Source organism: Nycticebus coucang, chromosome 14, assembly GCF_027406575.1.
Source record: "Nycticebus coucang isolate mNycCou1 chromosome 14, mNycCou1.pri, whole genome shotgun sequence".
Taxonomy (NCBI): Eukaryota; Metazoa; Chordata; class Mammalia; order Primates; family Lorisidae; genus Nycticebus; species Nycticebus coucang.
Genome location: NC_069793.1, coordinates 46,885,974 through 46,948,414, shown reverse-complemented (window position 1 = coordinate 46,948,414; position 62,441 = coordinate 46,885,974). Strand labels below are relative to the sequence as shown.

At 49.7% G+C, this 62,441-nt stretch overlaps 1 protein-coding gene across 2 annotated transcripts; it reads right to left on the bottom strand.

Moving 5' to 3' along the window:
- Positions 1-14,838: 14,838 nt before the first annotated feature.
- On the bottom strand, positions 14,839-62,125 carry USH1C (USH1 protein network component harmonin). 2 transcript variants are annotated; one of them, XM_053561646.1, is made up of 27 exons: positions 61,975-62,110; positions 52,160-52,227; positions 50,410-50,553; positions 50,162-50,300; positions 46,193-46,301; positions 46,041-46,065; positions 45,824-45,881; positions 45,440-45,534; positions 44,106-44,190; positions 42,256-42,315; positions 42,047-42,103; positions 41,625-41,767; positions 40,485-40,550; positions 40,033-40,157; positions 35,798-35,847; positions 31,702-31,854; positions 30,250-30,366; positions 29,202-29,669; positions 26,311-26,430; positions 25,241-25,291; positions 22,745-22,786; positions 22,319-22,372; positions 21,887-21,986; positions 18,868-18,974; positions 18,401-18,403; positions 17,475-17,530; positions 15,169-16,372 (listed from the first exon to the last, which is right to left on the bottom strand). In XM_053561646.1, exons 1-27 carry the CDS (start codon positions 62,008-62,010, stop codon positions 16,132-16,134), a joined length of 2,772 nt encoding a protein of 923 aa, XP_053417621.1. In that variant the 5' UTR covers positions 62,011-62,110; the 3' UTR covers positions 15,169-16,131. The 2 variants fall into 2 exon arrangements, with proteins under 2 accessions (XP_053417620.1, XP_053417621.1); XM_053561645.1 differs by lacking the exons at positions 15,169-16,372; positions 18,401-18,403; positions 25,241-25,291; ... (3 more) ...; positions 31,702-31,854; positions 35,798-35,847 and adding exons at positions 14,839-15,111; positions 36,957-37,030 and having other exon boundaries at positions 61,975-62,125.
- Positions 62,126-62,441: the final 316 nt, after the last annotated feature.

Genomic DNA, 62,441 nt, shown 5'->3' with positions numbered 1-62,441 from the left:
GGAGGTAATTAACCTGGGAAAACGCAGCAGCTGGAGTGACTACAATGAGTCCATGTAGCCAAACAGAAAACGTTTCTGAGACAGTGTCAGGTGAAAAAGAAGAAAGGAAATTGTTTTTTAATGATTATACTCAAATTAAATAGGTCTTCGTGGAAAATTCATATTATGAAAAAAACTGCATGAATTTCAATTTTTTTGCACCAAAATAAAATCCCTTCATACATGTATGCATGTTTGAATGCAAGTCTGCTCAGCCTTGGAAATAGTTTAGGGTGGTGCTTAGTTTGTATTAGCTACCATTGCTGTACAGGCAGTCCCCGAGTTACTGACACCCAACAGACGTACAACTCACACTTATGAACAGAGGCTATTACAGGTGATAGGTAAATGTACCTGGTCCAACTCACATACAAATTCAATTTAAGAACAAACCTAAAGAAGAATAAATCCCTCGTTTTAACCTGGGGATTGCCTGTAGTTGTTATTAGCATTCCCCTCTTTAAAAATGAGACAGCTGAGGTTCAGAGAGATGAGATGATGTGCCTGTGGTCACCCAAGATTTTTTTCCTTTCAGTTTTTTGTTGTTTTCTACTTTCTGCAATGTTATTGTTTTGTTTTTGTAGTTACAATTTCAATTTCTAATACTTTTAGCAACGCTATCTTTCTTTTTAGCAGTAGTAATATATAGTACGTATTTTTAAGTATAGACTTCGCCATTACTAGTTGTGTGAATTGGGGCAAGTCACTATTCTGCACTTTGGTTTCCACATTTCTAAAAGGAAAAGAATAATCAAGACCTCAGACCTCAGGATTAAAATGAGATTGTGGGCGTGAACATGCTTTGTAAACTGGGAAACAATCCAGGCTACTTCATCCTCTGAGCGACCACACATGGCAGCCCCTCCATCGGGGAGGGGTATTTAGTTGTCTGTCCCTTGACAAAGTACCTGGTACAACCCACACACTTGCCTGTTTTGGGCCATTTAAAATAAACAAAAAGTCCAGTCCAGCCCAAGCCAGACCCCAGCTGAAAGAACTATTAAAGAACAAAAGTGAACGTCATCTGGGACTAAGAGTGTTAGATCTGGAGTCCAGGAGACCTGCGTTTGCCATTTCTAGCACAAACTTCCTGTGTGACTATGGACAATGCCACCCTTCCCTGCAACTAGCTCTATAGTGAGGGTACCCACCATACTGCTGTCCCTGTGGGGTGAACTTTACAAAGTAAGGAGTCAGGTGCAAGACTTCCTCTGGGGTGGGTTGTGTCTTATACATTGCTCCTCAACAGGGGGTTGGTTGAAAGAAAGAAGAAATTAACAAAGCCCAAACAAACAAAAACCACGGTGTTGTCCACTGTGGAGCAAGCACAGGGACTACAGTAGGGTTATGCGTACTGACACAGAGAGGTGTCAGAGACACAACCCGGGGCTTATGTGCCACATGAAATCATTTACTTCTGCAACAGAGCCATGTGTGTCTGTCAGGTGGCGCAGGGTCTATGTGCTTCCCCACCACTGGTAATGCCCTCCTGCTTTTCTAGAGGGCGGCTGGAAGCTCGCTTTGAGCAAGGGTACCCCCTTCTGAGAATTCCCAGCCATCCTTCCAGCAAAAGAGAAAACCTGCGCTGGATTTTCAGGACTGGATCCTTACTCTCATTGGCTTGCTGGGTGGGTGCAGGTAAAGGGTTGGAGCAGAGCTTCAAAAAAGGCCCTTCCAGCTCTGATATTGTTCAGACTTTAGTGCCCTGACTCTGGCTGGCTTACTGGATGTGCCAGTGACCATGGCAGAGGGGGTCATCATGATGATAAGGGTGACATAGTGATGTGGAGTGGTATCTTAAGAAATGAGCCCTTTCAGTAATCCCAATCAATAGAAGGCTGATTAAAAACAAACAAAAACAAAAATCATGGATTACCTACACTATGGAATGCCATGCACCAAGTGCGGAGAATGAAGTAGGGCTACCTGTGCTGGCTGAGGAAAATGTCTCCCATTGCCTTCCCTTCAAGCAGATGACTTACGCAGCTGGACACAGGTGTTTCAAAGCCTGTGTCCACAGGGGAACTTAGAAGACTATAGAACCAGTAAAAGAGAGGATGGAGGGACTGACAAAGTGTCTTGGTTGGAACCTGGAAAGGAAAATTGATCTCTTTCTCATCTCTATCCTGCCTCATGTTAGAGAGAGCTCTGGAGAGAGGGAGCCTGTGCCGGGCCTCCCTGCTTGTCTATCATAGGGGTGGCTGAGAGACAGTCACTTAGAGGGACAGCCTGTACACCTATACAAGGGCTATTTTGAAGAAAGTCCCTTTGCCTCAGGGCAGATCACCAGACTGACAGAGGCAGGGGACCCGCAGCTATACTTGGATGTGTGGGCATGAGGCAGGAATGATATGGACCCTCCCCAGTCTCTTAGCACCACATAACCCAGGATGTGGGGACAGAACTCCAAGAAAGCCCGAGGTTAATGTTTTCTGATAGCCTGGTGGGTTGGAGGATTGATAGAGAAATTAAGTTCTTGTTCTTGCCCACTTAAGTTTTGGTCCAACATCATCTTCACTACAGAAGGCAACTCCTATATGTGGCCTGGTTGCTCTACACAGGCATCCTCAAACTTCTTAAACAGGGGGCCAGTTCACTGTCCCTCAGACCATTGGAGGGCTGGACTATAGTTTTAAAAAAACCAACTATGAACAAATTCTTATGCACACTGCACATATCTTATTTTGAAGTAAAAAAACAAAACGGGAACAAATACAATCGCACTGCCTCATGTGGCCCGTGGGCTGCAGTTTGAGGACCCCTGCACACCCTTGAAGCCATGTAAGGTCAAACTTAAGCTTCTCTTTGCATCCTGTAAAGATCAAAATCCCACTCCATGATTAAAAAGAAAATGAAGGCTTTACTGAAGTTTACAGAGAGGCGGAAAAGGCATAATTCACTGTCTCACAGCAGAAACCTAGTAAAATTCCCATTTCTCTTGTACCCCCGATGGTCTTCTCCCTATGTGTTCCCTCATATCTCCTCTTCCTGTCTTCCACTTAGCCTCTTTTTAAAATTGTGCCCCTTGTTCCCCAGAGCAAGACAGCATTTGCCTGCAGGTTGCATTACCACTGAGGGCTTCCCAAACATCTCTTCCCAAACTACCGAACATCCCCAAGCTGTTCTCTTCTTAGATTATTGAGGGCGTAGGAGGATAAGATTTTCTCCTTTTTGTTTCACCACCTTTTGTTCAGTGCTTAGCATATTCCAACTACTTTATGTGTTTTAAATGTCACAGTAACCCTGCCTAGTCATTACAACTGTTGGAGAGAACTGGGCTTAGGGAAGTTTAAGCCCCTTTCCCCAGATCACACAGCTGGGAATTGGTAGAGAAGGAATCCAAACCCAGCTAGGTCTGCCTTCAAAGCCTGTGCTGTTAACCACTTCCCCAAAGGATCGTGGAACTACTGAGGACTTTTCTGCCTCTGCGATGTTGGCTCCTGAGGAGGGAGTAAAAGTCCCAAAGAACGGACCTTTAGAGAAACCTTTATATCTGTACATTTTTACCTTTTCTCTGCATTGGAAACCAAAGATGAACCCTAGTCCCATTGCTGGCATCAGTCAGGGGCCAGATGGGAGAATTCGAGTATGAGGGAGCCCTGCTGACTGGGGCCTCGCTGCGTGGGTGAAGCAGGAGCACAAATGACCCTGCAGTCATTTGCTTTGGAGACAGCTGCCAGTAGTGACAGAGGGGACTGAAGCATGTGAGCTGCACAGGGACAGCTCATGGTCTGGCCCAGTGCTGTGGAATCCCACAAGGTGCACTGGCTGACCCCTCTCCCTGCACAAGGCTGCACTGTAGCAGAATCTCCATCAGGGCCAGGCCAAAGAGAACACCTCTCTCTGGCACAGCCTAGACCCTGTCAGATGCCTCTGGCAGACATAGCCTGGCCTCAGCTGTCTGGGCCTGGAGAGCCTGGCCAGACCTGGGGCTGAGGCCAGGTGAAGTGGGGCACTGCTCAATAACCTCCCTTCCTTGTCACCTTCCTCCCCGCTCCCCAAGGGCATCACAGCTCCTATCATCTGAGCAGAGCCTGCCTGCATCCAAACTCTGTGCTAAGGGAAGTTCAGGTCCCAGCTCCACCCCTGACCAACTGCATAACCTTGAGTGAGACAACCTTCCTGACCCCAGCTGTAAAATAGGAAAATAACCTGTTCCTCATGAACCATGTGTGGGAGAAATCTTGACACACAGAAGACACTCAAGTCAAACTTCCACTGTCAGATCAGTTGAGGGCTTTCTTGCCTGAAATACCAAGATGCTGATTTTTTTTTTTTTTAATAGTTGAGTTCCTACCTAGTGCCAAATCATTTATTGCATTGTCTGGTTTGATCACCATCTCCCTTTAAGGTAAGTGGTATGATCACCATTACACAGGTGAGGATGAGGCATAGACGAAAATGCAGTTGTCCAAGGCCATCCAGCAAAGTAGGTGACAGGGTCCAGGTTCTTTCTAGGGGCATCCTTCTAAGATACAGGGGTGGGCTTGGGTATAGGTAGAGTAAATACAAAAGGCAAAAAGGGGAGTGGGAGCCATCTGGTAGGAAGCGGGTGGCGGAAGGACTTAGCCAGAGGCTGTTATCTGTAGAACAAGCCCCCATTCTTATTTAGACTTGGCCAGTGGAGTAGTATATAGTATTAGCTATCTACTAAATTTATATAGCTGACTTCCTTATTGCAATGGGCTGAAAGTTTATGTCCCCCCCCAAGACTAACCCCCAAGATGATAGTATTAGGACGTAGAGCCTTTGGGAGATAATTAGATCATGACGGCATAGCCCTCATTAATGGGGTTAGTACCCTAATAAAGGAGGCCCCAGAGAGCTCATTTGCCCCTACCACTGTGAGGTTAAAGTGAGAACACAGTTGTCTACGAGGAAGGAGGCCCTCACCAGACTCTGAATCTGCTGGTGCCTTGATCTTGGACTTCTTAGCCTCCAGAACTGTGACAAATCAATTTCCATTGTTTATAAGTCATCTGGCTTATGGTATTTTTTTTTATAGCAGCCCAAATGGGCTAAGACACCTGTGCACTGGTGAAAACTTGGTGTGGAAGTGTAAGTAGGTGTGGGCAGACCTGCACCTGTTATTCTGTTAGGGAGAAGGAAGGGAAACCCTTCTTTGTTGCTTGATTAGGGAGGACCTCTTCATTCAGGTGAACAGAAATCTGAAAGGGACAGAGGGAATGTGGGAGAGAGTTGTGGGTGAGAGAGACAGAGGCAGAGGCAGAGGCAGACTCACAGCAGTAACTTCTGTTCACCTGTTTTTAAGAAATATCATTGAAGTGCCCCTTCCTGTCCCATGTAAAGTTAAAATCCATTTTTAGCTAAAATACATACATTAAAATTTTGAATTGGTTAATATGTTAAAATTTAAGCATTTTTTTCAATAGCCAGTGTGTCTTTGAGAACAAAATTATTTAATGATGTGAATGCTCTGGGACTCAGGCAGAGGACGGAGCCTGGTGAAGTTTTATTTTGAAGAGCAAGTCCAGTGCTTTGGGGAGAGGCAACACATTTTCCACTGCAACCAGAGAAACAGAAAATTCCTCTGCTGTCCCAGCAGCCTCCTCATGGCGAGGGATGGGGAAGAGGTTGCTGAGGTGGAGCTTGATCCCCTAACTGGGACAATAACTTGGCTCAGCCAGTGGCTTGTCTGATGTGTAACTGAAGCAGTCAGAAGCAGTCAGTAATGGGCATTTATGAAGCACCTAGTGTGTTCCAGCTGGGTTTCTCGGTAACCCTGCAGAACGTTATCGTGTCCTTAGGAAACCAAGCCCAGAGAGGCTGACAGTCTTGCTCTAGCTCACATAGCCCAGTAAGATTCAGAGCCTACACTGGAACCCAGATTTAGCCAGCTCTGGAACCAATGTGCTTTTTGTGCCAGTGATTCCTAAAATATGGTCCCTGGGCTAGCGGCATCACTTGGGAATTTTTAGAAGTGCAAATTCTCAGGTCAGCTCCACATCTGCTAAATTTGAAACTCAGGGGGTGGAGTCCAAAAGTTTGCTTTATCAAGTCCTCCGGGTGACTATGATGCTTCCTAAAGTTTGGGAACTATTGCTCTCGACCACACTGTCTCCTGATGAGGAATAATAACGGACAGTGCCTGCCCTCAGGGCCTTACAGTGTGGCTGGGGAAACAAGGTAAATATATATTTCCAGAAAGAGAAAGGAAAGAAGGAAAGGAAGGAGGGGAGGGAAGGAGGGAGGGAGAAGAAAGGAGAGAAAGAAAGAAAGAAAAGGAAGGAAGGAGAGAGAGAAAGAGAAAGAAAGAAAAAGAAAGAGAGAGAAAAAGAAAGAAAGGTAGGTTAACTCTGTATTGAAAGGTAACCTGATGGAAGCTTTAGAAAGGTGGCCTTGAGAGTTGGCCCAGTTGGTACAGGTGATGAAGTGGGAAGACGATCTGGCTGGGAAATAGAATACCAGAGTAAAAGGTGGGGAAGGTGGGGTAAGAGTTTTCAGATGCAGTGAGTGAACTAACGTGTCTTGCAGGATGAGATGCACCGAGGGAAGTCATAGAAAACAAGGAGGTAGAAGAGGGCTGGATTCCTAGTGCTCTGGAGTTTTCAGCTAAAGAGGTCCCACACAGATATTGCCCCTACAAGTGGCTGCCACTGTTCATTTGACAAAGCACATTTAGGAAGTATCTGTTGTGTGTGCCCAGCACCCAGCCGTGGAAGCTAAAAAACAGGGCTTCCCAGAGGCTGCACTATGCCCTCTGGTTCCTTCTGCAGGGACAGCTCCCCAAGTCCCCTAGCCATCTGCTAACCTCCTTCTCAGCTTTCAACAGTGAGCTTAAATGTCACTTTCTAGGTAATTCTTCTCTGAACCTCCCCCCACCAGGGCAGGCCGCCTCCTCTGCGTGCCCACCCAGTACCACCCAGCAGTTATGATGCTTCATGTATAGGTCTGTCAGCCATCCTGGGCTGGGAGCTGCTGGAGAGCTGAGACTGAGACTACAGAGCTTTGGTTCTGGCACAGAGTTAAATAAGTTAAATAAGTTTAAAAAAAAGTGTTAAATGGCTGAATGAATGAATGGACTCAATCAGCAATAATTGTTTACCCAGGGACATAACAGCTGTGTGATTAGGTAAGTGAAAAATTTATGTCTACAAATTGCATTCTGGTTTTTCACTGACATATTATTAGATATGCATTTTGTTTGTTTGTTTGGAGGTTTTTTTGCAGTTTTTGGCCGGGGCTGGGTTTGAACCCGCCACCCCTCCAGCATGTGGGGCCGGTGGCCTACTCCTTTGAGCCACAGGCGCCGCTCATTGTGTTTGTTTTTGAGAGACTATTTTTCATTCATTTATTTTTTATTTTATTTTGTTTTATTTTATTTTATTGAGACAGCTTCTTACCATGTCACCCAGGCTGGAGTGCAGTGGCGTGATCACAGCTCACTGCAGCCTCCAACTCCTGAGCTCAGGTGATCCTCCTGGCTCAGTCTCCTGAGTAGCTAGGACGACAGGTACATGCCAACATTCCTGGCTAAGTTTTCCTCCCCTCCTCCCCCTTCTTCCCCCCTTGAATTGAATTGAGTTTTTCTCTTGTGTGGGCGTGTATTCGTTCGTCTACTGGCCTCATGTTAGTATTGACTACATTGGATATTTGCTCTTCCATTTTTGTGACACTTTACTAAGAAGAATGTGTTTCAACTCCATCCAGGTTAATACAAAAGACATAAAGTCTCCATCTTTTTTTATGGCTGAATAGTACATACAGGTTTTCAGGTACTGTCCTTGGTTCATAACTCCCATAACTTGTATTACAGTCTCTTGTTATGATGCCGGGACGCTTTAGGCCTTAGAAGCAGGCCTTAAGAAACAGAATCAATCTGACCTTCCCCTGCCCGCCTTTAAACCTGCCCAAGGTAGGACTCTAGTTTGACTGTGGGTCATAAGACCCTCATATGGGTCCTGCCCTATACTCTGTAGGAAGGCATGCTACTTGGAGAGGAAGAATCTGAATGGACAGGCCTTGCTGAGTTTGGATCATACCCCTTTAGTCTAATCACATTTCTGCAGGGTTGCTCAGGCTTTAGTAATGGAAAACCAAAGAGGTCTCCATAAAAGGTCCAAAGGTTAGGGTTTGGGGAGTTTCCAGAGTGCTGCTGGGAAGATGAACAAGAGCTAATCCACGTGCTAATCCCCCCAACTTCCCACTTGGGACCTTTCCAGACCTCACCCTACATATCTCCTTATCTGCCCTTTATTTATATCCTTTAAAATACCTTTTACAATAAACTGATAAACATAAGTAAATGTTTCTTTGAGTTCTGTGAGCCACTCTTGCAAATTAAGGGAACCTCAACTTGAAGCCTATCAATCAGACATTGCAGAAGCCCAGATTTACGCTGGTGGGAAGAAGGGATCAGTCTTGGGAACTGAGCCCTCACACTGTGGGACCCAATGCTGTCTCAGTGTAGGAAATGTTGGAATTAAATTAGAGGATGCCCAGCTGGTTTCTGCTGCTTGGTGTGAGGGGGAAACCCCTACATGTGGTTGCAGAAATATTCTGCATTGATTGTTGTGTGTGAAAATGGGAAAAACAAGGTTTGAGGAGTTTTTCCCAAAGAACTCCCTAAATCTATTCACAGACTCTGAGTTAGGAGCTGCCAACCTGAGTTGGGGGCAGCTGTTGGACTGTGTTGAGGGTTGGAGCTTCATCAGACAGGATTTTGCTCCATGATACCCGTCAGGTGCGTGATGAGGCCTGACATTGGTGAGAATCACCCTTAACCAATGAGGAGTCTGTGGCCAGTGTGGCCAGCTGTGCATGTCACATCCAGGCAGAGGGAGAAACTCTGCTTGCTCTGAAGTGGCTGCCTTCTCTGCTTGGTGAGAACCCCCGGCTGTCTGCCAACCTGCAACCAATATACTTCATGTGTACCTGAGGACTGTGGGGAAATGAAACTTCCTTGGATTTCTCAGTACTCCTGTAAAAAGCCCCAGCATCCTGAGAATTGGACCTGGTTATGATACAAAGAATTTTGCTTTCACTTTCCCTAGAAGCATTTTGCCCTTCACAGAGCATGAGAATTAGATTCATGGCTATTTGTCTAATTCGTGGTTCTATTCCAAAAGGACAGTAAAATGTATCTAGCAATTCCACTTCTGGGTCTATACCCAAAATAATTGATAGCAGGGTCTTCAGGAGGTATTTGTATACCCATATTCACAGCACCATTATTCACAATAGCCGAAAGGTAGAAGCAACCCAAGCATCCCTGGAAAGTTGGACTGGTTAAACACAATGTGGTATTATATACACACAATGGAATATTATTCAGTTTTGATAAGGGAGGACATCCTGACACAAGTTAACCTTGTGGATATTACGCTAAGTGAAATACGCCAGACACAGAACGACAAATACTCCATTTGTCGTTCCACTTGACAAGGTGCCTAGAGTCATCAGATTCATAGAGACAGAAAGCAGAATAGTGGTTGCCAAGGACTGGAAGAAAAGGAGACTGAGAGTTAATGCTTAATGAGTACAGAGTTTCAGTTTTGCAAGATGCAAAGAATTCTGGAGATGCATTGTGGTGATGGTTGCACAACAGTGTCAATGGATTTAATATCACTGAACTGTACACTTAAAAATGATTAACATGGTCAATTTTGTATTATGTGTATTTAACACAATTTTTAAAAGAGGAAAAATATATATATATTTTTTTGAGACAGAGTCTCATTATGTTGCCCTTGGTAGAGTGCTGTGGCATCATAGCTCACAGCAACTTCAAACTATTGGGTTTGAGTGATTCTCTTGACTCAGTCTCCCGGTTAAGCTCGAACTACAGGCACCTGCCACAACACCCAGCTATTTTCTTGTTGTAGTTGTCATTGTTGTTTTTAGCAGGCCCGGGCCAGGTTCGAACCCGCCAGCCCTGGTGTATGTGGCTGGCACCCTAACCACTGAGCTACGGGTGCCGAGCCTCTGTGAAGATATTTTTTTTAGATGAGATTAAGACTTAAATCAGTAGACCTTGAGTGATTTACCCTTTATAATGTGGGTGGGCCTTATTGAATCAGTTGAAGTCTATAATAGAAAAAGACGGATGTCCCCCAAAGATAGGCATTCTGCCAACAGGCTGAATTTGAACTCGAGCTGCAATATCAGCTCTTCCCTGGGTCTCCAGCCTGCTGGCCTGCTTTGCAGGTTTTGGACTTTCTGGCCCTGTGTGAGCCATTCCTTAATGTAAAAAAGTCTTTCTGTCTCTCTCCCTTTCTCCCTCTTATTGCTTCTGTTTTTCTGGAGACCCCTAACTAATACAGATGGCCAGAACAGATTCCTGATATCATTGTTTTTGTACTTCAATCCAGGCAAACATGACCTGAAATACCCCTGGATTTTCCACTAAGATGGTCCTCTTGAGTAGACTTTTTGTCCCTTAGAATCCAAAGGGTTCATTTGAGGAGGCACCAGTGAGCTCATACCAACTGGGCTCTCATTCCATACCATGCCCTGTGTTTCCTTTTCAATTGGCTTAAGGGGCCTTGAAGGATGCGTAGAAGTTCATGCAGGCAGGAGGAGGTCAGAGAGGAGGGAGCATGTGCAGAGACAGACGTGATGGAGCATGGCAGGCCAAGGAAATGGAAAAGTCCAATGTGGCTGAAGCAGAGGAAGTGACTGGCAAGAAAAAGAGCTGGAGAAATTATTAGGGGTGAGGAGATTTGAGGCTTTGAATACCAGGCTGAGAAGTTTGGACTTTTGAACAGGGAGCCATTGAAGACTTTTTTTTTTTTTTTGGCCGGGACTGGGTTTGAACCCACCACCTCCGGCATATGGGACCGGCGCCCTACTCACTGAGCCACAGGCACTGCCCGCCATTGAAGACTTTTAAACAGGGCAGAGATAAGATGTGATTCAGGCTTTGGCTGGTTCACTCTGCAGTGTGAAAGACATAACCAGGCAGAAAGAAAATAGAAGCAGAGAGGAATTATTTTCGGGCTGGAATTGTTCCTAGTGCCCCTGGAATCAGATTCTATATGTCCTTTCTCATCTACCCAAAGCAGAATAGCACAATGGTTAATGATGTGCATTCCTGGAGCCACCCTGCCCGTGCGCCACTTACTGATTAACCTCAGGCATATTGCTTAATGCCTTGGTTCCTCGGTTTCCTGAATGCAGGTACTGGCATTGTCTCCCTTGTGGGGTTTGTTGTAATGATTAAATGAGTCACTACATATTCAGAGCTCAGCACAGAGCTTGACATACAGTAAACACCTAGCAGTTAGTAGGAATCTTTTTCCTACTAAGGCCAGCAGCAGGCTCCTTGGGCCCCAGGAGAACAACTGCAGCCCTCTGCTCTCTCCGTGCGTCAGACAGCCCCACCTTCCTTCCCCAGGGGCCTGAGCCTGCCCTCCAGTTCTCACAGAGGCATGGCCAGCTCGGGCCTCAGGGAGCCAGAAATTGTCACTGAAGGGATGGACAGAACCAGGCTCTCTGCTCTGGAAACAGATTCTTAACCAAATGTCAGTCTTGAGAATTAGGCTGAACTGGTGAGAATAAACTTCCAGCCCACACAGGCCCAAAGGGAGTGTCATAGCAGCACAGAGGCCACAAGCTCAGCCTTTTCACCTCCAACTTCCAGATACAGAGGTGGGAGGCTCAAGGTCAGTGCAGCAAACCCTGGGGAGCAGCTATGGAAAGTAACTTCAATGAGATGGTTAGAATGCCAAGAGTTCAGAGTCAAAGGGCATCCTCAAATTCCCAGGCTTTTTAGGTTTGTGTTTCTATTGTGTGGTGCAGAGAAAGGACAACTCTGCCCCCAACTTTGGGGGACCCTAAAAAGTCATCCCCTCCTTCCTTAATTTTTCTGAATATCCAGTGACAGGGGTTAGATTCTGGGGTGGCAAATAAGGTTTATCTGTGGGCCAGATTGGATGGGTTGTTGTTGGATGCCTGGTTGGCTGGCTAGGGAGGCTGATAGGGAAGCAGTGAGCTGGCCACACGTGTGGAAGGGACTGGGTGGTGCAGGGGCAGTCCTTGGCCTCGGTAGGTGTTGGCCCTGCCCGCTCAGCCTTGGTCACAGAAGTGGATCATGATGTCTGGCTCCACACCCCTGTGGACTCTGGCCTCCAGAGCCCCTCGTGGTGGGTCAGGAACTGGTTTAGGTTCTTACTCCCCATACTATACAAATTCTTTGAATTTTCTTATTTGGTTAATGCCCATGTCTGCTAGGGAGAGCTGTGTACTTTGGGGACAACTTTCTAATGAGAGTTGATTCCCTGATGACAATGAAGAGTGAGTCATAAAAAAGGGAGCTGAATCCCACCGCAGCCCACACGTCCTGCTAGCCCCTAAAGCAAGCTTAAGGCTCAAGACTATGTCACCCATGTCCCCAGCCTCCTGTAATTATCTTTCCTGCCCTGCCCAGTATACACGTTCCCTGCCTTTCTCCTCTAAACAGGAGCCAAAGCCTCATCTCCCTATTGTCTCGCTCATCAGGTCTGATAAGTACTGACAAACTCATTCACTCTAGCTGCAGAATTTTGAATGGTGAGGTTCCTGGCAGTGACACGCTGAAGGCCTCAGCAGCAGTACTCTAGGTCACAGGTGGAGGTGACCATCACCAAACAACAGCACATTTGCTCTTCTTCAATCCTGAGAATTGTTCTGTTGATTGTCCAGAATTCAAGGCATTCTAATGAGCCTGTCCGCCCCCATATACACATATAGCTATGGGGAAGGGGACATGTAATCTCTGGGGCCAGAGGGCTGGGCTGGGCTCTTCTTCCTCACCATGGGACTTAGAGTAAGTGACTTAACCTATTGTACATCAATCTTCTCTCGGCGTAATGAGTTGGTGGTAGTAAAAGTACCTGCCTTGTAGAGTTGCTGAGTTGATGAGCTTAGTGCTGAGAACAGCACCTGGCAGATAATCAGTGCTGTTGTCACTAGGCTCCGAGGAAGGCCATGCTCCCATTCCAGGGATTTCAGTTTGAGATGGCAGACATAGGGAGCAGCCCAGGGCTAGCACACAGTAGGTGACAGTAAATAGGTGCTCCCTCTTTGTTGGTTCATTGGTTTTGGAATCAATTTCAGAGCCAAGTTAGGCACCAGAAAAAATAAATGCAGGGAACTTCTCTAAGTGACTGCTGGTCTCTAGCAGGCAGTTATTAGGAGGTCACTGTAATTTTGTCTCCACTGAGAAAGTCTGGCAGTTCCTCTCTCTCTGCTCCTGCCATGAATTTCCTTCAGTCCCACATTGTAGTTTTAGTCTGAGCCTCTTCCCTTGCTGTGATCCTGGGAGGTCCTGGGAGCAGGGATTGTGTCTGTTTTATGATGAAGTCCTCAGGGTCCAGCTCAGGCTGCAGCCTTGTGGTATGAGGTTGGGACTCAGCTGAATGTAAGCTGACCTGGTGAGTGGGCAGTGGATGTGTCCCCAAGGAGCTCCCTGCAATGTCCACTACAGGGAGTGTTTTCCTCATGCAGAGATACTCTCTTCTCAGACCCCCTTTTCTTGGCGCTCCAGTCAGTCTACTTTGGCACCCAGGGTCTTCTGGGAAGGATGCACCCCACAAGGTCCTTCTGTGGGGGTGGAGATCATGGCTTGCTGCCCACAGTGTCTGCTGCCTCAACTTCCATGCCAGGTAGGACACAATCTCCCAGCCACAGCTGACTGGACCTTGGTCCTCACTCCAGGGGCTGCCAACTTGGGGGAGTTGGCCTAGTCAGATCCTACCCTGGGAATTTAGACCTGGGAAATAGAGATGGAGCAAGGTGGTGGTGGAGGCACAGCTGAACATTTACCTAGAGCAGCTGTTCTCAGCCTGAGGGTCGTGACCCACAGGAACTGTATTAAAGGGTCATGGCATTAGGAAGGTTGAGAACCACTGGCCTAGAGTGAGGCAGAGGATCATGGTGGCCATACTCAGCTGAGCTCTGAGGAAGCAGACCAGGAGGCCTGGCTGGAACATAGCAAGAAGCCAAGGGGCTGTGAGGCAGCCACCAAGGGATAAAGAAAGCTGCTGTTCTAAGACACCTAAAGTCAGAGCCATTTTCCATTTCTAACCTTGAGAGGCCAGGGACACTATGTCTTTGGTCTTGGGTTTCCACGACATGCCTGTCCTGACACAATCCCATTGTCCTCCCTGCAGCCAGCATCTTGGTCGCTATGATTTGGAGGGCCTTGACTTGCTCAGGCTGGGCCCTTGAACTTATACCCTCCTGCCTCCTGCCCCAAGCCCATTCCTTTCCCATGAAGTTCTGATGGATGTAGTTTCATGGAGGGGATGGGCTCCTGCACCTGCTGTCTTGGTGACCTCAGGAAAAGTAGCTGTGGCTATGATGTCCCTGAGAGAATCTGGGAAACCCCACACTTTGAGGACCCTTTGGGGTTCCTGCCTTCAGCAAAGTCCCGCCCACACAGATTTCATGTTCTGCCATCTCTGCTGAGAAGACACCAAAGCCCACCCCAGCTGGTCTCCTGCTTCCTAACCCTTTGCCCCAAACCAGCACTGGCCATTTGATCACATCCTTCACACTAGACCCAGATCATGGCACTGGGATCTGTTTCTTACCCATGAATAGGAAAAACTTTATGCTTTTTTATTTGACAGCCTTGAATCTGCTGTCCAAATTCATACTCACTCCCATAAATTGGAGAAGAAATCTGTTTACTTTATTAATGAGCTCAGAGTAAGGTTTGCAACAGCCATCATAGCAGCGATTACAGTAGGGGCCAGAAGAGAGGGATGGAGAGAGACTCAAGAGTTGGGTATTATTAAATGAGTTCAAGATGGAGTCCCCTGGGGCTGGGAGAGACCAATGCCACTGGACCAGAGGAAAGAAGTGAGTCCACAATCCCAGAGGCCCTCTCCAGAACAGCTGGCTGCTCCCTCCTTTCTGCATTGACTTTCAGAAAAGTGGCCTACGGTGCTTCTCATCCAGCCCCAGTTCAGGGCCAACGGGGATCTGAAATTCCTGGGTGCTGGGTGCTGGTACCTGCAGGCGGGCCTCTCTCAAAGCTGGTCCCAGGCTTTGTGTTCAGGAGGTGAGGCCAGAGCTCACCATCTTCTAGGGCTGAATTTGGTTTCTTCTGGACTTCAGAAGAAGGTCCTGAATGGAAGAGGAAACAGAAGGTGGGTGCAGGCCTTGTGGATGGGCCCCACAAAGGGGAGTAGTCACCTGGCATCTCAAGGCCCTGCTAATCTCTGAGGCCCCTCTTAGAGCAGGCCCCAAGTGGCTATACTCCCACAGCCACAGCCACAGCACACAGGAGGCCCAGGAGAATGCAGAAAGGATGCCCAGGATGAGAGAGCAGGGATCTGAGAGGAAGAGGGGTAGGGGTCTCTTGCAAAGAGCAAGTGACAGAAAACATAGGGCCACTTAGGCCTTCCCAGAAGCAACAGTGTAGTAGGCCAACTGTCTTGGGAGCATGAGGCCCTAATGTTTTAGGAAACTTGTAACAAAAAAGTCAACAAGTCCATTGGTCTGCCCTAGATGCTGCCAGCTGTAGGCTTCAGGCCACACCAAACACCCATTTCACAGCCACCTGCTAGCTCCGTCCATGGGCACAGCCCTGTCATGGGGCGGGAAGCACCTCCCAAAGCTGGGCTCCACGGTATGTCCCACAGATAGAGCTTGGAGCCAAGGGATGGAGAAAGTACTAAGAATAGTCTGGTCGGAGCAGGGCTTAGTCCATGACAGGGCACAACAGGACATGAGCAACTCTAATCTTCCAACCCTGGTTCTTTGGACCAGCCATAAAAACCTCTTAATAGCCCTGGCTCTGCCCAAGCAGGGGGGCCAGGGTAGAGCAGAGGTCCCCAGCAGGGTGGGATTCACAGGCAAGGGAGGCACATTTTGTTGATGACACCTCTTGGGGGAAATTCCACCTGGGCTTCCCCTGGGCTCTCCCAGCCCAACATGCCTCGTCTGAGGCACTGTCTGCACCCAGTAGTGAAAGGCACTCGCTGATCCATCCTGCTCATTGGGGACAGCCCAGGCAAGTCCCAAGGGCTGTGGTGAGTCAGCACGCCTATGTCCCAAGCAAGTGCTCAACTGGGCGCTGCACCATTCTCCCAAGGTGGAGGGCCTTTGAGTGTGACAGAATTCCAGCATGGCCAACAGCAGGCCCTAGGCAGCACCGCAGAAACGGCACCTTGTGTATCCCCCCAGACACCAGTCCAAAGAACCTGCTGACAGTACAGCAGATGGCCACTGCATGCAGTGTGACAGCCAGGGCCCCGTGCCTGCCTGCCTATTCACCGTGGGCTCCAGCTGCAGGAGGAACCCGTGTCTGTGCACGGGAGACCGGTCTTCAAGGAGCTTTCGGACCGGCCGGGGGCTTTCTGCTGCGGAGGAGGGAAGAGAAGAGCTACATACACAGGGCAGAGCAGGAAACACAAAACAGGGCTCCGTTATTCCCAGGCAGAACGCTGCCAGGCATCTCTTTTTGGCTCCTGCCTTGGGTCCTGCCTAGCCCCAGGGGTTTCAGAACTAGGAGTGGTAGACCCTGGTTTCTCTAAGACATGCACAGAATTCAGCCTCTGCTGCCTGGGAGACAAGCAGGCACAGCCATGCTGAGCAAGCAGGGGTGTGGCCAGTGAGCGTGTGAATCACAGTGGGTGGGCAAGGGGTAGGGAGGGGATGTGTGAGGTGAAGATGGAGGTGAGACACTGCCGAGGCAGAGAGAGAGACAGAGAGGAAAGAACTGATGCAAGATGAGCAAGACAGAAGCAGGGACTCAGAGCCAGGGGCAGAGAGAAACAAAGCTAGAAAAGGAAAGAGGGAAAGAGAGGGACAGATGAGAGAGAGAGAGAGAATGACAGGAAGGATGGGGGAGAGAGACAGAGACAGAGAGAGGAGGAGAGAAGATAGAGAGACCCACGCAGGTACAGACACACAGGGAATCACAAAGAGCCCAGCCCAGGGCTCCCTGGAGGTCGCACAGGGTTGGGACAGAAGCCTGTGGGCTTGGCTGCCTACAGATACAACATGAGTGAATACAGCTAGACATCAGGAAGGCCTTCCAGAGAGTGAAGGATGGACGTGCAAATCTTTAAACTATCTGATAATGATGCAGGGGATAAAGTTCTGAGTGGAGAATCAAAAATCCTGAGTCTTTGTTCCAACGTCACCGTTTACTTGGTCTGAGACCTTGAGCCTCAGTTTCCCATATATAAAGGAAAAAGGAACTTCACTGCTTACTTGGTCAGAGACTTGGGAAACTCAATTTCCCACATGTAAAGAATTGGACAGGATAGCCTGGGAGGCAGCTCTGACAGTACCTGAGGACAGTGCTCTAGGATTTCTCTAACCCAGGAATTTTCTAGGCCGTTTGATTACTAGAAGCTGTGTGCTTGGGCTGTTCTTTCATCTGACTGAGGGCTGGGGCTGGGCAGGGTGGGCTACAGGAAGATGGCTGAGATTCTGGGAAAGGAAGAGAGGTGGTGGGCCAGGGGCCTGCACACACTTACAGTTCATCGTTGTACTCCTTGGGGGGACAGACGGCAACAACAAGGTCCATCCAGTCCTGCGGGGAGAAGCCGTGTGACTCTGGGGCACACTTGGGGGTGGATAGGGTGTCTGCCCCTGATACTCCATTCTCCTTTTTGGGCACCATGGCTCAGGATCAGCCAGGTGGGGTCTTGTCTCCATGGGGAGGCAGCCACAGGTAGGGCTGGAGGTTCTCCTGCTAGAGATGGGCCCACTGTGCAGTCCCAAGGTCTGGGGAAGATTCCAGTGTCTGAGGCTTCAGAGCCATAGAGGTCAGGGCTGCTTGGCCCTTGAATGGCACTAAGTTACCAAATGTTGATCTATGGGCCAGGACCAGGAAATAACCTCAAAATGACATAGTAGAGCCATTTAAAAGTATAGACTTGGCCCCTGGAAATCTGGGGTGGGTCCTGGGAAGCAGTATTATTATTAAAAAAACTCCCTAGGTGATTCTGATGCCAGACAACTGGGGGACTTCTGGCATAGCTTTTTCATCCTAACGCTTTAGTCCCTTAAGTATCATTACTCTTTGGCTTGGGTGTATCCATTGAAAAGTACTGAAATTTCACTGGGCCCCTCCATGTGATAGCTCCTAACTTTGACCTCATCTCTCTCTCTCATCCCAGCACCTCCCTCCAGCCAATTCAGCTCTGCCCTCAAGAATCATAGAGAGCATTTCTGCTCCCTCTACCCTAATGCAGCCCTTTAGATAATCAAAGACAGTCATCATGTTACCCGTAAGTCTTCTCTTCTCCATATCCCTTCATGTGGGTCCCAGGCCCATCTGGTCAGCTTCCTTGGCACTGAACTTAATACCCCAGCCTCGGCTGCCTGCATACAGTTGTACAGGTTGCGCATTGCACAACATGAGTGGGCACCATTCACACTATAGTCTATAGGAGGGCACCCCCTCAGGTTGTGCAGTGCACAGCCTGGGAGACCTTTAATGGTGGCCCTGACCCAAGTGGGTGTCTAATAAGCACAGAGCATATTATTACCAGTCCCTCTTTCATCCTGGGCCTTCTACTTTTGTTAATGCTTTCTGGTAGCCCCCAGCACTCTCTCGATTCCTGTTCAGTGTGCACTTATAGAAGACCAAGTCTTTTTCTTTTGAGGGCTGTCCTGCCTGGTCTTCTGGAGTCTATGCCACTGGATTTTTGGACTCAAGGTTAAAAATTGACATTTATTTTTCTGAATTCCATCTTGTTAGATTTAGACCAATGGCTGGATGGGATATGTGGGTAACCCAGGAGTTATCTAGACCCTAGATACCTGCTCTGGGATGATGCATCCTGATTGTAAGGCCTGGCTGCAGAGACCAGGGTTTGAGGCAGGCAGACAAGGGAAGAAGTGTGAGAGGGAGCTTGTTCTTACCCCTTGATTCCAGGCCTTCTGCAGGGCAGCCTCAGCCTCAGCCAGAGTATAGTCTGTCACAATCTTGCCATTGATCGCCATGATCTCATCCCCCTTCACAATGCCACCTGCAGGAAGATGAAGGTGAGAGGCCAACTGGGCTGTATGTGATTTGTACCAGACCCAGAGCTTGGCAAAAGGGAATCACTGTGGGGCCATAGAAGAGATCTCACCCTGGGTTCTGAAGGTTCACATGGGCCCAGAAAGCACAAGGAGAAGCTATCCACCTGGTTACTCAAAGGACATTTCCTCCCCAGCCCTCGATACACCCTCACCCTAACTCAATAGAATAGGGACACGGTGAAGAATCATTGCCACCAGCTCTTGTGTGGGCCTCTGTCTCTGCAGAGGGTGGCTGATCTGCATTTCCAGTGAGGTTAGCAGGGACCTGAGTGAGTTCTGTGAACTAGCCCTCTCTGCTGTGCTGGTCCCTGAGCTGCCAGGCTCTTCCCTGCCTCAGAGCCTTCATATGCCATTCCATCTGGACTGCTCCCCTGCCTTCGTCTAGTCTGAGGGGAAATGACTCCTCCTCAGAGAGGGCGTCTCTGACCTCCACTCAACCTAAAGTAGATCTTTCCTATTATTCTCTCGCAGTATCTTGGTCTTTGCCTACATAGCATTTTTTTTTACAATTAGTAATCATAAATCTGTCTGTTTACTTGTTTATCAATGATTTCTCCCACCATACCATCAGCTCCACCAGGGCAGGGACCGTCCGTCTTCTTAGTTACCACTCTATTGCCAGCACTTAATACAAACCCAACACAAAACAGGAACTCAACAAATACTTGCTGAATACATGACACTTTTAAAAGGTGTTCTTGGATGGGCTTTCCTATGACCTAATAATTCGGGGGGAAGCTGAGTTATAAGTTAAACAGTTACTCACTGCAGGACTTGTCAGAGCCTTGAATATGCTAATATGCATTGCAACTGTCCTAGAAGTGGATGGATTATACACGGTTTCCCCTACCTCTTCGACATCAGAGTTCTTATTTTTTTATTTTTATTTTTTGTAGAGACACAGTCTCACTTTATGGCCCTCGGTAGAGTGCCGTGGCCTCACACAGCTCACAGCAACCTCCAACTCCTGGGCTTAAGCGATTCTCTTGCCTCAGCCTCCCGAGTAGCTGGGACTACAGGTGCCCGCCACAACACCCGACTATTTTTTTTTTTGGTTGCAGTCTGGCCGGGGCTGGGTTTGAACCTGCCACCCTCGGTATATGGGGCTGGAGCCTTACTGACTGAGCCACAGGTGCCACCCCGACATCAGAGTTCTTTTTGAGGAATTTTCGCCTGTCCTATGACCACAGAGCACTCCAGGTTATATTGAAATAGATCACCTGAAGCCTTATGGGAATGAAGGTCCATGGGAATATGATGTATATTACTGATGATGGCAGCTTAAAAGATGTGCTCCTGGGGAAGTTTCCACCAGCTGCTATCTCCAAAACAGTGCCTGACCAGATTGTAGACAGCAGTTTCCTCTGTACAGTGGGACTAGGGATAGGTGACTTTCACTTCTTCATTTTGTACAAATCTAACCTAGAGCCTCAGGAGCAATAAGGAAGTGGTTGCCTGGGGCTTTGTAGGTGTGGAGGACCCGGATAGTCACTCACCCATCTTGGTTCTTTCTCTCTGGGCCAAATAGCACCCACGCCTCTAGTTGACATGGAAGTAAGGACAGAGGAGGAGGGTGGGGGCCATGGCAGCTGCCTAGCTGAGCAGGTGCTCCCTCCTTGAGCTGAAATGAAAACTCAGAGTGTGGCTGAGGGGGGCTTGAGACCACTGATGCTATAGTACAGAGCTGGACTTGTACCGCGGCTCCCAGTGCTCATACCTGCCCTAGTAACTCTGCCAGTCACCAGGTGATTCTCCTTTCTCTCCATTTCCTGGCCTAGGCCCTTACCTTTTACCTCCTCTTGCTAGTGGGAGAGCCTGACTCCAGCCTGGGACTTCCAGAAGGGATCTGATCATAGGATTCCTCGCTCAGGCCTGAGGCTTCTCCTCCACTGGCACCCATACCCCGACCAAGGACTCAGGGGCCTCCTTGACTTGGAGGAAGGAACCACTAATGGTGGAGTTTCTGCACAGCTTGACAAGTGAATGGGTTGATAGTTTGAAGCAAGAGACTGGGCCTGGGGTCTGTAGAGGCTTCCATCATCAGCAGAGGGTACTTTTATTGGTAAGCGGATAAATACAAAGCAAGATCTTGCCTCAAAGAACCACAGTGTGCAGAGGATGGGGGGAACTCTGGCTCTCTGGGCAGAAGCAAGGCTGCACAAGACCTCATGACCACACTGCCTAGATTCAAGGCCTGCTTCTGCCTTTTACTGGGTCCTTCAACCATTGCTTTCACTTCTCTGTGGCTCAGTTTCCTAAGCTGCAAAATGAGAATAACAGTACCTATTTTCTGGGTTGTTATGAGAATTAACTGAGTTAATAAATGTGAAATGCTCAGAGGGTTTTGTGCCAGCTGCTTAGAATAGCATGTGGCACATGGTCAGTTCTCGGCAAATGCGTGGTTCTTATCATCTCTGAAAGGACAGGTAAGGTTTGGAGGTTTCGCTCCTGCCTTTTTCACCTGCATGCAGCTAAGGCCCAGCTCAGGCTACTGCTCTAAGGAGCCTTCCCTCAGGGTTCCTCAGCTTCCTTCCACTCTAAGTGTTCCCTGTAAGCCCTTTGCACGCTGTACTGTGCTTGTTAGTACCTGGCAATTCTGAGCATGTGGTCACCCCTGGCCGGGGAGCCCTGGAGGGCAGGGTGGCATTTGGTTTAGTTGCGTACTCCCAGGTCTTGGCACTATCACATGGTCTCAAGTGGTGTGTGGGAATGACAGACGGCGAGACAGATGGGCATTCTTGAGCAACCATCAGCCCACTGTCAGCCCATTCAAACTGGGCAGCTATTTGTTCTCCTGGAGGGCCCTGTCTGACCACTGTGCCATCCCCAAACACAGGCATGGCTGGTATCCACTTACCGTGCCACTCAGCTGCTCCCCCCTCGTAAACAGCAGAGACGACCACCTTCCCGATCGGGGAGTCCACACCACCTTCCAGGGCCAAGTCTAAAGATCCCTCCTAGTTAGAGGAAAACAGGCCTTAGAGAGCCAAGCAGACAGCAGCCTGTGGATTCCTGGGTACCAACGAGTCTCCTGACAGGGCCACAGAGAGGGCAGGAGGAGCCATGCAGCCTCTGGCAGTGCAATTGTGGAAAAAATGAGGCCTGGATGACAAGCAGGGCCTGGGTGTGCAGCCCTATCCCAGGAGCGGGCATCTCAGGGACAGGGGAGGCAAGGGGGGACCTGCAGGGCCAACTAGGAATTATCTTAAGAGTAGAAGCTGGGAACTGAGGTGGGAGGAACAGGGGCAGGGGAAGATGGTGGCCCACCTGCCTTCACATGCCCAGGTACCTTCTTAATGCGCAGAAGCCGGATGTCCTTCCCTACGATCTGCTCTGGGGTGAACTAGAGGGGAAAAGACAGTGGCAGCTTTGAGTTGGCTTGAAGGGTGGCTATAGGGGCCGGGGTAGAGGAGAAGTCATGTGCCTGGGGGACATGGGCCCCCTCAGAGTACATGGACAGTAGACAGTTCCAACCCCCATCCCACTGGTCTTCAGCTGGGGTCTCACAGCCCCATGGGGGACAATGGACACACAGGCACGTGTGCCAAACAGTTCACACTGGACTGCTTTTGGAAGGAGCCTCGGCAGGAGACACCAGCTGGGGTGTCCTTGGAGCTCCTTGTATGTCCCTGCCTTATCCCAGACCCCAGAGTCCAGAACACACCAGCATCAAACACCCTAACCCACCTCCCAGGAGAGGAGCGTTATCTCTTACCATGGAGTAGGGGTCAAAGCCTTCCTCATATTTCCGGAAGTCCTAGAAGCAAGAGGGGCTTTAGGGTGACAGAGCAGAGGCCCTTGAGGAGGAGGAGGAGGAAGAAGGTGAATACTCAGAACCCAAGAGTTGGGGAGCAGGCGTGGCCTGGGTGGGGATGAGGGGAGGAGGCAGCCCCAACAGCCAGAGCACCCTAGCTCAGGGACAAGCTGGAAGCTGCGGGAAGCATTTTGAGGACCTCAGGCCTGCCCCATTCCAGAGGGGTGAGCATCTGGGACCGCAGGGACACCACCGCAGCTGGTCTCGGCAGGTAGTGTCTGCCTCACCTGGTCTCATGCCCCAGCCTCAGTTCCCGGCTTCTACTCTCAGGTCCTTGGAGGACCACTCCATATCTTCCAAGTTTCCTCTTGAGATGGTGCCCAGGCTCTGGGGATGAAGCCAGTGCTTTTCCACCCCATGCTCTGACCCCATAGGGCCAGTCCTTCTCTTCCTGGGGAATTGGCCACCAGATGCCGTAGGGAGGCAAGAGGCACTGAGTGGGAAGGGGTTGGTAGTGGTGAGGGTCTGTGGTGATCTGGTGACCTGCACTGCTCTTAACCTTACCTAGAAGTTTCTAGGAATCCCAGGTTGGCCCTTTAGCCAGGGGAGGAGGAGAATACACAGCTCAGGGGACCTGGCTTGATGTGGGTTGCTGTGGGGACAATGTCCCAAGATTTAGGAATAAGACACTGAGGAGAAGAGTGTAGAGCCTGAATACACAGCCTGGTTCAGGAGTCACATGCAGTGAGCGGGAGCAGGGCTGGAATGCCAAGTGCAAGGCCAGCAAAGCCACAGCTAGTCCCTACAGGAGGGTGGGAGTGAAGGAGAGCCCCGTGGCAGGTGCCCATACAGGCCTCACCAGACCAAGCAAGTGGAGCCACCCTCAGCACATGGATGTCCCCTGGGGCCTGTGGTCAGCATGGTTGAGAAGCCATAGACGCCCACCTGCTCCATGCCCAGAAGGCAGCAACCAAGCTCTTGGCACAAGATGAGGGTCAAATGTCAGTATGTAGGTCCTCGAACATCCACCTGCCATCTCTCCTCACCAGCCTTCATCTCCCAGGCTCAACCCCAAAGAGTCATGAGCCTGGCTCAGCTCAGAGGCCACACCCAGGTGGGCCTGTGGGAGTGGGTGCAGAAGACAGAGGGGGATGCAGCAAATCCATGGGCCAGAGGGGTTGCTAGGCTGAGAGGGCCCTGCCTACCCATGGTAGTTTCTTATGGAAGGCCAGGCAGTGCTGTGGGCCTCCCCTGTCCATGACCCTAAGAATCTGGTCTCAGAGATGGGCCAGATGGCAGGTACTTGTGTCTTGTGTGAATTTAGATGGGAGATTCATAAACCATGACAGCTGGTCTGCCCCCCAGAGTGGGAGCCCAACCCCTCATTCTACAGGTGAAACTGAGGCCCAGAGAGGTGGCATTCATGCCCAGGGTCACGCAGTCAGTGGGCAGCAGAGCAAGGGTTTGACTCCAAGCCTGGGGCCTAGTCTGTGTGTGCCCTAAGCCACCAGGCCTGAAACGCCCATTTAGTAGTGGCAGTGCTTTGAGAGGCAGGATGGGGAGCATTTACCAGCACAGACTGCAGAGCTGACCTCCTAGATTCAAATCCAGGGACTGACGCGACTTGTGCCACCATGGGCATGTTTCCAACTCTCTCATCTACATAATGCAGGTAATACTAGCACTTACCTCCCAGGTTATTGTAAAGATTAAATTTACAAATCCCTGGGCTGGAAGTAGGCTCTATTGCAGACACCTGTGTCTCATTGCACACCTGACACCTCCCTTTTGCTCCCTGCCTGTGGTCAAGTCAGCCTGTGATCTAATGCTGTCTTACCAGTGAGAAGGGAGGGGAGCCAGGGCTGTGCCACGATCTCCCTCTATTTTGGGGTCTCTTTCATAGGTGCTGCCTGCCTGGTACCACTCAGAGGCCAGCAAGGATGACCACATCCCCATGTACCAGAGCACCCTGAACAGGTGGAAGATCTGAGTCACCACTTCCTCCCCGATGCTGGTTCAATGTCAGGGAGGGTTTGGTGAAACTTTGATCTTTCTGGAGGGGACAAGACAGAGGAAGGTTAGGGGGACATATCAGGCAGCCCCTGCCCTCTCTCCTGAGCCTGAAGCAAGGGCCTATCTTGGCCTCTGTGACCCTCTGAGGATTCCCTCTGCCCTGTTCCTCTGTGGACAAATAGTAGCAAAACAGGCAAGTGTCCAGGGTTCCTGTATTAAGCATAGGGTCTAAGAAGCCCTGTGCCCTGGGCCCCCTCTAATATGAAATCCTCCCAACCCCTGCTGTGAGCAATGGGGGGGACAGAGTTCTGGCCTGAGACTGCCTGGGAAGAGGGTGCTTGGGGCTGGCGTGGAACTGGCATTCTGAGAGAGAAAGAAGTCAGACAGAATGGAAGAGATAGTGGAGTGGGGAGGACCCCAGGCACATGGCGGGTGTCATTTTACTTGTCTGAATGCTGTCTGATAAACCACCATCCTCTTCAACATCTCTTGTGGCTGCCAGAGAGAAAATAGTTCCACACTGGATGTTACCAAGAGGTCTTGTCTGCCCCCTGGTGCCAGGCCCTGGGCCTGCCAGCCTAGGGTTGCCCTGCCAAGGTCCCTCCCCAGGCAGACACAGTCTGAGTTAAGTTGGCTACCCAGCTGTCATCGAGGAGACACCACCCCTTGTCACTAGCCAGACAGCACCATGTGCATGCATCAGCAGGCTGTCCCAGGAGCATAAACTTTGCTCTTTGGGAATAAAAATAAGCTCAAAATAATTATCTGAGCTATCCTGCCCTGAAAGTTGTATAGGGTTTCCTTGTAAGGGAAATGAAAATTCTGGTATGACTCTCTTCCTAGTGCGGGTGGGAGGCCAGTCAGTGCCCGGCACCTCTGAAGGGTGTGTATGAGTCTCAGCTGTCAGCTACTGGGGGTGGGCAGCCCCTTGCCACTGCCCAGGACTGCCCCTCAGACTACCAGCCCTAGGGAGGAGGGGAAAGGAAATGGATGTGTTCTGGCCAGTTCCCCATCTGAGGGCGTCCCACTCCAGGCCACAACAGGCCTCAGAGCAGAGGCCGGGGAAACTGGAATCACTAGAGATTTTGGCAACGAGGCTTTGCGGTCTGAAAGAAGTGAGTGTAAGGAGTAAGTCCAGGCTCTGCCTTCGGCAATCGACTTGAACTCTCGAAGCCTCATAGGAACCATCTCACTAGATAGTTGTGAGGATTAAACGAGACCCTCCACATCCTGGCGTGGGCTCTTAAGAAGTCTTAGTTATTATTATTATTGTTATTATTATTACTTCTAGGAGGACAGGCTATGGTCATGTGAGGAACAGGAATTCCACCAATCACATCAGCACCCTCTCACACCCACGTGGACTTAGCTCTTGGCCATAGTGTAGGTTACAAGATAGCACCTGACCTGAGTTTGTGTCCCCCTCACCCTCCCTGCAGAGGCAGCAGAACCTGGGAGAGATGGCCCTGGTCTGCTCCTCTAGACATGCCCTGGAAGGGACCCAAGAGGCTTACCAGGACCTCGGATTTCACGGCTGGCCTGTAGATAAAGTTGGGCTCCTGGTGGACCATGACAGGTTTGGAGATGGTGGACACGCCAGGGCCTCGAGGAGGCTGTGGGCTTGGGCAAAATGTCTACAGGGGTTAGTTTAAGATACCTCTATGAGGTCATGGTGGGTGGCCAAAGCCAGCTGTTGGTACTTCTACACACATGCAAATCCACACCCATGCACATGCTAAGCCAGCCTGGTCCATTTACCCTGCTGGAGGTCCCGGGAGAATGATCACCAGCAGGAATGAGAAGCCTTTTGGCCACAGAAACAACTGGTTGGCTCTAGAATCAGACACTTGAGCCAGAGCCTTGTTGAAGGTGCTAGCAGCCAGTGTCACTCAGAAGACATACTTTCAAGGTTGTCTGTTAGTGGCCATGGGTGCCATCTGGTGTCCCTTCCCTTCTCTTCTGCCATGGCTCCAGCCCCTGGCTGCAGCAGGAAGCATCTGCTATTTCCGATGGGTAGGCACGAAGTCTCTGGAGGCCCCAGGGTGAGGACCCGTAACTGGGGTATCCAGGGGAGCTGATGCAACCTGCCTGCTTTGTTCTAACCACGTGGTCATCTTGGGCAAGACTTATCTGACAGGGTCATGACCCTGCCCCAAACCCTTCCACAGGTCCCCATGGACTGCTGAGCTCACTGGCTGGATCCCCAGGCAGGCCTGTTGATGGCTGAGCTGACTGCACGGTTGTGTGGTCATCCTCATTTCCCACTGCAGCACTCACAACAGCTGGCCAGGGGCATGCAGAGAAGAGCAGACTGGTCAGGGTAGATGGTACAAGTACAAGAGCACTCACATTGACTGGATGAAGCTGATCCAATGCAGCCCCTGGCCTTCAAGTCAGGGACAACTCTGGCTTTGACATCGTTTGAGACATTTATGGTCCAGGTCTTCAGGGACTCCTCTTGCTGGGGAGCTTTTAACCATCCCTGTGCTCTGATCAGGAACCAAGAGTGGGAACTTCATGATGCCTTGAAGAATCAGAGAAAGCTGGACCTTGTCTTGAATCTTGACTCTCCTTCCAGGTTTGGCTGCAATTACTTCCAATCCCACATTACAGCGTCAGCCAAATTTTCTTGTATTCTGGACTCTCAATAACCACAGTTACCATCAACAACTCTCAATAACCACAGTTACCATCTACTGAACACCACTACGTGCTGCCACTCATCTAAGTATTACTGTAGGATGCGTTCACATGTTAACTCATTTGGTTGTCATAACAGGTAAGTGCCATTGGCTTTCCCCGTTGATGGATGAGAATGTCCAGGCTCAGACAGATCAAGTAACACGTGCCGAGAGTCTCCCAGCTGGTAAGTAGCAGACCCAGGATTCAAGCCTGGGCAGCCTGACTCCTTGCTGCTCCTTCTCACCATTTTCACATTCCTGGCACCTGCAATGCCCTTCCTCCCACCTCCAGGGACTGCCAGCCCTCAAGGCTCAGCTCATAAACCCTCTACTGCACAGAAGCTCCTTCACCCTTCTTTTAGAAGGAAGCGCACATGGCCTATGCCTATGGTACTGCAAAATCCTGCCTGGGAGGCTGCTCACCCTTCAGATGGCAAGTCCTGGAAAGCACAGCTGTGCCAGTTTCCTCACAAAGATGGGTATCGCACAACCATAGATTGTGGAATCAGATTTGTTAAGGGAGAGCTACTGCTCAGTTTGGTGGACAACACCTACGGAGAAGGATGCGGCCCTCTGTGCCAGGCTAACCCAGCCCCTCACAGCAGCTCCTGGCTGGGCTTTGACACCACCAGAACAGACTTCTTCCTGCCAGAGCTACAGGGCTCAGGACCCCCCAGCAGAGGCCCAGAGGGAAGCTGCATCCTTCTCAGCATCTGGCACTTTCCTTCTCTCCCACCTTCCTGCTCCCCAGCTCTCCCGGATGCCCTGAGATGTGTATCCTGCTCTTCATGCAGGAACTCAGATCCACGCAGGAATAAGAACCCCTGTTCAGGCGCACCTGACCACCCGCTCCCCAACAACCCCTACTCCCCTCAGGGAAGTGGGCGGCTTTTGCACTGACCCATTCCTGGCCTGTGGCTACAGGAATGCTTTGTTTTTCCCTCCATGAGATCAAAGCTTTGTGTCTTCCTCAGGGATTGCCTCTTTCAAAACAGACTTTGGATTAAGAATAATGAATATGAAATATGTCTTTTTGAGAAAGATCAGTGTTCAGCCTGCAGACATCCAAGAAAAACATTCCTAGTCTTTTAAGAGTAAATTTAGAGATTTCTAGGAACTCTCTCATCTTCATTATTTTTTCCCTATGGCTGGAAGTTGGCCAGAAATTTCTGGATATTAAACTTCAAGCCAACTGGGCAGAGCCAGAGAAAATGGCACTGGGACGTCCTAACACTGTATTTGATAATGTTGCCGCTTACTTTACAGAGCCTAATACCTTGCCCTTGCTCCCCACCCCGCCCCACACCTCTTTTTCTTATTAAAGTAGGGAGTCATTGCCCATATTCCAGGCTTTCTGGGATAATATCAAGAAATGACCGGATATGAAGGAGAGCTCGGGCTATTCACTGACGTGACTTGGCAAATACTGTGCAAAAGTTACCAGCCCACACAAGCCCAGAGGTGCCAACAGAGAGCACTGAGTGGGTACACCGTGGCCCATCCCAAGGATCACAGACAATTCCCCACACAACACAGCACTTCAAGCTCAGTGGAAACCATACACATGCAGGCTGTCCACACATGCAGGGCAGAGGCTATTCCTAGAAGATGGGGGGCGATGATGTTTCTTCCTGTCCCCATTCTCAGCAGTGGAGGACATGGGAAACAGCAGCCCTCCCCACTCTTCCCGCTTCTAAGCAAAGCATGCCGAACAGGAATAGTACCTTTGGGGTGGGCGGGACGGGGGAGCTGGTGGGCTTCCCACCGTGGTTCTTTGCCTCCCAGTCCTCTGTTGGATTGCCTATGTCCCCAGGGCGGAAGGGGTGGTTGCCCAGAGCTTCTTCTAGTGCCGAGGGCAGTGGACGGGTGGGAGTGAGGTCTTGGGTGGGGATGGATGGTGGGGGAGGGATGGGAATGGGCGGTGGGATGTGCTGCACCCAGGGTGAGGATGAGGTGCTCACATGGCTGGATGAGGGCAGGATGGGGGGTGCAGGGACCTTGGGGGATGGGTTGGAAGGTGGAGGGTGGGGCATCACAGGCAAGGCAGAGGGAGCCTTGGGGGGATAGTAGAACATGTCCAAGGGGATGTCATCCAGGTCCGTGGTGTGCAGGTGCAGCCCGCCTGCAAAGCGTCTCAAGGGTGGGACCAGGGGAGACACAGAAGGTGGGGGAGGTGGGGGCCCTGTAGTCATCTGGGGGATTGCGAAGAAAGCTCTGTAATCATCTGCACTAACTAGTGCCCCACTTCACAACATCAAGTACATTGCTCTTCTAATCTGTTTCTCTTGCTTTTGGAGACCCACCACCTTCACATCAGAACCACGTAGTTGCCACTTTTCTGTCACTTGAGTGCTCAGCTGAGTCTATACCAGGCAGCTGGTAGGTAGTGCCCAAATGCAGGAGGGTCCCAAATCGTGCCACCCATGGGTGATAAGTAGGGTGTTCATAGAGTTTATCCTCTGGGAAGACGCTTGAGGGGCACTTACTCATCATGCCAGGACAACAGGCCTAACTGTTGTTAGGGACCATCTCAGCTGAGCTCAGAGACTTATACTGATCACTCTGGAGATAAAGCTCAGAAGTACAGACTGGCCTCTCTCCTCCCCCAAAGAGGGAGAGAGAGTGTGCTAGTAGGGGTGGGCCCTGGACAGTGGCACAAGTACCAGTGTGCCCCGTGACAGGTGCTAGAAGCCCTCCTACCTCTCACTGTCCCCAGGCTGGGTCATTCTGAAGGCAGCAGGAGGGTCTATGTGGAAACAAGGGCTGTATTACCTCTGAAATCTCATTATCAGCAGAGGAAATCTGCTCAAGTCGTGTCTGACAGAGCCTTTCCACCCAATACTGAATCTTTTCCGATTCTTCAAGGTCTTCCCGCTCTGTCTCAGACACCTGAGACCCAGCACGAGCACAGAAAGGACAGGACAAAGTGCACACTTGAACAACACGCAGACAGCAATAGCACAGAAGCACTTCTTCAAAAACCCCAGGATCCTGTCAGGTTTGCTGACTATCTAGACAGAGACCTGGCTTCCTCTGCCTGGCCCTTGAGGAGGTGGAATCAAGGGACAGGAAGGTGGGCGGTGTCAAGATGACTCAACAGCCCTTGTTGGCAAAATCAGAACAGGAGCTTATGTACTTTGTGGGACCCCAGATGCCCAGGGACCCGAAGGCTCTGATGATTTTCTAAGAATGTTTTTTAGTAGCCTGTCAGCGCATTCTAAGAGTTTAACTATTCCTTTTTCCCCCTCCAGGTTGTATTGTCCTCAGAAGCACAAGTTCAATTTGATTTTAAATTTTGTAGCTAATTTGTTCCTAATGCCACATCTAATGCACTTCAGATTTTCCAGGACTTCTCTGGTTTTATAATCTAATGAGATTGGCATTTTGATTCATGGAAACATTAAGGAAAAGCAGAAACAATGATACCGATTTCTCCTACAGCTAGGGACTTAAGGTTGCCCATCTCACCTAGGATAGTATTCGCCCGTGCTGTAAGATAGCTTTTGACATGTCTTCAGGGAGATAGCCTTAGATACATTCCCAGGGTGAAGATGTCTAGCCTCAAACAAACCCTGTGTTGATGGATGCAGCCTTAGACTCACAGCCTGACTAAATAGGGGATAGCTTCAGACCCACCCCCCATGCAAAGGGGTTAACCTCAGACCCAAATTCTCAGAGCCAAGCTAGTTTGGGAAGATATGATTTTAGACTTAGAACCCAAATATGGAGGCCAGTCTGATTCAGATCTGTAGACAGATGAGGGGAAGGCTAACTTTGGAGTGATAAACAAGGCAGAAGGTTAGCCTGAGCCTAACTCATCCCCTCAGCAGGATAACTAGCCTCACAGCCACACATAAAGTGTAGAGGCCTAGACTCATGCTCTGATGAGATAGGGAGAAGACGACAGACTCAAACCTCTAGCCGGGTGCATCAAGGGCTAGCCTGAGACCTACAATCTGGACAGAGAAGCTAGCCTCAGACCCAGACTGTGAACAAGGAAGCTAATGTCAGTCCCAAACATGCACCTAAACTTGGAGCTAATCTCAGATGACCCTGGGCAGGTGGCATGATCTCACTCTCCAGACCGTGGAGGGAGGAAGGGCTCATCTAACCCTTGGACTCCATTTGTGGAGAACAGCTCCCGCTGGTCCCCCGAGAGCATGGTGGGTGAAAAGCAAATTGTGTCTCAGGGAAGCTAGCCTGGCTTGCAAACAGGACACGTACCTCCTGGGCCAGCCGGTTGATCTTTAGTTGCTTTTCCTTTTCCAGCATTTCCTCTTTCTCTTTGTAAAGCTTTTGCTCAAACTCCAGTTCCTTCTTATTCTTTCTCAACTCTTGCAGGCTGTCATACTTGGCTTTCTTCTTATCTTTTCCTTTCTGATTAGATGTGGGATTGTTTATATGGCAAGGATTACAAGGTGACATTAACACTAGCACTGCACAGCAAACAGGCATGCAGTTCTCAGATAGTACTCAGCAATAATATCCCTGGTGAGTCTCTCCCCCAGCTCCAGTCTCACCACACTGGACATCAGAGCTCAGGTTTAGGATAGACAGGCCACTGCTACCCATTGTTGAGTTGGAGACATACTACCTTTATGAGCCAGAACCAGCTTACTAGTTCACTTGCTGTGTGACCTTGGCTGAGTTCCTTAACCTCTCTGGGTCTGATTCGCCTTATCTCCAAAATGGTGGAAATAGCTGCCCTATAGATGTGCCATCTAATACCAATGAAATAACATCTGTGAAGGTGCTTTGTAAACTTCACAGTGCTTTATAAATTAAAGGCACTGTATTTATTTCCACGTGTCTGGGCACATGTCTTCTACATCATCTCATGTTTAGATATCAGACATGCCTCCTGGGAGAGTCTAGAGAAGACAGAGTACTGGCAAGCCTCCTCTACAGATATTCTCTGTCCTGAGCTAAAGAAGGTGGGCCTCAGACTCAGACCTGGGTGCTCAGTGCCAGCAACATCAGATTTTGCTCCATGCTTAAGCTCCAGACTCATTCGTTCTAGAGAGTTGAAAACCAGTTCCCTCTGAACTGGGACCATCAACTAAGAACTAGCTGGGAACTGCAGGACTGGGAGATAGGGGAGTGGCCTAACTGCTTTACCCTGGCCAGTAGGGTTTCAGAGGCTCTGGGGAAGGAGATGAAGGACAGAGAGATTCCTTATTTTTCCTGTCAGAATTGGACCCACAGAGCCTTCTTTCCTGGCTGTTCTGCTCGTGTGATGTGGTTTCAGGGAAGCCAGGCACTAAGGAAGGAAGAGAGTGGGTATCTATGGACTGCCTATGGGCCAAGGGACTGAAACTCTTGATCTCCAGATATTAGAGTCAAAGTCCCTTGCCTGATGTCAATGTCTAGGAAGTGACAGTGCCAGGATTTGGATCTGAGTCTTCCAGGTGCCACAGTCTTTCTACTGTGCCCTGATGAGCTGGAGGCAAGGGGAGCAAACAGAAGGAAGTGTCATCCTCTGCCACACAGAGCATGGAGGACAGAGCTAGCATTCTGGAGAGGTGGTGGCAGAGACAGTGAACACTCTGGGCAATTTCTGGGGCAAGGAGGAAGGTCCTTGCTCTATGAGCTCACCTTTTGCCCTAGACTACCCTGAATCCTCCTAGTATCCAAGGCCAGGAGAAGAAATTGAGTTCCTTGGCAATGGACACACAAATTTTATCGCAGCTGGAGGGGTCTGGTGGGTTGTTATGGACCTCTGATAGACTCATTGTATCTCCCTCCTAAAGATGCTCCCACCTCTGTGTGCTCCTAATGTGCTTTGGAGATGGTCACTTCCAGGACCAACCACCAGAGCAGTCTATGAGCATCTTGAGAAAGTGGTTCTCATTGCTTCAGAGTCCTTCCTGCTTGGTCCCTTGTGTATCTATTCACTACACTCTTGGCTCACTTGACGGATGAATTCCTGCCACCATGTTACACATCAGACAGCAATTTCCCAAGAGGAGTCAGAAACATTCTGCCTAATGGCAGCTTGCTAGAATAAGGGCATGACCTCCCTCCGGGGGCACCATGATAGAAACGGCCATTCTGTTGATTTAAAAAACTGATCAGTGCTAAGATTTTAGAGCCAGGGCTCCAGGGGGGGTGCGGGCTGACAGTAGACAGCTTTTGTGTCATACATAAGAAAGTCACATCTGTTTACAGATGCAGAAGGGCAATTTGCCATATAGCATTGCTCACTGATATCATACTACCCTCCACATGGGTTACTGAGTTGCATGTGAATATGCCTCCCCTGTCAGAGGATGGGCTTCTGCAAGGAGGGCTGGTCTGCATTATTCACTAAGTCTGTGCTGGAGAATGGGCTTGTCAGAGCCATGAACCCTTCAGGCCCCAGCACAGGGCCATAAGCCTGGGGGCCTTGAGCCCCAGAAATGGTCTGGAGATGGTCACCTCCAGAGCAGTCTATGAGCATCTTGAGAAATTAGATACCAGAGGGATCAACTGCCAGGATTGGAATAGAAGACATTAATCTTTAAATATATGTACACACATATATGTGTGTATGTATATATATGTGGGGAGGTATGGGTGTGTATTTATATGTTTGAAATAGAGTCTCACATCGTCACCTTGGCTAGACTACAGTGGTGTCATCATAGCTCACTGCAATCTCAAACTCCTGGGCCCAAGGGATCCTCTTTCCTCAGCCTCCCGAGTAGCTGGGACTACAGGCAAATCTACATCTTTTAAACAATGGGAATTTGTGCACTGATGATCATGGCCATGGACAGCCCCTTGTATTACTTGGAGACTTGGTGTTTCAGCTGCTGGGAGACAAAGCATCTCACATGGCTCCAGAAAACATGCTGATGGATTTTCAGAGCTAGTATGAGGGGCATGATTCTGTTGTCCTTTTAGCTGTCAGTTAAATTCATGGTAAATATTCCTTTTGGTCCAGACTGAGAGAAGAGGCAGATGGGGTGGTTGTACTCTTGCTTCTGCCTAGAAGCAATTTTCTCTTTTGGAAATGAAAATGAAAACCCAAATGCTAGGTGTTTCTGCAGAGACTGAACTCAGGAATATGGGAAAAGCAGCCCTACCTTTTTGCCAACAGCAATTTTCAAGATCATGTTTATGATGGGGATGGGGTCAGGTCTGTGAAGGAGATTCTGGTTCTTTAACATTTATATAGTTATTAGTGCCTGGAAAAAAACAGGCCTTTCATCTCCTTTTCTTAAATTTGTGTGTGTTTTCTTCTCTGAGTTCTAGTAGGGGCAGCATATGGAAAAAGATTAGAAATCTAACCCAATGAGATATCTTTTACCATAGAGTCAGCCTGTAAAATGAAAAAGATAGTCTTACAAGGCTGAGTCTATTCTGAGACCATGACAATGTGAGAAGGAGTTCCCTGAGGAACTCTGTTCTGGGTTTATTCAATGGTATACGAATCATAATCTCTGTCCCTAGGTAAAGACATTCAGCTCTGTCAGGAAAAATACTGTTGTTTGTTATCTTAGTAGAAACATTCTGGGGGAGGGGGTGGATTTTCCTAGTACATCCAATATTCCCATTTTAGAGGCAGAGAGAAATTACGTATCATCAAGTTCTCCCAGATGCCAGTGCTTTGGTTTCTGGGGGACCAACATCTTGCCAGAAAGAGACAAGTGATAACATCCAATTTAGTGCACCCAGATTTATGCCAATGCCTGATTTCCAAACACCAAGTCATCTCGAATGTTCAATTACAGATATTAACAGCAGGGTTTTCATAATCAAATGTCAATGTGATTTAGAAAGAAAAAGGACAAGAGAGTTTTATGGGGCCTGGAGATAGTCTAATAAGATTTAGAGAGAAAATTAAAGGCCATGGAGACTGGAAAAATGCATTATCCTTGGGGGCATGCACAGATACTTGTAGGAGAGGGTTGTGATTGGTGTAGATCTGGGTCCCACCCCTGGGCAGCAAATCTCCGGCCTGGGCAGCCAGTCTACATCTGGCACAGTTGGTCTCATAACCTGCAAACACCCACCCTGACATTTCACTGTGTCTGATCCCATGCTGCTTGCCTCTAGTTCTACTCAACAGAGAAACAAAGCAGAAACTTCCTGCCCCTGCCCTGTGTCATCAGGGATGTACGTGGTGTCTGGTGGTACTTGGGGAGGTCTCATGCCCATGCCCAGGTGCACCTGCCATCTGACATCAGTCTGAACAGGGGTGCAGCTGGACTTAGCCCTCCAAGTGAACAGGGCAGGCCACACCATTAAGAGTTGAAAGGAAAAGACATATTTAGAAAAGGTCCAAAGCCACAGCAAACTCAGGAGCAAACCAGCACAGCACTCAGTCACGTCCTACCTTCCGGATGGTTGGGAATTTGCCATCATAACGATAAAACCACCCAAAAGCTATAAGAACACAGAGAAGAGAAGAATGAGACACAGTTCAGATAGGCCAGAGTCGTACAGGCAGCAGCTGGGAGCTGGGTTCCCGAGGAACATGTGGCTTTGTGAGAGGAAGAACAACGCCATTAGATCCAAGAGCAGAACTGCACCCTCTGTCCGACTCTCGGCTCACCTGGCCTCACCTGGGTTGCAGAGCAGGCCCAAGACCACCTGAGAAAAGCCCCAGTTCCCAGGCTCTGGGTCATTCTCAAATGCCTCTCCGTAGGACACTGGCTTTAGAAGTCAATGCCAGAAAATCAGAGAAAATCCCTTGTGGACAGATGAGCTTTTCCAAATCACAGCACAGTGTCCAAATACAAAGCCCCGTTGAAAGAGAACGAGGCCTCTCCTAAAGGACGCCTGGTCCCTCCATCCAAGAAATGGCTGCGGACAAAAGACAGCCTGGCTCTCTGCCTGGAACTGTTGTCAGACAGAACAAAACTGTCTTGTTTCACAGTGCAGGCCAAGTCCTCTGCTTTCAACATTGAAAGTACTCTGGGAAGGATAGCTCCAGCAGCAGTGGCAGGAAATGTGCCCCAGAAAAGCATATGTCAATCTAGGCCAAATAACAAGGACACTGGCTCCCTTCCTTCACCAGGCAACAGCTTGACAGAGTAGTACCCCAAACCTGAGGTTCTCTGGTTCTGGGGGAAATGGCTTAAATAGTTGCTTACTCTTGATCAGCCAGAGCACTGGAAGAGGATAGTGAAAGTTTTCTGTTGGACAAGGCATTACCTACTTAGTTGCTAGGTCTAGGAGAGGTCCAGCGAGTCCTGGAGGAGAGGCCAGGGCAGCAGAGGGAGGACTTCAATTCAGGCTATGGCTAACTATCTGAACCAGTGGCCCAGTAAGCTACTGGTGTGTACCAGCTGATTACCAGCAAGGCCCTGAGTCCTGTCCTTAAGGTTTTGTATACGGTGCTTGGTCCAACCCAGATTTTCGAGGAGCTCTGCAGACTCCAGTGGTCCCCCCACATGCCAGCCCCTCAGAGCTGGGTGTGTGGGCTGCTGTCAGGAGGAGGCAGGCAGAGCAAGCAGCGCGGCAAGGCCAGGAAGCAAAGCGGGGGCGCGAACCTGCTCTCCCAGCTCCTTCATGCCTCCGTCCAGGTCGTCTGCGGGCTCGAGCTTGGGCTCCGCTCCCTGATCATCTACCCAGGGGAAGAGGAGGAAGCAGTGAGTGAAGAGGGACCTGGGAAACTGAGAGGCCACAGGGGCTTCCCAGAAGCCTGGGGACCTGTGAACAGCTTCCTCCAGGGGAGCTGTGAAGTCAAGGGCAGGGACAGAGCTCAGGAGCCCAGGGCAAAGGTTTCTCGGTCTGGGCTAGTATGTATCATGTGTCCAACCTCTGTAGCTTTAGTTTCTCTGTCTCTACAATGGGCTAACAATGGGGGCCTCTGATCTGATGGCAGCATGAGAATCATTTTGCAGGGCACTGGGTTGAAGGTTTCGAGGTTTGGGGAAAGGATGGGAATGTTTGAGGTTGCTTGAGGGCAAGAGCTTGTAATGGGAGAACAGCTCCTCCTGACCTCTGTTCACCACCCTTGCCTTGCTGCTCTGCTTCTGTGGGATGTCTGCGCAGTGCAGGCAGCATATGGAGGCATGGTCCTGAGGTGAGGAGATCCCCCAAATGGGGCCCATATGGTTAGGAAGATCCCAATTTTGACTTAACGCGAAGAGGAGAGTTGTTCATTCCGTTGGTTTCCAACTTGGACTCTGGCCTCCTCTGGGCCCTGGATGGTAGTCTGCTCATGAGCTGCTCTTTAATGTTTCAGAAGCTTAAAAGAACTTGTCCATTGGCCTATGAAAGGCTTTGTGTTAAATTACTTTGCTGTAGACTCAAATTCCATTTACTCAACAGTGGGCATTGATGCTCCCTTGCTAACAATAAGGACTACTTTTACTGAAAAAATAATAGGACACAGATGATTACTTAATAATTTGGTAGAAAAAAGCCCTCAGCTTCCAAATCATGGGGTCTATTCTGGTGAGAGTTGGGGAGATAACTGATGGGGTCCTTAATAGGAAGAGAAGGTTGGATATCTCTTGCTTATTAAACCTCTTCATCTCCCAAGAACACTTCCAGCTCTGGGATCCTTGATAAACACCTTACCTATCACCACCCACTGCCCAGGTGGCAATATCCTGGCCTTGGCTTGGGGTTCTGTAGGAACAGCCATGGGAAGAAGCAATTGTAAGAGTTCCTGGGACAGGTGCAGGGGCAGTCAGTCCCGTGCACATCATTAAGAACAAGGAACTTCATTTTCCAGGTAAGAGAGACTCCACACTCTGACAGAGTCCACCTCCTTGCAGGCACAGAGCCTGAGTTAGGTATAACCTGTGGCTAACTGGGCCCTGGAGATGAAGGGTGCTCAGGAAAGAGTTGGCTGGGCATGGGACCTGCTGGCCCAACATGGCCCAGAATGTTCCAGCCTTGGGCAATAGGGAGAGAGGCAGGAATTGAACTGGCTTAGGGAATTCAACGCATTTCCTGACTTAGATCCAAATTAGAATTAAATTGCCTGTGTATATGGAGATGGATGGAGGCAGCAGCTGCCCGGCTCAGCCAGCAGTCGGGGCCATCAATCCCATGCTTGGTGACGCTGCCTTAGAATACTTTTATCTTTGGCAAAGGCAAAATTCTATTTCTTTTTATTTAAGAAGCTTGACCTGGTTAAAAAGCACTAAATAAATAGCTAGCTTTCACTAGAAAGGGCTTTTATTTCCTATAGTTCCTGAGAGGGTATGTTTACCCTCTCAGTTTCTAGAAAGGTACTAAATCAGCTAGGATTACTTTCATGAGAAGCAATTAAAATTGATTTCTTTCCTTCTGAAGCTCCTATTTCACTAATAAGAGCAAATTAGCTGCCTGTCTAAACATGGATTATTCACCCGGAATTTAGCCCTGGCCACATCCTTAACTAATCCCTAATGTCATGGGAGAGGCTGATGAGAGTGTGCTTTGTCCTTCCAAGAGGACCGTGGGATGACTCTGTGTCCTGCTGCCAGGAGGGAATGTGCTGGGAGCTGTTTGCCCTGAACCAGGGAGGAGTGAAACGGAACCATCTACGTACCCCGTACCTCTTCCTTGGTCCAAGAGGCCTGTGTTGGCAAGTTGATGTCCCTTTAGGGCTTATGATCAAAAGTTGGGGACAGAGCTATCCAGACCTCATCATGGTGTCCCAGTGGACACCACAACAGAGGAGGAACCTTGGTTCTTGAGTCCAGATTCACCCCATTCTGGCGGTCCACAGGTCAGCTGAGCACAATCAGCTGGAATAGAACCTGTCCCGCATCAGTTATAAGTTGAAACAGCTGTAAAGTGGGACTGAGAAGCCGACCAGGAATCTGGACCCATGGTTGCTCCAGGAGCCCACCACTGGCACACTGAAGAAAGACTGGGATGGAGGCCCTTGTTTTCCCCTGGAAGTGTGGGCTGCCTCTTGAAGAGACATCTGGAAGCTGGCGCTAGAGAGGGGGACAGGGAGCAGTTGGTGGGGCCTGCACTGAAACTGGAGGTGAGGATGCAGGACAGATGAAGCCAGGAGATGATAAGGCGATGTAATTGCCCAAGCTGGTGTTGATGGTGGAGATGATAAGCAGCCACCAGGCCACAGCTGGGTGTCCGGAAGGGGTCTCCCAGTGCTGTCCCTGCAATGATGTGAAGTGGTCCACGCAGAGGGCTATAGTTGCTGGGGTCACTCTAGGTGAACTCCTTCCACAGCTGCCTGTCAACCCGGGGCCATCAGAGCCCTCCCTCTCTTTCTTGGTGCTGACTTCACCCAGCCTCAGTTCAGAACAAAGCAAAAAGAACTAAGTAGTAATCCCATGAGCTAGTTTGCCTCTGCCATAGCCCCTATTCCCTCTTCAGCCTGCCTGAACCTGTGCTGGGAGAACCTGGGAGCCGAATGTGTGCAGCAGGCTCCTGGACAGGTCAGGGGGCATCTTCCAGGGCATGGGGTGGGAGGATAGGCAGGTCTCTCCCACCCCATGCCCTGGAAGATGCCCCCTGACATATGACTGCCACCCCCCACCCCAAGAAGGAACTGCAGTCCGGAGTGCCATGGCCTCCTCATGGGGAGGTGGTGGTGAGTAGAGGGACACCAGAGTGTCTGTCTGCCTTCTTAGCCCCTGCCTGGCCCACAATACCTACACTTTGGCTTGCGAAGGGGTACCGGGTGCACATCAGCGGTGATAGTTTGAGGCAAGAGCAGCTGTTCCTTTGAGCCCCAGTCTTCTTCCCACTGCTTCTTAAACTTCTCTTCCTCTTCCACGATCCTGAAATGAGACCCCCCCACACACATACCTGTGATGGTAGTTAGAACCTTCCCAGACCCACCTCCTGTCTCTTGGATAGAACATAGTGCCTGAAGTTTATATTCTAAATTGAGTGTGAAGACCAGCTTGGGCAATTACATATGACTAGGTTCTAGTAAGTTACCCCAATATGATAGCTTTACTAGGATGATGGACTGGCTTCAAAGGAGGTTCCACCAGAAGAAAAGAGGGTCCGGTAAACTGGTCTGGAGGTGGCCTCTGGCCGGCCACACTCCCTTGGGCACACTCACATCCATGCACAGACACACTCGGAGCCCAGGTACTCACTGTTCCATCTCCTTTCGGTATCTCTCATTTTCCTCTGCTGCCTTCTGGGCAATTTCCTTTCTTCTTCTGAAACACAGATGCAGACTGGCACATTTGGATCTATGCAAGAGAACTTAACTCTTTCTTGTAACTAATTCCTGTTTTGAGAAAAGTTTAAATGGCTTTTCTAGGCTCCCTTCCAGGCATCCTTGGAATGCTCTTGGCTTTGGGGAAGTTATTCAACAAAGTCTGGGCCCTCCACTCCTGTGTGGCTTTGTCTGGCATTGCTGAGCAGAGATTGTGTGTTTTGGGAGCTAGGAGGCAGGTCCTTGTGAGAGCTGTACTCTGCACATCCACCTCCAAACAGACAATGTGACTGACAAGAGGCGGGTCCCGGACTGAGTGAGGTCCTCCTCGGGAGGGCCCCAGACCCAGTAGCAGAGCAGGGGATGCTAAGCACATGTGATTCTCCAGGCTAATTCTGTGATGAGGGAGACGGGGGTATCCTTTCCCTTTCATTTTTCAAATACATATTAGGTGCCTAGAAGTGCCCGCAACATATGTGGGTTTGGATTTTGACATTAGTTTTCTATTTATGAATTGCTCACCTCATGTATTCTCTTAGTTCACCATTTATTCTCCTGTTCTGCCTGGGGGTGAGGGGGCCCTTATCATTACAGGTGGGGCAGCCTGTGGGAGTTGCCAAGCTGGTTAGCTAGATTGCCTGGGTGCGATCCCAGCTTGGCCATGTGTGACTCTGGACACAAATGGCTTAACCTCTCTCTCTGAGTCTCAGTCTCCTCACCTGTCATACGAAGTTAATAATGTGGGAATTAAATGAAAAAATATAAACAAGGCTCTGATACAATACCAGCCACATGGTAGATATTTGACAAATGTTAGCTGATGCTAGTAAGAGCCTTATTTTTTATATTCTTGGAGGCTTGGTAATCAGGTGACTGTTGTCAGCAAGGAGGGCAGGGACAGGTGACCTGAGGCAGAGGATGGATGCAGTGACCTACCACTGAACCCATCTCATGTGAGGACAGGCTACAGGGGAAGAAGATGAAGTCGGGCCATGGATACAGTGGGCAGGGATCAGGGCAGGCAGGGCCATAGAGAGGTCTGGGAGGGTAGGGCAGGGGAGCTGGCCACACTCACTGCCGCTCCATCTCCTGCTGTTCCTGGAGGATTTTGTTGGACTCCATCGCCAGCCGCTTCTGCATCAGAAGCTCTTGCCGCTGCAGCTCGCGCTGCCGGGCCTCCTCCAGCCGCTCCCGGTCTGTCATGAACAGCTCCCGGCCCTCATAGGGAGAAAAGAGGCTGCTTGCTCAGAGCCCTGGGGAACCTGGGTGTCCACTGTCACACAGCCTTGGGAGCCAAGATGTGGCGTGTCTTCCTAGCACCGTTAGGTACTGTGGCTCCTGTGGTCTCTGACCTGAACTTCTCCTTGCTGGGCAGAAGTTCTCTCCCTCTGCTCTAAATCCCTTGGACCTTCCAAGGGACAGAGATTGAGGGTGGGAGTCAAGGGTCTGGCGCCAAAGATCAGGGTTATGGGCCCTGCCCGTTCATTCTGTACTTACAGCCCCTGCTACGATGGAGATGGTCAGGCTGCGGCTACTCTTCAGCACGTTCACAGCCTGTGGGGACAGGAGGATAGTCAGCTGAGGCCTGACAGACCACTGGGGTCCAGGCAGAGAGCACCAAAGGTCTCAGGCACCGGGGCAGTCAGGGTGGGAAGGCAGGTGGGTAGATGATAAAGGCTGGCAGGTGAAGACCCCCCACATCTCACCTCCTTGTGGTCTAGGTTGGAGAAGTCGATACCGTTGACTTCGACAATCTGATCCCCCGTCTGGTGGAGACATGGACAAAGATTAGTGTGTCTGCTCTATCTGTATACTCATCCATCTGTTGGAAGGGCAACCCCAGGGGGCCAGGGCAGATAGTGGGTCTTCAGACGGCTGCACTTCAACTCTTCCTAGTGAAAAGAGTAGTTAGAAAGCTCTGATAGCATCCTGGGAGGGCCTCAAGCTCACCCTGGCACCCTTAAACCCTGTAACTGTGAGAACATACTAATTGTATATATTGATAGGGTACATGTAATGTTTTGATACAGGCACACAGTGTGAATTAATTGGGATATCCATCACCTCAGGCATTTATCATTTCTTTGTGTAACCAATTCCATTCCTTTAGTTACTTTAAAGTATGCCCTAACCCATAGCTATCAGTGATCAAATATTACACCATTAGAGCTTCATTTCCTTAGCTAAATTAGTAACATGTACTTTAGAAATCTCAATTTGTAGACCCAGAAGCCCTTGGGCTTCTTGTATAGCAGAGGCTATGTTGAATCATCACAATAATAGAATAGCTAACATTCGTGATCATTTACTGTGTGCCTGGCACAGTTCTAGCCCGTGTACTAATTAATTTAATCCATGTAACAACTCTGGAGAGAATGCACTATTGTCTCCATTTTATAGAAGAGAAAACTGAAATACAGAGACACGAACTAACTTATCTAAAGAAGTGGTTAAGAGTTCCTGTTTTGGGATGTTTGGTGAATACTTAGAGATCTAAAAATAGACCTGCCATTTGATCCTATAATTCCTTTACTAGGTATATACCCAGAAGACCAAAAATCACAATATAACAAAGACATCTGTACCAGAATGTTTATTGCAGCCCAATTCATAATTGCTAAGTCATGGAAGAAGCCCAAGTGCCCATCGACACACGATTGGACTAGCAAATTGTGGTATGTGTATACCATGGAATACTATGCAGCCTTAAAGAAAGATGGAGACTTTACCTCTTTCATGTTTACATGGATGGAGCTGGAACATATTCTTCTTAGCAAAGTATCTCAGGAATGGAAGAAAAAGTATCCAATGTACTCAGCCCTACTAGGAAGCTAATTTATAGCTTTCATATGAAGGCTATAACCCAACTATAGCACAAGAATATGGGGAAAGGGCTAAGGGAGGGGAAGGGAGTAGGGAGGTTAGGGTAGAGGGAGGGTAATGGGTGGAGTCACACCTACAGTGCATCTTAGAATGGGTACAGGCGAAACCTACTAAATGCAGATTACAAATGTCTACATACAATAACTAAGAAAATGCCATGAAGGATACGTTGAACAGTTTGATGAGAATATTTCCTATTGTATATGAAACCAGCACATTGTACCCCTTGATTGCACTAATGTACACAGCTATGATTTAACAATAAGAAAAAAAAAGAGTTTCTGTTTTGGCATCAGAATCCCCCTGTTTGAATCTCAGCCCTTCCATACTAGGTGTGTGACCATGGAAAAATCACATACTTTCTCTGGGTCTTAGTTTCCTCATTTGTAAAACGGTGATAATGATAGCACCTAATCCTCAGAGCTCTTGTTAAGTGTAAAGGCTAGACTAATATCCAATGGATGTGAACACTCACTGAATGTCAACTTGTTGATTACTTTTACCACATTTCCAAGATTGGGACCAACGATAGTGACGGAGAAGACACAGAGGGGCCACGTGTCCCACCTCTCAGAAGCTTTGCCTCAGAGAGGGTCAGTGGGAAGGCACAAGGCCTCCATCACCGTGGGACCACTCTGACCTTGTGTACCGAGGCCCACCCAGGGTTACTCACCTCCAAGCCCACTTCAGCAGACAAGGAGCCAGGCTTCACGTGGCTGATGAAGATGCCGGGTTTCTGGATGGGGCCACTGGAGATGCTGTGGGAGATGAGAAATGCATGATGCCTTGCTCTTGCTGCTTGTCCTTTGTGGCACTTATTCATTCTTAATGTCCTGCCTCCTCTGCCCTGACCTCATGAGCAGGTCACACATGAGCTCAGGACCCACTGTCTATCTCTGCAGGCTCTGTCTCTCTGTCCAGCCTGATTTCCACCATGACCCTGGGAAACAGCCGTAGAAAACCTCCTACATAACACATTGCACATGCCATTTTTTCTTTCTTTCTAGCACTTTCCTGCTCATTTCTTGAGACTCAAATGCATCTCCTCTACAAGGTTTTCATATGACCCCTTATTTTCTCCCAACACTAAACCACTTGCTCCATTTTGAGTGCTCCTGTAACATCTATAGCAAGGTTGGCACTTACACTGTTGTTCTCCCTTCCTCTATCTGTGGCAGACATCACTAATCCATCACAGCACTCCTTCCCACCAAGCCTGGATATGGCCTTAGAATCCTTTCCAAAATAGCATCCTAGACAGCCTCTGCTAGGTGATTAGAGAGGGCACAGAAAGGAAACCTATTTGCCATACCTGACCCAGAATGTAGCTCCTGTAGGGTCTTTGTCACCCTATATTATAAATATTTACATAATTGACTTCTGTATTAGGCTGTCATCTCCTAAAGAGTCTTTTTTATCATTTGTGCTTGGCACAAAAGCACTGAATACTTGTGAATGAAAGGAAATAAGAATAACAAATGGTAATAGTTTAAATAATAGTATTTACCAACTGCTTACTACCTACCAGGCACTAGGCTTGGGTACTTTATTTTCTTCACAACTACTTTAGGACTTGGTCTAAGGTCCTAAAGCTCGAAGTGGGAAAGCGGGGTGAACTGAGATCTGAGTGACTGTGGCACCTGCGTAGTTAACACGAATGCTCTGTATGGCCAAATGCTTGTTTGGAATTCCCTGGATGACCAGCCAAATAGGCCCCTTTGGCAGTGACTCCAGGGCCCATAAAAGGGAACATAGTTTTTTCTGCCTCTGGGTCTCAATTTCCTCATCTATAAGACGGAATCTGATAGAGCTGCCATTCTGGCCCACAGGGCTCTTGTGAAGTTCAGAGGGGAACTCAGCCACCAAGAAGTGTCCTCACTGGTAGACATGTCACATCTCTGGTGGGGAAGCGTCTCCTCAGAAGTAGCAGTGAGGAAGGGAAGAGGCATCGGGGGCCTACTAGAGTCTACGGGCCATGAATGAGCCCCTGGTGTAACTGCCACCCACCTGCAGCCAAGGCCCCGGGAGCCCACCAGACTGATGAAGATCTTCTTCTCTTTGTTTTCCCGATTCCCAGTAGAGCCCAGACTGCCCCGTCCTCCCTGGAGGAGGGACAGAAGCAGGTTACTGGGTGTCCACATGCATTCAAGTGGCCTCTTGAACTTGTGAGACCTTCAGAGCGAATGCTGCTGAGTTCACACAGGTAGGACTGACATTCTGTCCCCAGGGATGTGCCTGCCTGTCTAGTGACAGGGGCATGCTGGATGCCCTGGGGGCCCATGTGAAGCCCCTGAGGGCACATCCTTAGAGCAATCTCTGCCTTCAGGAGTGCCTGCCCCTCTTCAAAGACCACCCCATCCATACCTTATCACAGATGATCCCAGCCCTTACCTCGGATTCTGACACAAACTGATCCACATACTGCCACTTGAGAGGCTCCTCGGGAGAGCTGGTGGGAGAATAGAACGGCATTTGTTAGCAGGAAATGTTTGAAGGGTCACATCTGGAGCCTCCAGATGGCCCAGGAGCAGTGGGGCAGGGCAGGGCCAGCCCCCAGGACCCTGCGCCCACAAAAATGTGTCTGCCTATAGAGGAGGGTCCTGCTCACCTCTTTACAGGGATCAGGCCGATGTCTGTGGGGAAAAGGCACAAGGGTTAGCACAGCTCCTCTGTCCTCCTTCCTTTGCCCAGGAGCTGGGTACCCCACTGCCTCCACCTCCCCCCCCATTTCTAAGCTCCACCTCCTTTGGCATCACTCACGTCTGACTTTGATGGACACGGTCTTCTTGGTTCGGATGAGGTTGATGACCTCCTCGTGGGTGCAGGAGGAGATGGAATACCCATTGATCCGGACGATCTCATCCCCTACCTTGACCACAGAGAGGGAACGAGCACCAGGTGGAGGGAGTGTCAGACAGCTGGGCCGACTCTCCAGAAAAGGGAACAACAGCCATGCTGTCCCCCGACTACACCTCAAAATGTGCCCTAGTACCTGTCACAACCAGCCAGCCTTCCATTAGCGAGAGGATTCCGGGGCAGGTGGAATTCCCAAGCAGCCTTTCTGCCTCATTTTACAGATGGAGAAACCAAGATGGGGGTGAGAGGCAGAGCAAGTGGGTGGCAGAGCTAGGAATAAAACTCAGGACTTTGCACCCTTGTTCTGGTGCCCCTTCCACCCTACTAGGGCTCCCTCAGGTTCTGAGATCCATGTAAAGGGGGAACATTTCACCTAGTTTTAAGTAGCTCTTGCCAGGACTTTGTCCCACCAGCCCGTGGGAAGCAGGTTCACTGGTCTCCATTAATCACTATAATGCTATGACTGAGATGGGACCATCTGTAACTCCCAAACCAAGCTCACATCACTGACATATACACATGATCTCTGTTTTTCCACTGATGGAAACTTGATGAATGTTTTAACTCTGCCATGGCCCTGACCTCTGAATTCCTTTTCTGGGAGCAAGAGAAGAATGCTGAATGATGCTTTGGTATCAGATATCCCGGGTTCAAATCCCTGCTTCTATTTTTATTAGCTATGTGACCTGGGGCAAGTCTCTTGAACTCTCTGAACCTCAGTTTTCCTCATCTGTAAAATGGGGAATATGGAGGTTGCTGGGAGAATTAAGCAAAGAATTAAGCAGGTAAAGCCCGCCAGTGCCTGGCACACAGTAAGTGTTCCATAAATGGTTGCTATTATTATCGCTGGTTGGGCCAGAGCCCTAAATAGGCTGTTCAGATCCCTCTTCGGAGGGCTTAGTCCACAGCGGAGTGGTAGATGGGGACTAAGGGGCCTGCAGAGCCAGCCTTGGATGCGGATCCATGGTGAGACTGCCCCCTGCTGGACACTGCTGCTGGCTTTCCCAGGTACCTGGGCCCTAGGGAATTAATTCTGAAGTTTCCCATTTAATAATCACAAGGCTGGATGTCAGCTGAAACAGAGGTCCAAGAAAGTAATGTTTTGTCCAAGATCACACAGTCAGTAGCTGCAAAACAGAGGCTGGTCCTGAATGCCCTCGTCCGAGGCCAGTGCAGGTCAGCTGGGAGTTTAACTCAAACCTTGTGTACTGACCCTTTGGCAACTTGCTAAAACATTTGGGGGATGCAAGCTGGACTCCCCGTAGCCTGGACAGGCAGGGAATGGGTGGGTGCACAGCTTCCAAGGGGTCCTCCAGAGCAGCTCCCTCTACAACACTTCCTCAAAAACCATCTTCTTACTACTGCCAGGATACCTTCCCTCTCATTCTTGGACACAGACCCCCCACTCTTCTCGGGACCCGTCATGAATGTGGAGGAGCTCAAAAAGGAACAATGGAGGGGGCTTGCTAAAGGTTTCTTGGGACCTCTAATCGAGGAGAGAAGCTGGACTAGTTCTTTGCACCTATTTTTAAAATTATTTTTTATTTATTTATTTTTTTGGATGGGGCTGGGCTTGAACCTGCCACCTCCGGCATATGGGGCCGGCGCCTTACTCCTTTAAGCCACAGGCGCCGCCCTCTTTGCACCTCTTTTTTACAACAATCCTGCAGAGTAGGAATTTGTGTCTGTGTTAATCAGATGAGGACACTGAGGCTCAGAAAGGTGAAGTGCCTTGCCCAAGGTCACCCAGCTAGTAAACAGTGCTGTTGCTGGAATTTGAAGTCAGGTATCCCTGAGAGATAAGTATTGTCTCTTGGGTGTCTGGAAGCAGAAAAGAAGGGCGCCTGGCCAAGCCTGGCTGCAATTCCCTGTGTCCTGTTCTCTCTGGATCCTTGCCACCAAGGCCTGTAAGCCCACAAGTTCCCTACAAAGGCAACAATTACTCTCTCCATTTTATAGCTGGGACAACAAAGGCACAGAGAATCATTTTCTAGTCCTAGTAAATGGAGTAAATTGTATACTATGGCTGCCGGTTCAGTGCAGAGCCCAGAGGGTAAGGCAAGATAGTCTTGAAAAAAATCTCACATACCTCCAATAGAGAGAAAAGATCAGAGGGATGAACCCCTGGGACTAGGTCCCATTGGAGAGTCCAACAGCCTTATAGGTCAGATCATTACAGGGTTGTCAGCCTAGCCCGGCTGTATCTGAACCTGTTCCCTCCCCTGCTTCCTAGAATCTTCTCCCCACTGCTCTTAAAAGTGAGATCTCCCCTGAAACACAAAGCCCAGACAGGTCAATGGATGCAGCCATTTCCCCCAAGCTCCTCTGAGTAAAGTTCCCGGTCTTGTTCCTTAAGGGGAACTTGCCGCAGAACCCCGGTCAGAATGATTCCCACACAGCCCCTGGCTCAGGTTGCAGGATCGACTTTCCTCTCCCTCTCGCCCTGCATAGAGTCCTGCAAAAAGCCCTTTGTGTAAGGGCCACAGTAATATGATGATCTGAGGGACAGCAGCACAAAGGAGAAATGAACTCAGCAGTCAGAGAAAAGGTCGATAATGCGTCAGCCTGGGAAACAGCTGTGAAGGTAAAACGAAATTTCATGAAAATGCCCCAATGCTCCCAGTCACGGAGGTACCATTGAGAAATGCTTGTCCTAGGAGCAGAGCTCACCCTGGAAAAAAAGAGGGCCTCAGCCGACACCAAGAGAGGAGCTCATTATGTTTCTTCTCTGGCTGCATTTCTGGGCTGAAAAATGTGCCACAGAGGAAAGGAATAATGAAGGGGCTGAAATTTCAGACACCACCAGCAAGCCGTGAGACAGGGATTTCGAACAAAGCGATGTCTGTCAGCTCCCTGCTTCCACCCTGACTCTGCGATGTCCTGTACCATTAGCCCTTGAACCCCCTGAAGCCCCTGGCTTGGCAGAATTGTAGTGCTGATAACAAACACGCTGGAAGCTCTGGGACATGGTAGGAGGGCTTTCTTTATCTGCACAGACAAAAACACAGCTCTGGGCTCTGGTAGTAGTGAGGCTTGGAGGTCTGCCCATCTCTGCTCAGGCACTGAGGTGTGGGGACCTTGAGGGAGAGGTACCTGGGGTGTTGAAGAGAGGTTTCTGGGCTTGGCAATCAGGAGACCCAGGTTCTAATCCTGGCTATGCCACTTACTGGCCTCCTAGCCTCTGTTAAGTCTGCAAAATGGGGATGGCTCCATTAGTGCATACAGTGAGAACTGGCTGTGAGTGTGTTACCTGGCCCATTACAGGGGTTTCATAAACTCCCCTCCCCCTCAGTGTTTACTTAGCAAATTCACAGCACTTATGTACCAGGCATTGTTATAAGGACTTTCTAATATTCATTCATTTCATGCTTATCCAATCTAATGAGGAAGATAGCATTGTCATCCTCCCATTTTATAGATGAGGAAACTGAGGCACAAGGTTAAATCATGTCATCAAATGACATGAAGCTTAATGAGGAGCAAAGCCAGGATTTGAGCCTGAGTGATCCAACTTCAGAGTCTGTGCTTTCACACATCACACTGCACTGGGCTTTCTTTTTCCCTGCTGGTAAAAAGTGACATATCTAAAGCTGAACTATCAGCACATCGCTGTGCTCTTTTGCTAGGAAGTAGGAGGTGGGGAAGTGAGCAGCAGCAGTTGGGAAGAGGCAGTGTCCAGGTTCCCAGCTTGACTCAAGAAAACAGGTAATTGCCTGTGGCCTGATTTCTGCAGGAAATCAGGTCGGGATGTGTTGGCCTTGTCCTCCCCAAAAGGCTTGGAAAAGTGAGTGACCACACTGCATGCCCAGCCTAGTGGATGGTGAGGGGGGAGGCAGGAAGCCTGAGGTCCTGGCCCCCACCCTCCTCACTCACCTGGAGCCCGACGCTGTCTGCCTGACCACCTTTGATGAGGTGAGAGATGAAGAGCCCACAGCCAAACTCGAGGCCGCCACGCACACTGAGGCCGAGGCCTTCGGGGTGTAGGCGGTCCAGACGCACCTCCTTCAGCTTTCTGCCACAGCAGGAGAGGTCAGTGATGACCCAGCTTGACTGCCAGTGCTGCCCTGCCTACTAGTGAGGGACTCTGTCTGTCCAAGGGCAACCTCTCCCTCCCTCCACACCTGGAGCGCCGGGGGGTCAGTTGGTCATATTCCACCTGGTGCTTCAGTGGGATCAAGGGCCGGATGGCATCAAAGAGGGGCAGGCGGCTGGGCTCGTTGATCACCAGCTTCAGGTCTCCCACAAGCACGGCCACATCCATGGTCCTGCAGAAACGCGGGGGATGCCAACTCACGCCTGGCCATGACCAGTTGCAGTCCCTCATCCACTGGGCCCAGGCCTAGGAATTGAGGAGTCCACTCCTGCAAAGGTCAGATTCCCTAACTCTAGTCCAGGTGCCTCAGACAACTTTGTTCTCTTATGTAAATATTACAAGGAAACTAGCATGCTAGGGATCATTAGCCCATTTTGCAGAGGAAATCACACTAGGACTTCAAACTTAGCACTGCCTAGTTCTGAAGTCTGGGGTCCTTCCAGACTGGAAACCTCTGTGTGCAGGGTCGATGGCCCCTTCCATACTCATAGCTCCACTCTGAACTCCTGCTGGGCCCTCTAACTTCTACCCTCACCATCTCTCTCATGTGCTTCCTGCTTCACATTGTCCAGACCTTGGCCACCTCCAGCCGTCTGCTGATTTACTCATCTGATCTAATCTTTTTTAGATGTAAGTCACTCCCCTGCTTAAAACTCTTCAATGGCTCTTTTTTTTGTAGAGACAGAGTCTCACCTTATCGCCCTCGGTAGAGTGCCGTGGTCTCACACAGCTCACAGCAACCTCCAAATCCTTGGGCTTAGGCGATTCTCTTGACTCAGCCTCCCAAGTAGCTGGGACTACAGGCGCCCGCCACAACGCCCAGCTATTTTTTTGTTGCAGTTTGGCAGGGGCTGGGTTTGAACCCGCCACCCTCAGCATATGGGGCCAGTACCCTACCCGCTGAGCCACAGGCACCACCCTTCAATGGCTCTTGTTACTGACCAGAGGACAAAACTCATCCTTGGCAGGCTCAGCGCCTCCATGACTTGTCTCCATGGAACTTCTCCAGCCTGTGGCTATTTACCGTCCCTGTGGAGTCCAAGTCCTACTCCCCCAGGTTACACATCATTTCCATCCACACCCTCTGCTTTCATGCCTCCACACCTTTGCTGCTGCTGCTCCCTCATCCTGGAACACCCTCCCTGATATTCCACCAGTCAAATTCTACTTAGCCTGCAAAGCCTAGCTCCAGCCTCCCTGGTCATCCTCCCACACACACTGCAGTTAAAGTGGAAACTTCTTTCTTCACATTTCTGCTGTTACCTGACTTAGCAGTTATTTTATTGTATCTTACGTTAGACTTCTTTGTGTTTGTAGTGTCTGCCCATCCCCCTCACTAGGCCATGAGTTACTGGAGGAAAGAAGGTGGATCTTATTCACCTCCAGTTCCTGCATGGTGCCCAGCATAAATGTATACGGAATAAATCAAAAAGCAAGTGGTGCTCAGAGACATCTGGTACAGGGGCTGGGGCCAGCTGGCATCTCTTGTTCCGTCCCCACAATCACACTCTATTGAACCTGGTTGGCTGCTTGACAGCCTCCCTCATCTGGCTGTGAGCAACCTGAGGGCAGAGACCAGGCTGTCTTGCTTACAAGTATCCCTCTCCCCTAGCACAGAGCCAAGCACAAAGTATCCGTGTAAATACTTGCTGCAGTGAAAGAATGGCATCAGCATTTGATTCCCAGAAGCACCTGGCTCCGGAGCTTCTCTGGCCCAAAACAGCTCATGCCGGGGCTCCCAGAGACAGAGGCACTCAAGCTGACCCCAGCATACTTACTGGTGGTACATCCGCAGCACGTCATAGAGATAGTCCTTCTCTGCATCATTTTCGATCAGGAAATCCACCTGGAACACCCAAGGACAGAATTAAACAGCTCCACACACAGCAGACCCCAGGGAGGAGAGGCCACCCCCAGGGACCTCTCCAGCATCTCCTCAGGGCTAGAATTGTGAGGAGAGGGGGGGAAGCCACAGGCCAGGCTGCCCCCTCACCGGAGGACATCAAACCCATGCAGACCACCCCAGCATGGCCACAGCCAGTCAGCTGTACATCCATATGTGGCCAGGCCGAGTCCTGTCCCCAGGTGGGTGATACAGGCACATGCTCAGGGTTGCACACACATATGAGCATATACTGGGCTGTTGCTCGCCCCCATGGCTGTGTCACACATATCTGGAAGAAGCCCATTTCTTACCTGATGGTGGCTATAGTGCCGGATACACGCTTTCAGAAAGGATTTGGGCCACTCGTTCAGATAGCACATCCCACCCACCGGAAGCCCCCTACCGACAAATTCTTCTGTGACACTGATGTCACGGAAACTCTACCCTGTCCTGGCCTAAGTAGGGCTGGCCCTGAGTTCTGTCCACTAGTCAGCCTCCTGGCCACTCCTTCCCCCTCCTAAGGTCCTGCACATGCCCCCAGGAGGAGTAGGGTTACATCATTTCAACTTTGTTGACGTCAATGGCTGAGGCTCCATGGTTGGGTTCAGGAGCTGTTTCATTAGCACCTCAGTCTCAGGAGAGCCCTGAATTCCACTCCCTGGGATAGCTTAATGTGAATCTGTATGCACTGCACCCTTGTCTCTCTCTTCAGCCTAAGATTGGGTAACAGGGCAAGGTAGAAGCTTTAGGGAGCCCTGGGTCCCTCTCTTCTGTAGCTGCTAGGCCCAACAGTGCAGGCCTGGGCCTCAGCCCTGTACAGACAGAAACTCCTGCTGGAAGCTGCAAGCTCCCCTGATTGGTCCTTAGAGAGAAGCCAGAATAGCTTTATCTCTTTCTGTGGATGTCTGTCTGTCTTATCACATAGAGGACGTGCTGGGCCCAGCCTTGGGATTTTAATGCAGATTTGTGGCCTTGATCTGGCAGCACCCCTTCCCTCTAGATCAGGCTGAGTATTTCACTGAAGGTGAAAACAACACAGGAGGCTTAACTCACATCTTGGCCTGTAGCTGCTATGGAAGTTCACCTCACCTGCTCCAATAAGGGCACCCCTATTTTTCCCCGATCTCACTGCAAGGGCTCCCAGCCAGTTAGAAGATGGGGGGAGCATGTGGTTGAGAGAGTGGCATCAAATTATAGGGTGCAGTTGGGCTCTGGCACACACAACCTAAGTGAGAACCCCTAATAGCCCATCCCTCTGAGGACAGAACCTGGACTCTCTATCTACTCTGCCAGGGCTTGTGTGGGAGGGCTGGGGGACCTCACAGGCCTGGGCTGCCCACATTGGTCTATGATTAAGGAGTCTGAGCAGAGAAAAATTCTTAACTCCCCTTGAAGCAGGGCTAGAAATACAAATCAGATCAGTCACTTGCTTGCTTGCTTAATGGTTCCTTCTTACACTTAAAATCCAATCCAACCTCCTTGCCTTGACTTTGAAAGCCTAACCTCCCCTCCTAGCACTCTTCCTGGCTAGGCTGGCTCCTTTCAGTGGCTCCTACAGGCCCACCCTGCTCTAGCCTCAGGGCCTCAGCATTGGCTATTCCCTCTGCAGGGATGGCTTCTACCTTTCCCTGCCTGGCTGCTCCCCTCCCTACCCACCTACCCGGGAGATGTTTCCATACCTTCATTACATCAATTAAATCAATTACAATTTGTAATTTAAGGTTTTCTTTTATAAATCATTTTGTCTGTCTCCTTTGTTGGGTGAAAAATCCCATGAGGGGAAAGAAGAGATCTATTCTGTTCTAAATTCTTTGTGCTTAACACTTAGTAAGTGCTTAATAAGTAAGTACTGAATGAATTTGTCTCCCGGCAACCCTGCACAATTTAGGTGTGACCAGAAGGAGAAGGGAAAGGACATCGCCCCCGTGAATCCTCATGAGCTTCCATGAGGTGGCAGGAGGAGCTTTATTCCATTAGTTTATTGCACCAGCCCTATGAGACCGATATTCTTACACCAATTTGCAGATGAGGAAACTGAGGATCAGAGAGGTTAACTTACCCAAGGCCCTCCAGCAAATAAGCAGAGCTAGGATCTGAACCCAGGTTTGACTTCAAAGCCTACACTCTCTCTGCTACACCATGTCCATTTTGTATTCCTCATGCATTCCAGGAAAAAAAGAACTCCCAAGGCTTCTTCAGGCCAAAATTTCAGAATTCTTCCTTATCTCTAATCCCCATATCTCTGCTCTGCGCTGTTAAGAAAACCCTTTTGGCTTGGTCTACAATGAACAAGAAAATAGAACATCTTTTGAATGACTCTTGAACCCAAAAGATAGCTTGCTAAGGGGAGCATAAAATTTTCGTGTGCTTTGGCTGAAGTGAGGACATCCCTGACTTTAGCAAAGGTGGTGACAAAAGTAGGAATGTCTCGTTGGCTGAGGCCTCAGGACTGAATTCCGCTCCCAGCTCTCTCTGCAGAATTGCATCCTGCTGTACCGTTAGGTTTAAGTGGTGAAGGACTGTCCTCTGTGGACTGACTTTATTATACGGTAAGCAGAAATCTGGAGAAGACTAAGGGAATTTGCAAGGGTAGGGTCTAGGATGCTGTTCTGCTTTCCCTGGGCCAAGCACGGATCACTTGGAAATGGTCTTGGTGGAAAAAAGCCTGTTCCTTGGGGTCCCCTTTGGGCAGCCTTTCAGTACTGACCAATGCACATAGAGTTCCCCCCTGCCTCCTGCCAGAAGTCACATGCTAGCATCTCCTCCTGAGGCAGCCATAGGGTTCAGCTCTTCACCTTCACATCTACCCACTCTCACCAGTTAGGTCGCCCAAACCTTGTCTCCTGTTCTGCCCTTGCCTGCCTCTCCAGGACTGTCTCCGCCATATTCCAAGTGGGACTCAGGCTGCAGCCAATCACACTGGAATCTCCCCATCCTCACTCAGGACACCCCACCTGTCTCCATATCTGACTAGTTCATTTAAAATACTCTCTCTCTACCACAACAGCTGGGTAAGGAGATCTGTTTTATGTGGGATGCTCTTTCAATCTTCAAAAATTTGAAAACTGGCTTTTACACTGAAGATCCTGCAAATGGCGAGATCAACCCCCCCCCCGAAATGTCTGAAAAAGACTGAGAAATAACAGCATTGAAGTGCTCTCTGATCACAGCCCAACTGAAAACATGCACTCATGCCTGACTCCTATGGTGTTAAAGCCACTGGGAAAGAAAACAGAAGGATGGAAGTTTCTCTGGAAGCCTGAACAGTCAGTAAAAATAGTACCATTACTCAAGTTACTTTCTAAATATTTAAAAAAATTATATAGTGTCCTTTCCCCCCGGTATTCTGCTTTGTACCAGTCCAAGGATCAGTTTCAGGGAGCCCCTGCTCTAGGGTGCTTTGTTCCATTCTCCCAATGCCCTGTGCTCGGGTACATACAAAGCACTTGGCACACTGTAGGTCTTCCACACTCCTGTCTTCCCTCCCCTCATCTGTGCTCTTGTTTCCCTGTGGTACCAGCTCCCTGCGGTGCACACACTGCACATGCTCAGTGGTGTCAGTTGGATGATGACTGATGCTCTAGTCTAGCACCATCCTTCTGTCCTCTGGACCTTGTCTTAGGTCACCACCTTCCTGTCACTCTTCAGCACACATCTGCTGCAGCCTCCTGGATCTGTTTCCTCTCAGTTTATTTCCAGCTCATCAGGAAACAGTACTTCCCAGCTATTCCATCTATGCAAGGTGGGCACTCCTCCCATCTGAGCCTGGCCTTCATCTTGGGTGAGGTCCAAGTGACCTGTCTGAGGTCCTTCCTGACCATGGCAGCCCAGAGCCTCCTCCCGTACCTCCCAATCTGGCTCACTCGGGCTAGTCTCTGCTTACTGACTATCCACAGCATCTGAGGAATGTTACATATATTATCTTTAACCTCCAAACAACCTCTGAGTGTATAATATTATTTCCATCTCACAGATGAAGAAACAGAGGCTCAGAGAAGTGGCAGAGGTGAGACTCCAACCTCTGCCTGCTGGCTCCAAAACCTCTGCATTTCTCTAAAACACCTAATAGTACCCACTTACTGTATATAACTTTTTTGTATGCAGTTGTCCAATACACATTTAGTAAGCACCTATTGCATGGAAGACACCAGCCTTCTCCCTCCAGCTAGATTTAGATAGTTTTCCCTTTTCTTGGATCCCTCCTGATGTTGGTTGGGCACAAAAACACTAAAGGAGCCCATCGTGTACAAATAACTGTTGGGGGGACTCTATCAACACCCCATTCCCTACTCGGCATTGGCATTCTCTGGCGGGAGGTCAGCTGACACTGTGCTCTCTGTGTGTGGGTGGGAGAGAGAGAACCTCCACCCTCACGATCTCAGGCCCCTTTCTGGGGCACTGGAGGTATAATCTGGGTGTGGCTGTGGGGCTGTCTCTGGTCTCACCTCCTGGCATTCCTCCCTATGAACTAGCCCTTCAGGACAGCTGCGCAGGGCAACTCCATAACATTTAACTCACACTTGAGGTGTGCCAAAGAAGGAGAAAGAGAACAAGAATGAATTAAATAATGTATGTTGTTCTACCCGAAGCTTCCTAGGCTGTTACGGGGATTAAATGAGCGAGTATATGCAAAGTGCTTAGGACAGTACCCCTGACATTGCAATATGTGTTAGATCTTTTCCTTTCGGGCCTTCAGCCTTCTCCATAGTGTCCTTTGTCTGGGGCTGGGGGTGTCTCTGCTGGGGCTGAGACCGTTCCCCTGGTATTCTGCTGTGCTCAGTCAGTGGGAAATACAGGCAGGACCTGAGAGGGCCCTTGGAAAAAGGAAATAGGTCCCCTGTAGGTCCCTCAGCCTAAGGCTGCAGCTCCTGTTTGGGGCTCACCTATCTGGTGACCCTCCTGGCCCTGGCCTCCTCCAGTGGGCCCCAGGGTATATGCCCCTCTCTACACAGGCCCTTCATAGAGCTCTCTTGGGTTCTCTTTTGGTGACCACCTGCTCCTTGCTGTGTGGCTGCTATGAGACATTAGTGGTGGTCCTAGCGCCGTTTCCTTTCTGGGGACTCTTTCTCCACCTTTAAGATTCACCTCAAATGTCATCGCTTCTTGGTTAAGACTTTCCTCAGGCTTCCCCACAAAGCTTGTCACGTCATTCTCTGTGAACACCTACCTTTGCCCCTGCCTCTGCCATGGGCCTCATCCAGTTGTGCTGGGACTTTCTGTCTTTATCCTCCTGACCCCCTGCAAGCCTGTGTGTGCCCCAGACACAGACCTGGGACGTGAGTGTGGCGAGCAAACTCCTTCCCCTACAGGCCCTGCATCTCTCTGTATCTCTGTTTCTCTATCTGTAAAAGAAGGATAAATCTCTTTTTTAAAAAATAGGATTTAATCCTTCTGTAAGAGATGAATAATTGTTTTTTGGGTTAATAATTATAAAGAGTTCAGAACAGTGCCTGGCAAGTTGTGAGTCCTCAGTGTTTATTAAGTAAGGCTAAGTAAGAATAAATGAACACAAGTTCTTTCTCCTCAGCAGCTGGCAGTGAGTGGCTCTCCGTAAAATATTGGTGGGACCAATGGACCCAGCCCTACTTCTTCCTAGATCTTCACAGCGTGTATCCTGGAAAGAACTGGATTTATTTGACTCTTGTTTTCTTATTCTTCATCTTTTCTTTCTTTTTTTTTTTTAGGCTACTTTGTTGAGGTATGATTGACATAAAAAGCTGCACATATTAATGTATTATGTATGACCTGATGAGTTTGGAGGTAAACATACACCTGTGAAACCATCACCACCCTCAAGGCCATAGACAGGCCCTTCACCTTTCCAAGGAGCTCTTATGGTGCTAGTTTGTAGCATCTGACCAGTGCTAGGCACAGTGACCACACCTTCCTCCCGGCTCTCCTTCCTCACTCGCCGCTCTGTCTCCTCTTCCTCTCCTCTAAAAGTCAGGGTGCCTCAAGTTCTGTCTTGGGTTTTCTCTCCCTTTTTCTAAGTGGCCTCATCAGTCTCAGGGGGTTTAAATACCATTTATACCCCTAGGGTTCACCGAGGCTTGTCCTCAGAGCACTTCTCTACTCAAAGGCCTAATGAATATCTCAAACTCAAAACATTCAAAATGGAATTCTTGGTTTCCACCACTTTCGGCTCTGTCCCCACCAACCTGCTACTCTCAAAATGTGGACTCACCCTTGCTGCCTCTCTCCACACCCACAGCCAACCATCAGTAAAGCCTGTCAGTTCTCCTCCTACATGTATCCTGAGTCTGACCTATTCTCACCCAAGTTCAAGCCCCATGTCTGGCCTAGACTACTTCAGGAGCCTCCTGACTGGGTCCCCCTTTTATCTCAGCCTTCTCTTAAGACAAGCCAGAACACTCCCTTTTAAATGTACATTGGTCTTTCCCCTCACTGGCCTCACATCACACTTATAACAAAACCCAAAGTCCTGACCATGACCTGTGAGGCTCCCACCACCGCTCTGATACATTTCCCACAGGCTCTCCACCCCATAGGTCTATTCTGTCCTATTCACTGTTCCCTTGCCCCATGGCCTTTGAGCTTGCTGTTCCTTTTTTGTGAGATGTTGTTCCACATATATCCTCATAGCTCCTGCCCTCACTTCTTCCAGGGCTCTGCTCAAATGCCCCCTCTTTAGAGAGGCCTTCCTGACTACCCTGTAGAAAGCACCACCTTGTTACTCCTTACCCTCTCAACTCTGTTTGTTTTCATAGTATTTATCACTCCTTGGCATTATATGATACTTATCTTGGTTTACTTGTTAACTGTCTATCTTCTCTACTAGAATGTGTTCTCTAAAAGAGCAGGGGCTTTGTTTTGTTTTTCAATGCTTAGAAAACTACCAGGAATATATTAGGAGCTCAGTCAATATTCATTACATGTAGAAATGAATGACTGGCAAATTCCTGGAAGGCAGGAGCTCTGTCTGACTTTCCTATTCATCCCGCCCCACCCCCAGATGCTTGGCCCCTGGCAGGGTGCACCAAAGATACTCATATGTGCCTGATTGCTGAACAGACAATAAATAAACGCTCTTTGGGCAAATGAGTAACCAAGTTCCTGCAATGTGCAGGAGCCGTGAAGAGGAGCAGTCTTCCTCTGAAAAGTTGGTTCTCTGAGGAAGAAAACTTAAGTGTCTGATTGTGCCCTGTGTCCTCCCAGTCCTGGCCCAATGCTGTTATTTGCTTCTAGAAGGACATGCAAGTGCTGCACGTGGTCTTGGGGTAATTGTACATACGTAGAGGAGCAGAGGCCTAGAGCCTGTTGGCTCATAGGACAGGACACTCTGCACACACTGGCCGGGAGCAGAGTGGTTACTACAGGCTCAGAGCAGCCAGGCTTTGAATTCCTATTTAATCCTAACTGTCTTGTGAGGTAAGCAACCCGAGGAAACTAAAACTCAGACAGAATAAGTGGCTCACCTAAGGTCTCACTGACAGTGACAGGGTTGATATTTGACTCTAGTTCTGCCTAATTCCAGATAATAAATTCCAGCAGACATTTTTTGAGGACTCCCTAAGTGCCAAGGTCTATTTAAGTTCCCTACATATACATGTAGATCTCATTCAGCGCTCATAATGACCTTTTAAGTTAAATACTGCTATCCTCATTTCACACATTAGAACACTGAAACACAGAGAGGTTAAGTAACTTGCTTAAGGTCACACAGCACTTTCCATTATAACAGCACCTTAAGTACTACCTCCAACAACTAAGGATTTAGATTACAAAGCATTCCCCAGGGGTAAATCTGCTTCAGAACACTAAGGAAGGGACCTCTAGAAAGCAAACAATAAGTTGTAGATTGCACCCAGCATTTCCATGTGCCCCATCTCTGTGCTCTGCTGCTTCATCCTCTTTGTCCAATTCCTGTGTGATCCTTAGCCTGGGAGGGGAAGGCCGCTGCAGTCTCTTAGGCAGCAGGGCACAAAGTCCAACCAGGCAGGGCCCAGTGTGGCACCTGCCCTGCAGGCACACAGAGGCATAAATAGGTAATGACTCTTGTGATGACGAAGAGCAGAGCAGAGGAAACATGGCAGTCTGAGGCCCTTTGTAGCCTGTGGGGCCTGAAGAGGAGGAACAGGAGCGAATCCTGGGTCTGAGTCAAACACCAAAGACCCTGAGATGATTCTTGCGAAAGAGACATAGTCGATACCTTACGGGGAGAAGGCAAAAGAAGACGGATATTACTTTCAGCCCATGGGCAGGAAAGTGAAATTCAAGCCTCAGTCTGGGCTGGGGGACAGGAGGTTGAGCAGCTTCAAAGTGTATTGCCTGAAATTTACACTCATCAAGTGTTCTTGAAGCTAAAATTTCTCCCCTTGCAATAGATGTACTGGTGAACACTGTCTCATGCCCCCCAAACTCCTGCTGAACTTCCAACAATCTCTCACTCTTGGGGGCAGGATCAGGGCACCCAAGGCCTTGTTTTCAGGAGTCTTCTGCCAGTATGAGCTGTCCCTCTTTATGTCCCTACCCAGGCTTGGTCCCACACTTAGTGCCTAGCCATGGGTAATAACTAGTGTAGGGTCCACCCCCCCACTCACACCACCAGCAATTTGAGGGCACACACTGGGTCTGGTACAGAGCAGTAGCTCAAAACATGCTCGTTAACAAATTACTAATCCTTGGCCCCTGGCCCCAACCCAAGCCTCTTGCTTGCTCTTAGCCTCGTTGGCCCCCATATTGGCTGGCTCTTTGGACTCCTCTGGGCTTCTGTTTGGGAAGGAAAGTGTTAAGCATCCTGACCCTGCCTTTCTGAGCTCTGCCTCTAAGACCTAGATAGGGTTTGGCTTAGTGTAAAAATACTACCCCTGGGGGTTTTGGAAGAGCCTGTGGGTAGCTCCAGGCACCCTTGGCTTCACCCCCAGATCCTGAAGCATCCTAAGCCCTAGTGGGGAGGTCCATTGGGTCTCCTCAATGGCACTCTCTGGCCTCAGGGACTGAGCAGATCCTGCTTTGGAAATAGTTCTGGAAATCCCCTGGGTAAAATTCAGCAGCTTCCAGTGGTGGTTTTGAGGATCCCAGGCCACCAATGAGGCCTCTCACTGGGACACCAGGGTAGATGTGCCTCTGCCTCAAGCATCTGGCTGGCTAGAACCCAGCTCCTCACAGCCCCAGAGCCTCCTCCTTTCCTCCCCACTGTGTCCTGCTCAGCAGCAGTTCCTCCTACTTCTAAGAAATGCCCTTATGCAGTTAGGGGCCTCTCTGAAAGGCTCCCAACTCACGTTTGGGGTAAAAGTGTGGAGAAAGACATATAGTTTCCCTTCTTTCAGTCCTCACCTCTCCGGATTCTGCCCTGACTTCCTCTACATGCTTCCACAGTCCTGCATTAGGGGCACTAGGAGAGAGGGGGATTTGCCATGGTGGGGCATTCAGAGAAGTGGCTGATCTCAGCCCAAGGCCGGAAGGTATTCCAACCTCAGAGGCTTCCCAGCCCCTGGAGGGCAGAAGGAGAACGACGCTTTCAGGAGATGTATCAGTTTAGCAGCCCCTAACTGGAGTCCCAGTGTCCGTTCCCTCATTTTACTGGGGATCTCTGCGACCAGCCAAACGACTCTCGGATGTCCCAGCTCACCCAGAGCTATCAGGCAGGGCTGGAAAAGGGAAGGGGTAGCGCCATAGTGTCCATCCCCATCCACCCTTCCCAGGATTCCAGTGTCCCCTAAGCCTGGGGTGCTCCTCGCAGCTTACCTTGTGCCGGAATTCTCGGGCCACCTTTCGGTCCATGGCTGGGCCAGACAGAGGCCGGGTGGTCCCACGACCCGCTCCGTCGTGTGCCGGTGCCTGGCTGCCGGGAGCTGGCCAGAGAAGCGGCAGTCGGTCCCGAGCCTCCTTCGCAGCTGGAGGAGGAGCCTGGGAGCTTCGGGGGCCGGGCCCGGGCGGGGTGGGGGCGGGGCCCGGGCGGGGTGGGGCGGGGCTGCTGCTGGCTGGGCTGCTGGGCGGCTGGAGATGCCTGAGACGAATCTTTTCCTTCCACTGAGGTGACAGGAGCAAATGGGCCCTATGCTGGTGGTGGTAGTTGGGTTCAAGGCTAGTGTTCCCCTTGAAGTAGTACCCAAGCACATGCAGTTGAGGAAGAGGATTGTGCAGATGTGGGGAGGAGGTTTCAACCAACTTCTGCTCTCACCTTCCTTAGCCCCCTCTCTACCCTCCACAAA

Bases quoted from the DNA above. Each gene is read 5' to 3' on its own strand.
- USH1C (XM_053561646.1), bottom strand. From the start codon at position 62,010: ATGGACCGAAAGGTGGCCCGAGAATTCCGGCACAAG. The intron at 26,431-29,201 runs GTACTATTCCTG...TAACCCCTGTAG, and splicing joins CCGTCCCGCCCACCCCAAAG to ACATTTTGCCCAAGCCCACA. The intron at 16,373-17,474 runs GTAAGTGTGTGC...CTGTGTATGTAG, and splicing joins AAGGAGTACAACGATGAACT to CTCTTCTCTTCCCTCCTCCG.